The sequence below is a fragment of the Paramormyrops kingsleyae genome, chromosome 23 (assembly GCF_048594095.1).
Source record: "Paramormyrops kingsleyae isolate MSU_618 chromosome 23, PKINGS_0.4, whole genome shotgun sequence".
In the NCBI taxonomy this organism is placed as follows: domain Eukaryota; kingdom Metazoa; phylum Chordata; class Actinopteri; order Osteoglossiformes; family Mormyridae; genus Paramormyrops; species Paramormyrops kingsleyae.
In genome coordinates, this window is record NC_132819.1 from 2,450,768 (window position 1) to 2,511,715 (window position 60,948).

General features: G+C 43.9%; 3 protein-coding genes across 5 annotated transcripts; 2 read left to right on the plus strand and 1 right to left on the minus strand.

Moving 5' to 3' along the window:
- The first annotated feature begins 15,143 nt into the window (after positions 1-15,143).
- Positions 15,144-39,866, plus strand: LOC111858203 (ephrin-A2-like). 2 transcript variants are annotated; one of them, XM_023839759.2, is made up of 4 exons: positions 15,144-15,722; positions 25,877-26,172; positions 26,673-26,741; positions 36,967-37,706. In XM_023839759.2, exons 1-4 carry the CDS (start codon positions 15,601-15,603, stop codon positions 36,981-36,983), a joined length of 504 nt encoding a protein of 167 aa, XP_023695527.1. In that variant the 5' UTR covers positions 15,144-15,600; the 3' UTR covers positions 36,984-37,706. The 2 variants fall into 2 exon arrangements, with proteins under 2 accessions (XP_023695527.1, XP_023695526.1); XM_023839758.2 differs by lacking the exon at positions 36,967-37,706 and adding an exon at positions 37,715-39,866 and having other exon boundaries at positions 15,153-15,722.
- Positions 39,867-41,924: 2,058 nt separating this feature from the next.
- On the minus strand, positions 41,925-43,576 carry cks1b (CDC28 protein kinase regulatory subunit 1B). 2 transcript variants are annotated; one of them, XM_023839746.2, is made up of 4 exons: positions 43,327-43,576; positions 43,143-43,203; positions 42,867-42,994; positions 41,925-42,404 (listed from the first exon to the last, which is right to left on the minus strand). In XM_023839746.2, the coding sequence occupies exons 1-4, from the start codon at positions 43,352-43,354 to the stop codon at positions 42,352-42,354; spliced, it is 270 nt and encodes an 89-aa protein (XP_023695514.1). In that variant the 5' UTR covers positions 43,355-43,576; the 3' UTR covers positions 41,925-42,351. The 2 variants fall into 2 exon arrangements, with proteins under 2 accessions (XP_023695514.1, XP_023695515.1); XM_023839747.2 differs by having other exon boundaries at positions 43,143-43,211; positions 43,327-43,573.
- Positions 43,577-51,238: 7,662 nt separating this feature from the next.
- Positions 51,239-51,500, plus strand: lenep (lens epithelial protein). The gene has a single exon (XM_023839742.2). The coding sequence runs from the start codon at positions 51,239-51,241 to the stop codon at positions 51,413-51,415; it is 177 nt and encodes a 58-aa protein (XP_023695510.1). The 3' UTR covers positions 51,416-51,500.
- The last annotated feature ends 9,448 nt before the right edge of the window (positions 51,501-60,948 follow it).

Below are 60,948 nucleotides of genomic sequence, written 5' to 3' on the forward strand. Positions count from 1 at the left end.
AATGCTACTGTCTGGCTTAGGCTCAGGTTTTTCACGGTGTTCCCCACAGACCTCTGCTGAGGCCTCTACTATTCTTTAGGACCCATAGTTAAGAAGCATAGTCTGCATTAGCATATCTGTGTTGATGATACTCAGATCCACAACATTATGTAGCCTGAATCTCACTCGGTTAGCTGATTGTGTGAGTAGATACATCAAGAGTGCTTTTTGATTTGCATGATTTAAATGTCACCTGACATTTACTGTGGTTAAAGGCTATACTTCATTTGGTTTGATGCATGTTTGCTGCATAAATTCCTACATCCTTCCCCTCTCCACATTCCTCTGACTCTGCTTCTCTGTTGTATCTCAAACTGCGATTGATGGGTACGGGACGTGATTCTCTGTTGCTCCCACTTTGTAGGATACTCTACCTACTGCTATCCATGATGCAGATGGGCCATTTTAAGGATGTAGGCACAAGCCTTTTCATTCAAATCTCAGGTCCTTTGCTTTATTTACAATTCCCTTGTCATTTAATTGATTAGCTTATCGATGTTCCTTATTTACTTTTTCTGTTTTTCATTTTCTTTATAAGCTTCGTAAGGACTTTTTGTCTTATTGTTTAATTAGTTTCATTGTATGTTTTTTAAAAACACTTTATAAATACAACACATATTATTATTCATCATTATATACAGTACTATGTTGTTGGGGACAGTGCATGCTGAGGCGCACAGTGTGCAGAAGTCGCCAACTGTCTGCAGAGTCAGTAGCTACAGACCTCCAAACTTTGTGTGGCCTTGAGATTAGCTCAAGAACAGTGCGTAAGGAACTTCATGGAATGGGTTTCCATTGTCAAGTAGCTACATAAAAGCTTTACATCACCAAATGCAATGCAAAGCGTTGGATTCTGTGATGTAAAACACACCGCAACTGGACTCTAGAGCAGTCCAGACGTGTTCTCTGAAGTGACGAATCATGCTTCTTTGTCTGGCAATCCGATGGACAAGTCTGGGTTTGGCGGTTGCCAGGAGAACAGTACTTGCCTGACTGTATTGTGCCACGTGTAAAGTTTGGTGGAGGGGGGGATTATGGTGTGGGGTTGTTTTTCAGGGGTTGGCCTTGGCCCCTTAGTTCCAGTGAAAGGAACTCTTTCATACAACCAGCTTTGTGGGAACAGTTTGGGGATGGAACCTTCCTGTTCCAACATGATTGTGCATCAGTGCACAAAGCAAGGTTCATAAGGACATGGATGAGCGAGTCTGGTGTGGAGGAACTTGACTGGCCTGCACAGAGCCCTGACATCAACCCGATAGTACACCTTTGGGATGAATTAGAGGAGAGACTGTGAGCCAGGCCTTCCTGTCCAACATTAGTGCCTGACCCCACAAATGCTCTCCTGAAAGAATGGTCAAAAAATCCCATAAACACACTCCTAAACCTTGTGGACAGCCTTCCCAGAAGAGTTGAAGCTGTTATAGTTGCAAAGGGTTGGCCAACTCTATATTAAAGCCTATATATTAAGAATGGGATGTCACAGTTCATGTGTGTGTAAAGGCAGATGTCCCAATACTTTTGGCAATAAATCTTATATGTGCATACATACATTCACAAGACGTGGGTCAGGCAGCAACTGATTATAAACCAGCTTGATTGTTACATCATAATATCATAATATCAGTATTGCACAGTGGCTTTGATTTTTTTTTTGCATTTCGTTAGATTATGATAGCACACATTAGTATGGCACGGGATGCTAGCCAGTTACAAAGGCGATATGGATAAAGCTGCCCAGCAAGGCCACTAACTAGCAGGTATTAAAATAAGCAAAGACACCAGCTTGTATGACAATTGATATTAATATTCCACATACTCCTCCTGTCCCATCATCCTAGTTAAGCAAGCTGCTTTTCAGCACCCAGCACTGAAAGGCCAGCCATTTGCAGGCCTGGGAGGATGCATGTGTTGGGGAGTCCATCTCCAGGATGGGCACACGGCCTGTTTACACCTCACACCTATGTAAATGAACAGGAACTGGCTGGCAGTGTGCTGTTTGTGTCAGGCTCCATCTGTGGTCGCCCGTCAACAAAAAACTGTATGAGTGTGTATGACAATTAGAGAATTTAAACACCTAAGTTACCACAATTATTACGGTAAGGTGTTGATTCACATGATTTCATCCAGGAATATCAGTTATGGGAGCTGTGCCACTGATTTTAGCAAAAAAAAGTGAATCTTTAGAAAAGGAGGGAATGAGGGAACTGTGTTTCCAGCCATCTTACTGAAGAATTTAATTACTTTATATTATCAATGAATATCCTTAAGTTATCCATGAAAATCCACCATAACCTATTAGAGACACCGACTAAAACCTATGAAGATAATCAGTTCATATCCGTGGCTAGCAGTGATACCACTATTGGGCCTTTGAGCAAGGCCCGTATGGACAGGCTGACCCTACATTCATATCTTTACTTGAATGTTGGTTTGCAACAAAGCATCATCTCCATGAATAAATATAAGGTAAGAAGAAGTTAGTGAAAATCAGTAAAAACCACGTAACGCCCTGGCGTCCCTTGTGGAAACCTACTCTGCAGAGATCTGAGCCTGAATGATTTAGCATTGCTGCTTTCCTGGAAGCAGGGACTGATGTACTTAAGGTCATTATAAAACGTAGACAGTGACGGCAAACAATGAGCTGTTTGTGAGTTGCAGCTTCACATATTTTGGTTGCTTATCAAATTCAAGGCCTAATGTAACGGTCAGATTGGTTTCACGGCATCGCTCATTGTACTCACCCCACAAACAGTAATGAAACACAAATACCTCACCAATAACACTGATAAACACTTACATCCCAAACTGACTTTAAAAGTGTTTGTTTCCCTTTAAAACAAAGAAGTTTCTTCTATCCTTCAGGGAGTGCAGAAGACACCTGAATCACATAATTAAATCTATATTCAATGAATATGAATGCATGATTTCAGCTGGCGATAAACAGTACCTGAATAAACAAGTTAGCAGCATGTTTGGCTCTGTTCACAGCCCCAGGTCTCAAGTCTCACCCTGCACAACAAAAGGCAAATTTGCTCTATAAAGGCAACCCGATGCTCCCACAGAAAAGGCAGCCCAACAACATCTCATTCTGTCAGAGCAATGTTGTCCAACCAGCCACAGAGAGCACACAAAAAATAAAAGGATGTGATATTTTCAAATGAGGGAAAACACTAGAGAAAGTCTAACTGGTAAATTGGCCAGTTGATACTAATAAGCATACATGAAATGGGAAAAACACCTAGTTAAACCTGCCTGCTTGCATAACCGTGTCAAAGTCATTTTTCAGATGCACAGAAGATCAGTAAACAACACATGTAGGGCTGAACTGCCGGCCTCCTTTCATCATTGAGTTCCAGCAAGGAGCAGCAGGCTGCTCATCAGATCAAGTTCAGTAATTGTGCTGCAAAGTTTTGCAGAAGTAACAACTGGAAGCTGATAAAAGGATTCCTCGACTGGTAGCGAAAATTACCGTTACCATAACCAAAATTAATTTGAGGGAACAGGGGGGCAAATACTGAGAGGCACAGGGACAGGGGGATAAATACAGAGAACAGTGGCAGATGACATAGAAGCAGACATGGAAGAGGAGGGAGATAAAAAGAAACACAGAGATCCTGAGAGAGAAGGGAAGACAAATGAAAGGTGCAGAGAAAAAGAGATAGAGGGAAAGAGGTAGATTCAACAAAAACAGTGAAATGGGGGTAGACTGGCAGAAAGATGGACAGGGACAGCTGGGGAGAAAGAGACAGAAAGCAGGACACAAAGTACAGATACACAGAAACAGAGAGAAGAAGGTATGTAGAAAGAGCAGAGAAACAAAGACAGAAAGGCGAGAAGCATACGGACAGAAAGAGGCATGGGTACAGTAGGAATGACAAAGTGAGGCAGTTAGTAAAATGTCCTTCTGTCCCTCCTTCTGTTCCCCTTCCTGCCCCCCAGTGAGGAATTGAAGAGTTTGAATTTAACTTAAATGCGGACTTAAATACATTGAATTAATGACAGCAACAGGAAACAGCTGGTAAACACAGGGAATCCACACAAGGTTAATGAGGGGGCGTGGCACACAGAAGGCGTGGACGATTAGGGCAGGACAGGACCCCCTCTCCAAAGGTGCGCATTCTGGGTGCGCCTAAGGGGAGCGAATGGGGACCAGGGACTCAACAGCACCTGGGGGAACAAAAGCAAAAACATCAACATACCACAGAGAACAGCATAGACACACAGAACAGACACAAGGGGAATACCACAAATGACAAACCATGGGGAACGCGGACAATCATAGGGGCACCAACTACGGAAACACAGGCTAAAGGGGACATTGGAGGGACAACAACAGGGGACAAACCCACAGGAGGCACAAAGGGACCAGAAGGGAACAAAGGTACAGAGGGACAGGGAGCAAACTCAGGTGGCAAACAGGCAGGGGGCAAGGAAGCAAAGGGCGGGGAGAAATGGGGAGCCGGAGGGAACCCCAGCCGGAGAGAGGCGGAAGCCACAGGGGCAGCAGGCGACCATGAGGCCGGAGCAGGAGGGACCCTCGGCAAGAGTGATGGAGGAACCGGAGGGACCCTTGGCAAGAGTGAGGGAGGAGCTGGAGGGAATGCTGAAGGTGGCGGGGAGGAAGGCAGAGGGACTTGCAGAGGGGGTGAGGAGGGAGATGAAGGGGACACTGGCGGAGGGGAAGAGGGAACAGAAGCTGTGGCAGGCAAAGGCGACTGATGAGTCAGAGACAGGGGATCCGCAGGCGACCGACGAGGCGTCGGAGGAGAAACTGAAAGCGAACCCCGAGCCGAAGCTGGAGGATCCACCGGCGACTTCCGAGCCGAAGCCAAGGGGACTGAAGGTGAGCCAGGGAGCAGGGTGGGCGGGACCCAACCCCTGCGCAGATGTCCTCTCCCTTTCCGGGAGACCAAGAGGCAGGGACCCAGCCGGGATATGCCATGCTGGGGTGGTGGTGGAGGAGTCATGGGGGAAGTCAGGGTGATCCCCAAGGGGTCCCATTCGAGCTCCTCCATCTCCACTAAGGGAGGAGGAGTGATGGTTTGACAGACGGTGACCTCCTCAGGGACAGGGGTCGGGGTCAAGGGAGCAGGGTCCAGGGGATCAGGGATGTCTACGGGGATGGGATCTGGGGATATGGGAACTGGAACCTCGGGGGGCGGGACAGGAACCACGGAGGGTGGAGCTGGAGCCACCAATACAGGAACCACAGAGGGCAGAGCTGGAGCCGCTGACACAGAAACCACGGAGGGTGGAGCTGGAGCCGCCGGCACAGGAACCACAGGGGGTGTGGCTGAGGTTTGTACCTTGGCAGCAGCCGCTGCCCGTTTAAGGAACTTAGGGACCCGCGGGATGGCATCCCCAATGGACCTGGACCCTTCAATGGCCAGACGCATCCCAAAAAAATGGCCAAGCTGCCAGCATTGGCAGCGAAGCGGCAGGCTGAAGAGCTTCGGGCGTCTGCTCGGATGGGGCGATGGCGGTGACGTCATTCCTGAAAACCACCAGATCAAGAATTGGGAGGTTCCTCCTGACACGCAGCAGGGCAGGCAGCGGAGACAGAGACGGCCCCTAGGAGGACTTCCAGTGCGTCCACCTTTTCTTCTTTCTTGCTGCTGGTGGTATAGTCTGGGGTACCTCAGGTAGTTCGGACAGCAGACCGTAGAGGAATCTACTGTCCATAGCTACCTGCCGCATCATGGACTCACCCCCCTATGAAGCCACCGCACATTTTCGCGCACCTCATCAGCGAGGTGTGCGTCCTCAAATGGGGACAGGCTTTCCAAAATGCCCCCGGTACAAGCAGCCAGAGCGAGAGCTGTGGGATCCTCCAGGACCTTGGGCTGTTGCATCCAATAAATTACCTCATTTGTGAGGTCCAGGTATTCCGCCTTGCTGAGATAAGGCGTCTTGTTCAGCAGTCTGGTCATTCTGTGACGTTGTAACTGGGGAAGCAGGAGCAGGGAGACGGAGGATTGGGGAATATGGGGTCTAATCGATGGGAAACAACATAGAACAGCCAGCAAACATGAGAAGAAATTACAATGACCGGACCAGGGAAGCAAACTTAAACACAGACTTAAATACATTGAACTAATGACAACAACAGGAAACAGCTGGTAGACATGGGGAATCCACATGAGGTTAATGAGGGGGCGTGGCACATGGAAGTAGCGGACGATCAGAGCAGGACATATACTATGACAGCACGATACTGGAAAAATTTCAAATACTGCAATGTGATTTTGTTGTAATAAATATTGGGGTATATATGAAACAAAAAACATAAACTTCTCACAAACCCGTCTGGGAGTGATTTAAACAGCAAGGATGAAAATGACTATGATTGTCTCGAAGAACGCATTAATATCACATGTCATCCAGCCCTATAATACACTACAACCATTTTTCAAATTCAGTACAAAAAATGTTGGGATGTCATTCTGCACCAGTACCAGTTTTAACAACCAGTGGAACACCTTGAAATACCATACTTTTGGTACCTCCTTGAAGTACCAAAAGTACAGTACCTGGTGCGGTGGAAAAGCGCCCTTTAATTGAGTGGTGAATTGGACAGCTTTACAGTGCTGTACATTTTGTACATGCTGTATGTCCTCTGCTATACTCCAGGTTTCTTCTGTGCACCGGCTTCTTCTGTTACTTCCGGGTCAGAGCCTGGGGGGAAACTGGAGCATGTAGAATCGCCTAGGCCAGTGAGTCCGATTGAACGTCTACATGCAGGAGTACTGTAAATCAACTCTCAGTCACATTATCTGGGTGTTTTAGTCCAACTTCGTAAAATTCAATTTAGTACATTTTAGTTGGACTAACATGTTTACATGTACTTCAATAGTCCAGTTTTAGTCGGACTAACACAATAATTTGATTTTCTTAGTGTACACGTAAACGTACTGACTGAAACACCAGGGTTGATACAGAGAGGCATCACACCTGCTGCATCTCTAAGCAGCACTGATTGCTCACAGCATACAATGAGAAATCAGGTTTGGAGGTTGGAAGAGTGGAGAGAATAGGGGGCAGGTGGAAATAAAGAGCTGAAAACAATGAAAATGGCACAACGAAGGCAGTTAACACGTTGAAGCTGGTGGTGCTCGGCTTTGATTCCAAATAAAAGCCCTTCAATGTTAATGAAGCCATTTCCACACAAGGTTGATGAGTCCCTTAAAAATGATGAATGTTTTCCCTCTAGAAAATACCCTGAGCAGGACACTGAAGAATGACCTGGAAAGAGGAGGCTGACTCTCTCCTCTGGGGCCGTCTCATTGTAGAGTGTGCTGTTCGTGATGTTCGTGAAGGGGGGGCTATGCATAGGAACCAGCAGGGATGTGTGTCTCAGCTCTCTCACTCTCTCCCTGCATGTGTGCCCTTTCTGCTCTTCTTTCCAGACCTTTTGGAGCTCAGCCTACCCAGGAGTAACAGCCACAATAAAATCTGACACATCAATATGTATTTTAGTGAAAAGTTAGTGTTTTGTCAGGCTTTTTAGTCAGTATTGTGATGTGTGTGTGTCTTCATGTTTTCAGATCTATTTTAAAATATCTTGCACACCATTTCCTGTACGGCCTTGAGCACACATTCCTTTTCGCTGAGAGACATCTTCATCATGGTCATCGTCAGCATGCTGTAAGGCGTGTTCACCTGCTCCCTCTTTCAGCTTTTTTCCATTCACGTAAAAAGCTCCACTGCGCCCTCCCCAGCTCCCTTTACGCCGTCCTTCGCGGTGAGGTCACCCAGGTGACCCCACGCAGTGGGTCCGACCCGCCAGATGTTCGGGATCTCCCGCCTACTGGCTCAGGCTCGGATGGGGTTGGACGTGAGAGTTGCCAAAGCCGCGGACCGCCTGCTTAAGTCCCACCAGATGTCTGGCTCACAGAGCATGAGGCCTCACAGTAAATCTGCATGTGAGATACCTGCTTCTTCCCCATAGTGACTCTCGCTTTTCCCTGATTAATACATGCCTTATACGTAGCTTCCCAGAACTATTAAAGCCAGCATGCTGCTGAGCCCCTCTCAGACTGTGCCCTTAACCACTACGCCACCTGCCAGGCCAGGCTGCACTGCTGACAACATGGCCCCCTCCACGCACAAGCAGTGCCTGGCACACCTCCCAGACAGGGCGGGCAATGGCGGCATTATGGGATGCCTGGGTTGTTTTTAGCGCCCAGCGGGGCTGAATGTGAGCGTGCCAGTGCTCCACGTGGAGGTGGGGGGGAGGGGGGGCATCAAAGAGCCATATGCCTGAGGAAAAGCACTGGGCCGCTGCTGGAGGCCGGGAGCTCTCGGCCGACAGACTCCTCCTGCGTCCCGAGACTCCGGCAGACACAGGCATGCAGTACCATGCAGGCAGGCACAGCTCATTCCTGGCTATGCCAGCAGGACCATCCGATGGATACCGAGCCAAATCAAAGCCAATCAAAGAGAGAGATTCACCTGTTAAACACGCATGTTTATGAGGGTTTACATATAGGCGGGCCAATGGCTGGCGTTCAAAACCCGGTCCAGGGGGTCGGACTTCCCGAGTATCGAGCAATCTAAGTGAAACACAGCCAATTTGACTGGCCGAAATGAAAAGGCAATGAAATAAGCAGAATACAGTTAGACAAGCGGAATGGGGGGGCAACGACACTCAAGAGAATATCATGAAGAGGGCAGAGCTGGGGCGGAAACGGCACAGGGAGGGCAGGCCAGGGTTAGGAAGGAGCAGAGCAGGTGCAAAAACAGAAGAATGGAAGGAAAAGTGTGGCAGAGAGGGGGCAGAAGGGCACGCTTTATATGCTGGTCTCTATAGTAACCAACAGGGTAATTTGCGGCAAGTGAGAGAGCTGCAGAGCAAAATGGAAGCCTTATTTACAATCACTGCTGGAGCCCAGAGCTGTAATTACTGAGAGGAAAGGAAGGTAGGGAAGAAACAGGAAGGGAGCCAGTTAGTGGCTACATTAGCATGGCATGGGCCAGTGGGTGCCTGTGACTGTGGCACGGCACCACAGACAGCACTGCACTCCTGCTCATAGCCGGCAGAGGATAGGAGACCAAGCGAAGGCTGATGATGGCATTCTCCTTACACCAACGGGTCTCACTGGGCCAGGGAGACACAAACACCTGCATTATCGGCAGGTTTTTTAAGGTGGAGCGGGTTACATTACAGCACAAGCCCGTGTTTTGTCCCGTAAGCACCAGCCTCTTCCTGCCTTTGGGCTGTTTATAGCTCAAAACACATTTCTGCTCAACATTTTGCAGCTTTTTCCACATTTTCTATGCGCGGCTCATGGCCCATCTGAACCCATGGCTCATGTTTGATGCAGCTGGCCGCAGCGAGCAGAGCCATGCAGAGCCGCGCAGAGCCGCGCAGAGGAGAGGCCAGCCTGGGAAGCAGACGGCGCGCTTTCAGGCCACATGCTGATGATTCCCTTCCTGCTTTTGGACTTTAATGCTATAACATTATGATATGGTCTCCATGACTATGTCTGTGTATTTCTGGATTGCATGCACCCATTTTTAAATCAACTTTTGGCCCTCAATGGTGGATATTAGGAGTCACTGGCCTTTCAGGATTTTTTTTGAGGACACTGAAAGAATTGGACCATTAAGTCATGTGACGTGCTGTGAAACTCACTTTGTTCCAGTCCTCCTGTGAACCAAATACACCACATACACTGACACCACGCCTTCGAGAGGGACCATCGTCACCCTGAACAAATTCTTCACTCTTGTTCATCCCAGGGGTGCCCTATTGTTCTGCCTTCAGTTAATGAAGGGATGGTCTGCTGTGCTTGGTCAGGAACAGATACAGTCAGAACTTATTCCTGATAGGAGTTAGGCTGAGCTGTTTGGTTTAGTTACCCCCCCCCCCCTACATACACACACCCAGATTCCCAGAATGTCTCCACAAAGGCAGCCCCCCCACCCCCATTCCCACTGGAATCTCCATTTGTGTCTGGCAATGTTTACCCGAGAATAGCTGTGTTTGAGCAGCCCGGTTACACACAATAGAACACACAAACCATCTGAATGAGCTTGTCTAACCCCTGGTCTGTGTTTTTAAAAAGATCAATATACAAATGAGCAAGTACAACATACTGTAGATGTGCATTGTGGATGTAAACCAAGGCTGTAAACCAGCAATACACTGCAACATTAGGCAGGCATTGCAACAATGTGAGGAGTGCATGACCTTCAGCGTTAGGCAGGCATTGCAGTGACGCAGCATGTGTGCATGAGCTGCAATGTTAGGTAAACACTGCAGCAATGTGAGATGTGTGCGTGAGCTCTAACGTTAGGCAGGCATTGCAGTGATGAAATGCGTGCACCTTACCTCCAATGTTAGGCAGTAGGAGTGTGACGGTAACGCATTCGTACTGAAAATTTTCGGTACAGGTCTTACGGATTGGTACACATATGCACCGAACAAATGCAGCAGATGCAGAACCTTTGTGTGTTTCCTCCAAGCAACATTTGGAAAGGGGCGGATGAAGCTGCGCCACTACACATGTGTGTACCTCTTAATGTGAAGCTGGAAGTTGTTAATGTGAATACAAGTACAGCACAGGTATTTTTTAAATGCTGCACCATAATGGATATTTATTTTGTTATGCTTCACATTTTTGAGGCAATATCTGTGTTGCACAGTTCTAATATGAAGCTGAAAGCTGCTAATGTGAATAAAGTACTGATCAGGTACAGTTCATTTTCTTGTGCACCTTAATGGATATTTATTTTATTTTTATTTACTTGTGAGAACATTTGTTTTACTTTAAAGTAAATTTTTGTTTTTTATTAGTTGGTTGCAGTAGTATTGACAGAGACTTTTTATTTAAGAAAGACAGTCATGCTTTGTTCAGTAAATCACTGTTTAATAAAGAAAAAAAGAAGCAAAAACGTACCGAATCGTAACTTCAAATCCGAGGTACGTACCGAACCGTGATTTTTGTGTACCGTTACACCCCTATTAGGCATTGCAGTGATGCAACATGTGTGCAAGAGCTGAAATGTTAGACAGGCATTACAGCAATGGGAGGTGCACAGGAGTTGCAACGTTGGGCAAGCATTGCAGCAATGCAAGGTGTGCATGAGTTGCATGTCTTCTACTTGCCAGTGAGATACACAGCCCAGCCTCCTGGTAGAGTTACACAGCTGGCGGTAACAACAACCCTGATGACGTCTGCTGTGAGGAGATACTGTGACCAAAAGGTGTGGCATTTCTTTCTGAAACCCCTTTTTTTTGGTGAATTCATCAACAAAGTCACCTGTGACTACAGATCCTTCTAAAATTCACAGGAACTGCACTGTTTCCTGAAGATCCTGAATGAAACACAGAGCAGAGCAGTTTTCTGCTGGCATTTTCTGGCCACACCTACAAGTCCTTAAATACACCTCACTTGTTGCTGAGCAGTTTTGGAATGTTTGGGTTTTGTTAAGTTTTGTTAAGTTTCATCATGCTCCCATAAATAATGGAGATCAGCTTGAGTGAGTTACAGAAAATGGGTAGCACTGTGGCTCAGTGGACAGCACTGTTAGCTCACATCTCCAGGGCTGGAGGTTCAACTCCAGTCTTTGCCCTGGGTGCGTGGCATCATCATGTTTGATTTGGATCATGTGAGCTTCCCCCTATAGCCAAAAGACCACAAGTTCGACTCATTGGTGCTTCTAAAGCAGCGTTTCTCAAACCAGTCCTCATGATGGTCCACATTATTATTTTCTCCCAATTCTCTGAGAGTTGGGAGGAACCAAATTTGTGGACTATCTAGGGGTCCCTAAGGACTGGTTTAAGAAACACTGCTCTACATTGCCTATTGAACATGAGTATGCTTTGGGATTAACTGGAATCCCAGCATTGTGCTCAGTGATGGTAGGAACAGCTCCAACTGACCCTGAGTAATTAGATGATAGATGGCGTTACTGTCAGGATACCCTTACAAGTCTTTAGCTTGAGCATTTGAATTTTAAATAAAACATATAACTACAAAAAATTATGTGCACTCTTTATGTGTCATATTGCTACTGAAAAAGATGTCTACAGTACTCACAGAAGCAGAGAAATACCCTGTCTTACCAAAGCTACAGGTCATGTGACCAGACATGCTTTGGCCTGCCCATGATGTCAGCTTTACGTGCAAGATGATCTGCTAATTTCTGACCAAAAGCTCATGCCTCTGTGCTCCACTCCCTGTGCTACTAAGCCCCACATTACACCATCCTTGTCCTCCATCCAGTTTTTGGGTGCAGTTCCTGTCATAGCTGCTCTGTGCCGTTAGGACACTTTCTACTCGTCACATCCACTTAGCTGTAATCCATGTCATTAGCAGTACTAAATTCAGAGGCAGTTATGGCAGATATTGGTATTTATTTTATGCAAGGCATATGAAGTTAGATAACAAGCAGGTTGTAATTAATGCTGACAGGGCCCTGTGGAATATTTCAGTTTTTTTGTAATATTGCATACAGTACTGTTGAAAGGGAATTATTTATGGACTGTCCTTTTTTTGCTAAAGTATTTTTACATATAGAAAGTTACAATACAAATCTTAAGGAGAAGGTGCCACAAAACCTAAAACATCCATTAATGTCCACCTGTAATTACACACAATTGTATATGGGGATATTTTGTAGAGGAACTGGTGAACTAACAATGTAATTGACATTGCACATGATCAGAGAAAATTAAGGCTGAATGAATTCTTAATTTTCGATCCAAGAAATCAAACAGCATCCTTTCATTCAGGTCTGTGCAGGTGTAGACAGTGAATCGGTTAATATCATGCTTTAGTTCAAAGCTCCACCCACTAAAAACACAGAGAAGACACAAATTGCCCAGAGGGGACAGAAGGCTTAAAGGATTTCTCAGTATAAATCCCAGATTTTAGTTTTCCTTATGTGTCTCCTGTCAGCAATTCTCCCTTAATTACAATGATCCCTCCCCCTCTACACGTCACTGTCCAGTGGTTTGTGCAAAGCCATGAGCCCAGTCCGCTCTCACACCAAGGTTGGCTAATTCCCCTCTCGTTTACCCAGACAGTAATCACCTCCTCTTTGTAATGCTCCGCTTCAAAGGGAACTCAAATAAATAGACTTATTACGGATGACCGGAATCTCAAAATTTTAGTCATTATATCTACTGACACTGCAATCGGAGACTGGACAGGTTCATTAAAGTTTCAGCAAATGAAGATGGGAGTCAGCAGTGGCTAGAAGCTGATAGGAACAGATCGGGCATTTTTAATCGTCACGAAAATGGTTTTTTGCATGTTATTCATTAGTCTTATTACTCACGTGGCTCCAGTTAATTACCATTAATATTATTATATAACTGATCATTAAATAGCCATCAAAAACAGCTCTGATTTTTTTGTTAACTACTAGCGCTGAAATAGGTTTGTTTGCATTAATGGTACATTTCAGAGATTCTCTTGGTGACCTTGGTCCGTAGGTTTAATATTGGTAAACCACGTGTACAGATCCCAATGGGAACATTACTGGTGTTACAATGAAAAAAGTAATTAAACTAAAATGGCTTTAGGGAATTTATAGAGGTAAACACAAGTAGTAACAGTTATGTAGGTTGCTCAGGACAAAGAGGACACTGTCCTGAACAATGATTGGTTAATAGCAGAATGGGCGTGGTCTGCCCCCTATTCCAGCCGGGGATTCCAGTCCGTGTGGAGCAGCTACACCTTCTGTCCTCGGTGTCTGGCACAGGCAGCGTCAACAAATCCCCCTCCCAGCGCATCCTGTACCACTCTCTGCTCCTGCGCCCCCTCCCCCAGCAAGATCCTTCCCAGCTCGATGGAGCGGAAGGAGAAAGATGGAGGCAGTGCTGGCAGTGTGCCAGACAGACGCCGTGGGGGCATGCAGCGCCTCACCGAGGGGCTAATGGCCAAGGCTCAGAGAAGCTAAATGCTGTGTATTAATAATACCATCCCGGACAGGCAGCACACGTGAAATATGTGACTGCGGGGACTCGGGGTGGGGGCGTCTGGTGGCAGGTCCTGATAAACGAGAACTGTGACCTAAGCTAGACCTGAGAGAGGCACAAAATTACCGAAAGGAGGTAAAACATGACCTTTTGGTGACACCGGGGATTAATTTAGACTTGTCCAGATTACTTAATTGAATGCTTAGTCTGATTACTCACTGACAAATTGGCTTGCTGCTCTTCGGGCTGTGACGGCCCAGGTAGCGACATCCAGGTGGGCAAAGTCACGCCAATGCCCTTTCTGCTTCACACAGCCTGGCTGTTCTGCAGCTCAGTCGCAGTTAATTATCCTGCTGATCCATGATGCAGAAGTCCAAAGAAGAGCCACCTCGCCTCTGTAGACACTGCCGGCTCTGATCACATCTCTGCCTGCAAGGAGTTGGAATGCTGCTACCATGTTAATGACATTTCCCCCTTTAAATTTGCTGTCGTGCAGTCGTAGGTGATCGTCTTATGATCCTCAGGATAGGATAGATTCATGACCATGACTGGATAAGCGCTTAGTGAAAATTGAGGGATTGAAGCTGGGAGTCACATTTTAGACGTTATATTTAACATCTATACACGCCTGCTATAATTCCCATTACGTTACTTTCTGGGCAGACGACTAACACAGAGATGTACTTACTAATTAGCGCAGTGGTGTATGAACTGAGGCTTTCGTGACCAGGGCTGTATTTATAAATGTATTTAACGTAAATTCCTTCGGAAATGTGTTTCATTATGTCATTTCAAAAGCTCAGAATATGCGTAAGCCTAAAGGGAACGGCTACATATTAAACCTGCAACAGATGCCTCCGTTTTCACTTTACGACTGGTGTAGGTTTTGCAGTGATCGTTGTGAATCTTGATCGTTTCGCGTCCGTCTGCTCCCACCAGCTATCCGAGTGCCTTTACCTCGACTTCCTAATAAAGTCATTAAAGGTTGTTTTGATTATACTTTTTACAACGCATGTTGGTGTGGAAAACAACTGGACACTCGTCAGATGCCCGACTATTTAATTTGCCGGCAGAATAATGCTGAAATTATCTATGGCAGTACCAGTCTAAAAGACTATAATTTTCCCAAAAAAGAAAAAAAAACTTAACCAGACTAGAAGTCAAAACAAGTGAATCAAGCAGTTACTGTAACGAAAAAAAGGGATATAAATAAAATTTAAAAAAAGAAAAAACGGTAGTTTTTTTATACATAGTCCAAGTTTACTTTGGTATATTTTACAAACGTGACGGCAACTCACAGGTCTGACTCTTTAAACCAGCACTGCCTACCCCGCCCCTCTCCCCTAGGGTGAAGGCACTTTTGCCAGTTTTTTTGAGGGGACCAGTCAGAAAAAAGTATCATAACATTCAAGTAGATTGCCTCAGTTTATGTATAATTCTTCAGCCTCGCAATGATTATTTTACTTCAAAGTTACGAACGGTGCATGCATGGTTAACTAACACGTACAATGCGGGCAACTTGACAGCGCCGAATAACCTTTGAGCTAGTGAAAGACGGAAGTATTCGTCCTTTTCAGCTTTTTCACGCGCAAACCCGCTGAAGTCCCGCAGACGTCGCCTGTCCCAGCACTATGGGTCGGCCGCCCTGGCGCAGATCGCCCGCCACCCTGAGGATCGCGGTCTTGCTGCTCCAAACCGTGTCCTCGGCATTATCGAGGAGACACGTTGTCTACTGGAACAGCACCAATACAAGGTAAGAAAGCAGGGAAAGGAGCTGCGATAAGGGAGGGCATCATGAAGCCGTGTTTGCAAGCCATTACCCCCCGGGTACCGAACTTAAAGAGCACTTCGGAGATTTTATCCACTGATGAGTTGTTAGATCCCGGCATTTCTAAAACACACTATCACAGTTTCCAGCGGCACAGTTTTGTAGGGAGATTGTGAAATTCAGAACGAACCATTGCGTGGAAAAAGTTTTCGAAAACTTGGGTACGTAAGAGACGCGGCGTCTTTCCCTTTCTAAAAACAACTTCATTTACTCAACAAACTTAGAGCAGTTACACTGCAGTGTATGATCCATGTTTTATAATACACGTTACATTTCTAATTAATTGTTATGTGCTTCATTTTATTGCGTTGGTAATACATTTGATTTGGCAAACCCGATGATGAGTTTAGGTTTAGAAAAACATAAAAACACAGTTGTCATATTTCCCAGTTTTTGCTTCTTTAGTAGATTTCAGTTAGCCTAATAGAGATCAATTAGGTGTTCATTATTTACTAGGGATTTCAAACTCAAGCCACTAACATCTTAAATATTAATACGTAAATGAACGGGATTAATCTCGAGTCAAGTATTGAAGGCGGGGCAATTTCTAATGCTCGAACTTCCAAGATTGCTAACCCCCCCACCCGTTTTTGATGGCGCAACAAGGATTAATACAGCGAATAGGGTGCATTGGTGTGTAATTGTACTGCCACGCAGGAAGAGTTGCTTTTTAGTAGTATTTCAGATCCAGATGTGAGTTTGAGTCCACCGCCTCCCTGGTATTACATGGACTGTACATCCCCACAGTTCCAAATGTACTTTTGGGAGTATAGTATATAATTGACATAATAAGTGAATGTATAGGCTAAATTGAATCATAGGTGCCTTGTATTTCTGTCCCATCACGGATGCGATGCACCCTGCCGGAAGTGATACTGAAGCCAGACCCCCCTTTTGGGAGCAGTTGATTGACTATGATGAATGAAAGTGAACCCCCCCGCCCCCCTCCCCGACTGAGAAGTTAAGGAAACGGCTGCTTCTTTTGAAGTTGTCAGCAGGGGGAAAATGGTGGTTTCCACACCCTGTACACTACAGGGTGCCATTGAAATAGACCTGTGCTTTAAAAGTCTTGGCAGAAGCTGTTTTACTTTCAAGGCATTACAGGAATCTTTGTTACTGAACACTGCTTATGGAAAAACTACATCACGTTACACTTTGCGGCACTGCTACTGCTGTTTCTAACCTTTATTGATAATCTTTTTGAGGTATCACAGTTAGTCTTGGGTGTTATATAGGTCTAATTTTCACAACAGCCATAGATCGCAGTAAACAGTATTTTGATGGTATTTTAAAAGTACTGCTATTCTGGTATATTTAATTCTTAGTAAAAAAAATTGCTTTGGGGGCCAGGGAGGTGCATTGTACAGTTTTATCATGATAGCACCCTCAACCACTCATCTAATTTTGTTGCAGAGGTGATTGTAGGCCTAATTTCACCCAAGCTTATATCAGAGATCGGTCTATGGAGCACTAACAGAAACACGCTTAAAACTGATTTTTTTAATCTCGTGTCCATATCTCTCATTTATATAACATTTATATTGAAAATGGAAAAAGAGAAACATCAGTGATTGTCATATGACTGTAAGTGGCCATATTATAAAAAGTTCATTTTGTTTAATGTTAATTTTAATAATGTTCCAAAATAAGGAGCTGTCAGTTACAGATTTATGGATTAAGTACTGAGAAAAAGAAATAAAACCTTAATTGCCACACTGTATAATGTAGATATTCATATTCAGGTGCAAATCACTAGACTCTATGCACAAAGTACTATAAACTATTGATCTGACTTTATTTTAGTATGCTGCTGGATAACAAAAATTTGCCCTGAATTTGTATATTTCCCTTTTATTCTACATCTGGATTTTATAAAATACTCCTAATGTCCTTATCAAGCTTTTTCATGTCTATAAATGTTTTATGTGTAGTTAAAGTAGAAGAAACGATTAGAAAGAGAATTAAGTCATCCATGAAAAGGTGCAGTAGAGAACTCAGGGTAAAAGTTTGGAGTAAATTTATATAGAACTTTAAACATGATATTTCAGTATCATGCAGTTAAAAATTCTCAGTGTGTATTTGATGCATATTCTGGTGTTCCATCTTTCTACAAATAACTAACAATTTCAACTAACAATCAGAATGAGCACTTAATTGCTTTAAAGTCTGTGTACCTACTGATCCACCAGCTCTAGTCTTGTTGTAGGGATTTTGCAAATAGTTTATCATTGGATCTAAGGTCCAGCTGCGACTTTGAGGAGCCAAACCTTTTCCAGAGCATTAACTTCAATGGCTTGTAGAATGACAAAAGCCAGGTATCATTTACTGATATTGGGTGCAGTAGCTGCAGCCATCCATTGTTAAACGGTCCACACATGCGTGTGATTGTGTTAGCGGGCCCGTCTGCCGCATTATACAGCACAGTTATTCCTCTCCTGTCTCTTCCTCTCCCCATCAAATTTGACTTTGGGAGCAGCTGTAGATGCACAAAGGTCGTCTCTACACTTTAATGCCGCCCCTCCCTGACAGTATAGCAAAAAAAAAAAAACAGACTGAAAGAATCTGTGTTCCTGCATCGCTGAAGACTGGCTCTACAAGTTGGGACGCATTTGCAGCATTCAGCAGATGCCAGGTGGCCATTCCTTTCTTCATCTTTTTCTTTGTCTTATTCGGTGTACAAGGCCAAGCCACAATGTTCAAACTGACTCCCCATGAAAATGTGGCTGCCACTTTCCCTTCTCGCTGCCGCATTCTCATAGAATCTCTTATTGGGTAGTAAAACAGACTCTCGCTTTAATCTGGCATGTTCTGCTCTTCTTCCTTTCTTAAAATCTTTCTAATCCGTTGAGGTTAAACAGTCAGGTACCACCTAACACCTCAATAAACAGAAAATACACTTAAAGATATTCAAAAGTTAAAAGGCTGTTCATTTAAGAATTAACTACAAAATTTGTGCGATCACTAACGTTTCTTAATTCATGATTTGTTTGTTTTTTCTTATTGCTCATTTTCAGCATTGTAAATGATTATAAGCAGATCTTGGCACACGGTGCCTACAATGGCAGGCAAATACTTGTACAAAAAAACAGTGGTTAGTCTCTACAGGGAGAGAGAGCCACCACTGCCAGTTCCAGTTCTCAAAGCTGCATTAGCTGCCAAACAAGATGCAGGAGGATGGTAGGATATTTCATTTCCACGCCATTCCTGCCGCTCACAGAGATCTGCTACGTCACGCATTCCTAGATAGAAAGATCGATAGATATTCACTCCACTCACTCACCCAGAGCAGCAAATAGACAAGGGAACATAGTCATTAGTCTTCTTAAACAAAGTACAAAATAAAGTAGAAATTGGTAATTAAAATATGAGTAGAATATAAGTCTTACTGTGTATGCAGAATGATTCATGTATATAAATAATAAAAATGTATATAACATAAAAATTCCTCTCCTCTTGCACCTGTGTATTTTTTGTTCTTCGTCAGAGGCTGCGAGAACTTTGCGCTGAGCTGCAGCAGAATGTGAAATAAATACATAACGTATAAATAACTTCATAGAAGTGTTTGTGTTGGTCAGGTTTGGATATTTAGTGAGGTACCTTTAATGCATACTTAAGGCCACGGCTACAAACCATTCCTTGGGTCAGAAGAGAAACTTTCCTAATCTTACTTTTCCCTCCCCGCCATGTCAGATCTTCATCCAAGGTATCTGTGTGCAGGCACTCTGCTGTTTTTCCTCTGACCAGAAAATGACAGCCTGCTTGGGATAAGTGCCATTTCTCACCCAAACACCAGGCACTGCTTGCTCCAGGGGAATAGAGGGAAATGGCCAGAAGATTAACTTCCTTCTAATCCACTCCATTATGAACATTCCCTTGGATGCACACATAAATGTGGCAGTTTACATGATTCTTTGCAGTTAAAAGAGGCTCAGTTATCAAGGTATAGAAGCCAATATAACAATAATATAACACTACCTGGATTTCTGTATTTTTTTTATTATTATTTTTTGGCAATGTACCTAAAAACAACTGTCCAGGGTACATAGTTTAACCACAGACTTCCTCATGGACTTAGCAAAATAGTCCTTTTCCAAACACTCAGCTATATAAATTAGTGCCTAAATTCTTTTAAACTCAACAAAATGTTTATATCCAGAAGAGAACAGTTCTGGAATTTATACATGGAAGATGAAAACATCTATTCTGGATGTGTTGCTTAAACACCCAGAGTCAACAAATCAAGCTTGCAATTAGTAGTAACTACTCTTAACTGACGTTGACTGCGACCTCAGGGACTGGTATAATTAACAGTTTCTCTGTTAATGAAGAGCAGTAGTTAGTCATGGGGATTGCAGGTCTGACGCTGCTGGTAGGGGTTGCGACATGCAGCTGTGTTAACTTCTGCATGCATTGCCAAATGGAGCCTGCAACGTTCAGGGATGGACCTGACTTTGTTTCTATAGAAACTTTAGTCATCCATACAAATGATCGTTGTTTTGATCCACAAGGTAAGCTGGCAGAACAAAAGGCAGAATGTAGAATGTGCTCCTGACTTTTTAATAAGAGGTTTAATCTACAAGACCTCACACAATTCCAAGAGTAGCATTAATTGAGGAGTTTTATAAAGATAATGTGTCTGGTCATATTTCAGAGTTTATTATATGTGTGTTTTTTGCTTGCTGATAAAAATTATATATACAAAGCTTTGTAATTTCTTCTTAGATAATGTGAGAATTTTTTTCACATTTTCAATTAAAAATTTTCATTCTAGTTGGGGAAATTGTTCCAGATGCTATAAAACATGTCAAGGTATTCAATTTTAAAACATTATATAACTATTATATACTTAGTGCAGTCAAAATTCAATTATATTTAATGCATACAAGTAGGTCTTTGAAATTGTTGTAATAGAATAATCTGTGAATAATTGGGGTATTTTTTTATTTTTCAAATCTGACCACATTAAGGGAATTGCCTCATACCTTTTTGCATAAAGAGTTATTTTTAGTACTCAAAATGTAAGCAGTTTCTAATATGGTTTGGGGTATAAGGAGCAATGGCGTGACCCATTTCTGATACTGATTAGGGTCTGTGGGGTGAGGACACATCCTGTTTTTAATGCAGGTTGGCATCTCGGAGGTAAAGATTTTTTTTACCATTTCTGATATGGGTTGGGGCCTCTGGGGTGGGGGCGCAGGGGAGCAGACTGTCAAAATGTATCTGTGCTTAGCTGCTCCAGCACTGACAATGAGGCACTGAGAATATTACTCCATATTAAAAAAGCTACAGTGGAAATCAGGTTATAGCTGCAAGGAATTTGACATGCCGGCATTTCCAGGAATGCTTAGGCAGCTGTCCGATCTGCCAAAATTCACACACTAGCAAGAATTTGCTCTTGAAAAGTACTGATGAAACTAAGGGTCATTGTGGCCCAGTTACAGTACAAACCTCGACGGTCCTCCCAGCCAATGTTAACTGCAGTCAACGAACCGTGAAACGCGCGTAGGTGGCCGGGGGTTAGTACTGGATATGCCTTGGAACCCCATAGCGAGTGGGAGTGGTCCACTGCAGTCCTCTGCTACCGGGTTTAATGCAATGGGAAGCTAGGCACCTGATTGACATTGCAGTCCATCCCATTTTGGGTTTTTCCTGTGTAATCGGAGGGACCTTAACAATCCATCTTGTACTTCTATGTCACTAAAATCCTTTGTTCACGTGTTGTTCAAGTACGGTGTGTGTTAAGAGGCCAGGAGAGCATTTGTGCGTGAGGCTTCAAAAAGTCCATCTTAAAATTTGCCTTGTTTCATACTTAGAATAATAAAAAACAATTCTGTGTTATTTACTCAGCCTTGGGGTGGGCCAAGGTTTAATTAGCTGAGTCAGGGAAATCCTGACCCCCTCTGCTGAAAAATCTGTATTATTAGTGGTATGTATTTTAGTGTGTGTTGGCCTCAGCGAATGTGAAAAAGTGCTTATCTGGAAGAGCCAAGGGCCCTTTAATTCAGAGAATTCCTGGATCTGTTAGGAATTACAGGCTTGGTAGATATCTGGTGTGAGGACAGCACTGTTCTGTCCTGAATACGGTGTGGGTGCTGCATTTCTACTTACTGAAGGTTTAAAGGGTGCTTTTCCACCGTACCAGGTACCGTACTATCTACTTCGAGAAAGAACCAAAAGTACGGTACTTCAGGGTGTTGGTTTTCCACTGGTGTAAAAACTAGTACCGGCCCCGAATGACATCACAACGTGAGGTAGTAGTGTATTATAGGGCTGGAAAATGTGCAATAGTAATACCAACATCGCATGTTATGCACATGCAATTCTTTCATCACTAGTAACTAGATTAAGATCAGGCTTTTTCTTACTTTCAATTGTATACGGACATTATAGCGTAGGGAGTTTTAAAGTTTGCTAAACTTGCATATGTCTAATATATGTTTAAAAAACAGTTTAAAGTTTACCTCTGCTGCTTTTGCATGAGCTCTGCATGCGTTCTGAAACAATCATAATCATTTTCACCCTTGCTGTTTAAATCACTCTAGATGGGTTTTTGCTTTATAAATACCCCAATATTTTTTACAACAAAATCACACTGCTAGGATTGTAGTATATTTAAACACATCCTAGTATATTAAACAAAAATACTATAATTTCTTGTCATGCCATCTGGATCTTTTTGTTGTATCTGTTCTTCCGACCAGATCGTTGTGTGTGTGTGTGTGTGTGTGTGTGTGTGTGTGTGTGTGCGTGTGTGTGATTTATCATTGTGTTTTGAATTCGTAACTGTTTTCAAGGCGGCATTTGTATTGTGTTTCAGAGGTTATCTGCAAAATCAATCGACAAAGAAAGCTTTTCAAGTCCAACCCCAAAGTACCAAAATATCAAAGAAGTACCCCAGTTGGTTTGGCACTTTTGGTACTGGTACTCGACTGGAAGTCAATGGAAAAGCGAATGTACCAAAAGTATGGTACCTGGTGCAGTGGAAAAGCTCCCTAAGTTCTCAGTAAACATGTGTATGCTGTCTGCGTGGTGTGGAAAGGGGGGGGGCTACCATGGCCTTCACATGTGTGCTGCGGTATTACAGACAGCCAAGCATGTGAAGAATGAATCACAGCTTCCGTGAAGACTGAGGCAAAGAAATGGTGATGTAGGAAGTCATTGACCACGATTCTGCTGGTTTTTAATTAGATAGCAAAGCACACCATGTTTTAAAGAGTACAGATTGCAGCACATGTAATTAGAGGTAATTGCTATGGTGAAAGAAAACAGAATGAGCTAATTATCTCTGATTACTGCAGCGGGGCTGGCGATGGTACCTTGATGATGAGAATGTAGATGGGCTGAATGTGACAGAGGTTGGGTCAACCTCAGTCTCCATAAAGTCTCACACCTCACGCTCTAGCCAGCCAATCAGCACATCTGAAATAAGCATTGACACCAGTTTGGTTATAGACCTAACGTGTAGATGTTGAGCCCTTTATAACCTTTGAGCTCAACACTTGGACCTTTGGCAGATGTGATAGTCTGTGATTATGTGCCTTATATCCAGGGTGTCGTCTGCCTTGTGGTCTGTACTGTGACCATAGGTGATTGCTACAACTTAATGGACACACAGTTATTGAAGATAAATGTATGGATGGATCAATTTGAAAGAAGCAAAAAATGATGTTTTGCAGTGCAGCATAATCATTAAGTGTATAGCCTCACTTATGAAGTGCTAAGTCCTGCTCATCCCACCGAGGGCCCGAGCGTCTGCTTCATCCTGCTTCTTACAGCACGCCGTCGGGGTTCTGTGGGGGATCCCCACGGTACAGACATCCGGCCAGCAGGCGAGCGGGGGCACTGACGGCTCCGAACAGGCCTGTAGCACTTTGTGCCAGATGGGGCAGGACTTCACTCTGTGTGGGCCTGTCTGCTTCAGCAGAGCGCCCCTTTTCCTCCTTTGGGCAGCCGACCTTTGACCTTTTAAAGAGGTTCAGAAAAGCTGAACAGCAAAGAAGGTGGTTTTTGTTTTGCTCTGCTTTGCATATGTACCACATGTCTGAAGGTGAGATTGTAGGGCTATTAAGATGACTAGGGAATGAACAAAGAAAACCCCAGCGGTATTTCACAGATAGCTCTCCCCCAGTATCACAAAGGCCCCACCCACTCTATACCCCACCCACTTTTTACTTATATTGGATCCAGAATGGTGCCACCAAGCCCCAACCAGTTTCTTTTTGTAACACAGGGTCCTCCCACACTTCCACCACTACATGACACTGCAGTGGATGGATAAAAGTTAATTCTCTGGTTTTTATTAAAAAGAACAAGCTCCATAGATTCAAGTACCTGCTACCCTTGGAAAAAAAAAAAAAAACAGGCAAAAGCAACAATGCTTCCTGATCCCTTGGGAAATATCAGAAATGAACACACAGTGAACAAGAATGCCTTTCCTCAGAGCTCCATATTTTGCCAAGAATCAAGCTGCCTGAAAGCCAATGGGCCACATAAGAGCAAGAAAAACTGGAGTAAAAAAAGCCGAGAGCAGCGGCAACCACAAGGGCCGTGTCTTATAGTATCGCCCAAGCCAAGGCATGCCAACCCCCCCCCCCCCGGACACAAATAAAATACTACACAAACTGGGGGGACTGGAAGCCAAGTTCTGACGATCAGCAGGGGGTCAGAGTTCCGGAATCATCCAGCCTTGGGGGATGTTTTCAGGGCGTATTTGCTGCAGGGCACTGTAGAGCGTCTTTTATTGTGTGCAATGGAACTTTGGCACTTAACGCAGATTAGTCATACTGTTCCTGTCAGGGACAGGCATAGTTTGTCCACACCGGGTCGATTCTAGGGCGCTGATTTTGATTATTGATTAGGTACGCCCCCTATGCTGCGGTGCCTGTATTAACGGAGCCTTCTTCAGGGTGACGGGAGGAGTCGATGGCATAGAGGCAGGCCGGGCTTTTGGCCGACAGGCCCGGGAGGTGGCTGAGGGAACTGGGGGAACTCTGGAGCTGCTACTGAAGCTTTCACCAGAGCTGTGGTTTTCCATGGTTACCAAGAATGCCATGATTTGTGAGGTGCTGCAGATTTAGCTAATTAGACCCCTGATTCTGGTCAGTTCAGCCTAACGCAGGCTGAAGACAGGCAAGCTGGTAGATCATGGCTCGCTGAGATGACTGTGCTGTAAGACTCCGCTTAACGGGAGGGTTAAGTGGCTCTCAGGTTAAGTAGCTGGAAGCCTCTACGTTTCATTTACAGCAGAATGAGCAATTTATGTCCTATTTGGTCTTGTAAATGTCCTGGCCCATCCCACCATTAAGGCATCACTTTTATATTTGATAAAGGATCCACCGCTTAATATTTTCATTTGCAATCTGATTAAAGCAAATGGGAGGGTCCCACCCACCCCCTGGTGCAGAGAAGCTCCTTGATACCCCCACCAGCAAACCATGTGACTGTGAGTCATTAGTGAGGTGTCATTAGTAGTGGAAATAGAGGTGTACCTGCAGGCTGGGAATGACGCGGATGGCAGCAGGTGAAGAGCCATAAGGGCAGGGCAGTCAACCCAGTTGCCATGTAGCCCTCACCACGCCTGGCGTCGCCCATCAGAGTAGTCGGCAGCTGTGGTGTCTTTCCCTGCTGGCTGTGCAGCTGTGGGTCACGGCCAGCCTGCAGGACCATGACCTGGCCTGGCCTGATAGATTGGATGGGGTTCAGCAGTCACCAGACACAGCTTACTGGCAGCCCAAAGAGGGCTTCATGGCCCTGGTCCCCTTGTGTGTAGCAAGCCTTTCCCTAGCATCGGCCCTCTCGAGCCTCTCTGCAGTCCCCTCTGTAGTTAATAGAGATGTAATTGATAAGTCTCCGGTTTAGTGTGCTGAAATTGTATGGATCGCCACACGTGAGGGAGTCCATCAGTCTCGTCAGGTTTATCGATGGCTCACACGGCCATGAATCTGCGTTTCTGCTGACGTACACCGCTGACTCTGCTCCTCTACACTCCCTTCTTCCTTTTCACTTCACTCTCCATCCCATATTCTTGACTACGACACATCCAAGCCCGCCATATAACATTCTCTCCCCTTTCTGACCAGACTGATCCAGGGAGACTACACCATCCATGTGGACCTGAACGATTACCTGGACATCTACTGCCCTCACTACCCCTCCGGGTCACCCACGCAGAGCCCCGTCGAAATCCTGACGCTGTATCAGGTCCTGGAAGAGCATTTCCGTGGCTGCGTGGAGACCAAGCGCGCTATCAAGCGCTGGGAGTGTAACCGGCCCCATGCCCCCTTTGGCCCGGTGCGCTTCTCTGAGAAGATCCAGAAGTTCTCGCCCTTCTCTGTGGGCCTGGAGTTCCGGCCTGGGCACCACTACTACTACAGCTGTGAGTCACAGGCTGTCCTGCAGCCAATCTGTCTTCCTCTGTCTTCTCCACTCTCTTTCTGGAGCTATCTTACATCTCTGCTACAGTCCCTTCTGCTTTCTGTTCATCGTAATTCAGTCTCCTTATTCATCGAGCTCTTCTGCTTTTCCACTGCCTCCATTCTGCACCCTGCGTCAGGGCATCTCAAACAGGGCTGCACACAGGACCACTCATATTGAGAATCGAGAAATGTTGAATCCAGAGTAGACAGTAACTGTTAGCTTTCATTCTCCTGTTCTTGCACTTCTTTCTGTTTTGTGAGTGATTTTTGCCTTGAGGTTAAGGGTGTCCACCGCAGCAGTGGTAACTACAGTCATTTAGTTTATCACTTGAAATAATAACTGTAGTTGAATCAGTTCTTTTACCCAAAGTTTCCCTGAAGTCTTAACACAGTTTTGGTAATAAGATGTACACTAGAGTAATGTCTGTCTGTCTGTCTGTCTGTCTGTCTGTCCCTGCAGCGCTGTCTGGGACGGGTGGGCCGCCCCTGCCCTGCCTGAAGCTCAGGGTCTCCGTTTGCTGTGAATCTGGTGAGTCCCCTTGTCTCTCTTCACCGCCACGGACCCCCAACACTGGCTTCACATACCACATGCATAGTGGTATTTTTGGCTATGAAATGTCTTTTCTTCTCAGTCCATCATCTGTCTCTGTCTCTCCCCTCTGAACTCTATGTTCTACAGCCTGGCTGTAACCATTTCACACTAAGGGACAATGTGCCTGTTTTCCTTGGATATGTTTAGTTTCTCTGTCACCACTCGTGCTTGAGGCTCCGATCGCCCTGTGTAGTTTGCTGACTGGCCTGCATGAATCTGCACAGTTCTGCTGAAGGCTAAAGTGCCTTGGCTACCTGCTCAGTGTGGGGCTCTCGGCTACTCCGCAGGGTACAAGCGCCCAGCTTATTCCACTGGAGAAGGCTCTCTCGGCACAGAGTGATGGAAAATACCTGAAATAAATGAAATGGCATATTGGCAGAGGAGGATAATCAAGTCTCACACAGATCAGCGAAATGAATACATTTTGTTGTTTATCTCTAAGTCCTTTATTTACAGTTCAAAGCTTTTTTATTATAGTCACACATGGATAAAGCCTATGAAATAGCAAATAATATAATGCATTAATGTTTAAATACAGCAGATGTATAGGCATTCACCTGGGAAACACAAAGGTTTATTTTTAACCACGATAATCTGGCAAAATAAAGAATTACACCCTAGAGATAAGGAAAACAAAGAAATGGCTACCAACATTAGAAATGTATACTAGTGTTATGAGTCTTAAGGAATGGAGATAAGTGCTAGGAGTAGGAATTAGGAAAGAAGGTGACTGTATGTTACTGTGCTCGGTGATACTTGGCTGACATGTTAAAGGGATAATGTGCAGTACAGGCAGCCCCAGGTCACTAATGACATCCCTTCCCCCTTAGTCTGTCTTTAAGGTGAATTTGTAGGTAACTGGGAACAATAATACAGTGCATAATACAATAGTAATAACACAGTAGTAATGAACTACATTTGTTACTGTACTATACCGCAAGCTAACGAACCGCAGAAGCCGCGTCATGTTTTTAGGATGTCACACAGTAGTATGTGTATTCGTTATTACGAAGCTTTGTATTTAACCTGGATTTTTTATATAATACACTTTATGGCAATCCATCTGTAAGTACGAGTTGTCCACAATGCAGACGTTCTTAACCAAGTGACCACCTTTAGTGATTGATCAATCTTTCTATCTTTTGAATTTAAAGATTTTCTTTATATTAGACTTCTTGAAGATTCTAAGACCATTGTTAACATGTCTGAAAATATACCTGCCCCTCAGTTTGCAGGCACTGCTTTGAGCTTTCCAAAGTTTTGCTGAAAAGTGACCCCCGTCAGTCCCCCCCCCCCCCACGTCCCACGTCGCTCTAATGGCCTTGGCGCCCCACCCAATTTTCACAGGCTCATGATGCTCGCTCTTCAGATCCATTACACTTGTTACCTTATTTTACTGAGTTACAGCTGAGGCAGAAGGTGGCTGGCACTGTTGCCTCACATCTCCTGCTTTTGGGCTTGGACACCCATTCCAGCCTCAGCACAGGTCACAAGCTTCTAAATTGCTGATAATGTGTGTGTGATAGTGCTCGGTTGGGGACTGGCCTCCCATGCAGGCTGTAGCCCCGCCTTGTGCCCTGTGCTCCCTGGTATTGGCTCCTCCTCCCCCGTGACCCTGTTCTGGATAGGCTGACGGGTAACTTATTGTATTAAGGCAAAATATTCACTCTTCAGGCATTCATACAGTACAGATTCATGACCCAAGGCAGGGTAAACCTGGGCAGGAAGCCAGTCCGTTGGAGGGCACAGACATGGGTTGTTTCTCAGTTCCAAGATCACAAAGATCATATTTGTGGTCTTGACAAGAGCGATCTTGCTAACTTGCCTCCAAAGAATGAACTTGTGACAAAATGAATCATGGGATTGGTTTCATTTGGTAAGGATGCGACTGATGCATCCTTGATATCTGGGGCCTCTGTACTTCTGTTCTTAATATTGGAACTGGTCTTCGGCAATGGAAGATGATATAAAACGGCTATGTGACAACACAAGTACGCATATTGAGAAACAGCCATGCTGTGGACAGTTTAGCGACACCAGTTCATATGGAGAAATCCAGCGTCCCATGGGAAGAGCAAGCAAACCTCACACACACAGATTCAAAGCCACATCCCTGAAGCCCGGGGCACTTATGCTGCCCAGCGAGCCACCCAGGACGGCTGTTTACGCTGCTATGATTACTGTGCGTCAGTCGTTTTATGAGAGTTCGGCTCTTTGCAAAGCACAGGATAGCATTTTAATGGCTGTGTATGTGTAGGTTTTTTTTTATTAACTTGTGTTGGTCTGGAACAAGTAATGATTTTTCCTACAAGATATGATCCAGAATATTGTTGATTTACAGATATTCCTCTTCCAAACCAATTTTAGGGAAGGAATTAGGTTCATAAATCAAAGAACGGGCGTACCCTGTGAGCATGTGCATTTTTATCTTATGATGGTGAATCCCACCATGAGTTTCAGCAGCAATATGTAAGGCAAATGGGTTGTATCACCCTCTGATTTGGGTATAAGCAGAATCTTGCTGAAGACAAGATGATTTAAACATGTATCTCTTGTATTTGGATTTTCAAAGTTTGAGGAAGCCGTGCAAAACAGATTAGGCTGTACTTTCCAAAGACAGAAGGATCAGGAGACCTAGAGACAGCAATAAGATGGCGCCTTGCTATGTGAACAACATGGCAAGTCCCTTGTTTAACGGTCTGATGATTGCTGATGCCTGCTGATGAATCTTTTTAGATTTATTGTTATCTGAGTTTGGAGGATCTATCTCCGTCTGTTTTAATGTTATGCTCCCTGAAAACGCTGCTGCTGCTTTTCTTAAATGCTTACCCATTCCTCCTTCTCTCAGCCCCTGTTTTTTTGCAGAGCTACACTAATCCCCGCTAATGTCCTGGGTCCTTCTCAGCTTTGTCTTTCCTGAAGACCCTGTAATCTTCCCTGCTCTCTTTTACCATCTCTGCTCTCCTGTCTCTCGTTCCTGTGATCTGTCACCAGAGCAAACCTAATCTCCTTTATATCCCGCTAGCACCTTTGATCGCTTTTCTCTCACTCTCCACTTCTCTCTCCATCTCCAGACTACAGCCCCACTGTTACATTGGCAGTTTTTATATAAAACAAACAGAATAGCAGAGCAATGTAAAGCTGAGGAGGACAGGGAAGCCCCATGCTATTACAGAGTTAGTCTCTGCAGATAAAACAGGCGTCTTGTTTCCTGTCAGTTATAATCCCTCAGCCCCTGCCTGTCCCTCATGTCGCCGCTACAAACAGACATTCCCCCTTCTGTCCTGTTGGGAATGGCTGTCTCTCTCTCTCTCTGTGCATCTCTCTATCTGTCTGTCTGTCTCTCTCTGTTATTCAGTTACTGATCTCAGGACACATCAAGTAGTATTTTGGTTGTCATTTGGTGTTTCGAGTTCTGGGTCCAGGCTGCACTGTCTGTCCAGACTCTTCTTCTGATTTTCTGCTGTCACTCTCCTTAGAGTAGGGCTGCTCCATCATGGCAAAAATCATAATCATGATTATTTTAGTCAGTAGTGAGACCACGATTATTTAACACTATTAGGATTATTTTTGTCCCAGTTGGTGACATCATTTTGTTTTGCTTTAGTTGACACTAGCTGCTCGTCTGATTGCCTGTCCTGTGTTTGTAGGGTCATGGAATCAGTGAACTTGGCATCCAATCTAGTGATCCATGGCTTTTTAGGGTTTTCTAAGGTTGTTTGTTTTTTTAATAGATCTAAAAGTTTACTGCCTTTATGGATAATTGTCATTAATTCCTGGTGTGCTAAGTTGGCTTGATCACTTTTGATTTTCTACATCTTTGGTGAACAACTCCCCATTTTTAAATGTGATTTTAAAGTACATCTGACTGCATGTTTGGCTGCTGAATGGAATATTTGAGCCATATGGAATTATGTCCAAACGCCTTCTCTCTTCACTTACTGCCAAGCTATTGTTTCCTGCTGGGTTTATTTTTCAAACCTGAATATCTGTAGCTGCCTATTCTCTGTTGGTGAAGTCAGCTTGCAGCCCACGCATGAAAATGTTTCTCCTTGATGATGACGATGATGAAGATATTTTAACATTGTGAGCTTGACTTAGCAATCATTTCATCAAAGGTTCGAATCCTCATTCATTACACCACCTGCTGGTCAGACATGCTCTACTCAACAGCTGCTCTGGTGCTCTGCATACTAGCCACCTCATCCTAAGTCACAGCAGGAGAGGAAATTGAAGTGTCAATTGTTTTTAAAATAATTAGTAGTAGCATATTAAAATAAGGCAGTATAAGCCATTGTCACTTATGTCATTCCTAAATGGAAATTTTCTATGGCACACATACTGTTATATTTACCTTCTGAAAACATCTGCAGGTGTTCAGTAAGGGAGAATTTATGCTCCCTTCATGTGCTAGTTGGAAGGCCCTACTTCCCACTTGTGAAGTCGGAATTATGAGTGTCATTCAAGCGCTTTGTTGTCAGGGCAAAATGGAAAAAATGGAGGATGCAAAATTTTAGCATATGTGAGCTTTGATCATTTTGCACCCTCGCTAGTCCATTTGCTATAGATAGAACGATAAATGTCATTGTTCTACATCAAGTACACTGATTAGAGATGTACACAAGCAACAGCCAATGATAGTTGTATTGCTAATGGTAAACAATTATGTACCATCCACGGCTGAAAGCTTCTTTTTCTCCGCCATGTTGAAAAGTTGAAGTTCATCCCAACTCAGACTCGGGTATTAAGAGGGCATTCATGTGCAGCTTTCAAGCTGGCAGTTTGTACTTACCATAATTGAAGGCAGCATTAAAGTTGGCAAATGTCAATATATATCAAACCACATCTTTTATCAAATGTTTGCTTTTTTTGTTTATCAAACTGATTTTTCAATGTCTGGGTGAAGTCATTAAGACATCATGCTTTTTAAAGATAAATATACATAATAATAAAAATGATATTTTATTGCAGCTTTGAATTTTTTCCCTAACTGAAAATCTGTGATGGTAAGTTCTTTACAAACTATGGATCCAGATTAACGTGGAAGCTTTTTCAGGCTGTTAATAATACCTCAGGTAATGAATCATTGATCTCAGAGGGAAACACAGTTAGAACCGATAAAAATGAGTGAAATTAGCCAGACCTGATCCCCTCAGATGAAGTAGATTTATATACACCCGCTAAGCAGACAATTATCCCAGTTGTGATCTGACTTTTGCCCATTAATAGAGCTAGATATTTTACTGGTATAATTCAGGTGAAGTATCTTGGCTGACACCCCCCCCCCCACACACACACACACACAGAAGTCTGTGTCATTAATTGCTGCACCACCTGTAGTCAACCCTTAGTCCTAGTGTTGAAAATGTGTAACTGTAGACTTGGCCTGTCTGAAAGCTCTATGATAAACAAATGACAGGCACCCTTTAGAACTGGGTTATATCTGATGTGGCATGGAGGCCTGGGCTGCCATTTGGACAGGGCAGTGTCAGGCAGGCCGCTTCCCCTCACCACAGCCCCCTAGCATCAGGCAGGCAGCCCCTTTCCCCAGTGACCCGTGTCTGCAACCCAGAGGCCGAATCAATGAAATAACACTGGGGTAAATCATTAATTTTCCTGATTCCAAAAAGTCGGACCTGTGTTTATTTGTCCATTGCATGGGGTAATGGAAACTGCCGGAACAGCAGTGATTATAAGGCTTTCCTTGTGTTCCCAGGGTGGTTTAAATAACAGCAAAGAACACACTATTTTTTAATCACTCACTCTCACCAGTCAAAAAATTAGTAGCCAGTAAGTGACCTACGGCTATACTAGACTGCAGTGACCATTAGATTTGTGGCCGTGCATGCACTAAACTGCACTACAATGGGAATGTGGCCATGCATTCATCAAACTGGACTGCAGTGGGAATGTGGCCGTGCATTCATCAAACTTGACTGCAGTGGCAATGTGGCCGCACTAGGAATGTGGCCGTGCATAGTAAACTGGACTACACTAGGAATGTCGCTGTGCATTCATTAAACTGGAATGCACTGGGAATGTGGCCATGCATTCCTTAAAATGAACTGCAGTGGGAATGTGGCAGTGCATTTGTCAAAATGGACTGCAGTGGGAATGTGGCCACGCATTCGTCAAAATGGACTGCAGTGGGAATGTGGCCACGCATTCGTCAAACTGGGCTGCAGTGGGAATGTGGCCACGCATTCATCAAACTGGGCTATAGTGGGAATGTGGCCACGCATTCATCAAACTGGGCTGCAGTGGCAATGTGGCAGTGCTGTAGGATTGATGCTATCCTTACAGAGCGTGCAATTGAAACACAAAAGTTACATCCAAATAAACTGACTTTAAATGTGTTTCTCTGTGCAGTGCAAGTTATTTGTAAAGCAGTTGATAATTTGTTTTCAAGGTCACTGGCTGCCATGGTCCAGAGACTCGCATGTGCTGGCTACACCAGCATTTCTGATTTTTTTTTTCCCTCTTAATTTCTAGCAGCTTTTCAGGTCAATTTTCTGGAGACAGTTTTTAAGGAGTTAATCTTACTTAATAGCTGAGTCTGAGTTAGGATGAACTTCAACCTTTCAACATGGCGGAGAAAAGGGAATATACACTCACCTAAAGGATTATTAGGAACACCTGTTAAATTTCTCATTAATGCAATTATCTAATCAACCAATCACATGGCAGTTGCTTCAATGCATTTAGGGGTGTGGTCCTGGTCAAGACAATCTCCTGAACTCCAAACTGAATGTCAGAATGGGAAAGAAAGGTGATTTAAGCAATTTTGAGCGTGGTATGGTTGTTGGTGCCAGACGGGCCGGTCTGAGTATTTCACAATCTGCTCAGTTACTGGGATTTTCACGCACAACCATTTCTAGGGTTTACAAAGAATGGTGTGCAAAGGGAAAAACATGCAGTATGCGGCAGTCCTGTGGGCGAAAATGCCTTGTTGATGCTAGAGGTCAGAGGAGAATGGGCCGACTGATTCAAGCTGATAGAAGAGCAACTTTGACTGAAATATCCACTCGTTACAACCGAGGTATGCAGCAAAGCATTTGTGAAGCCACAACATGCACAACCTTTGAGGCGGATGGGCTACAACAGCAGAAGACCCCACCGGGTACCACTCATCTCCACTACAAATAGGAAAAAGAGGCTACAATTTGCACGAGCTCACCAAAATTGGACAGTTGAAGACTGGAAAAATGTTGCCTGGTCTGATGAGTCTCGATTTCTGTTGAGACATTCAAATGGTAGAGTCAGAATTTGGCGTAAACAGAATGAGAACATGGATCCATCATGCCTTGTTACCACTGTGCAGGCTGGTGGTGGTGGTGGTGTAATGGTGTGGGGGATGTTTTCTTGGCACACTTTAGGCCCCTTAGTGCCAATTGGGCATCGTTTAAATGCCACGGCCTAGCTGAGCATTGTTTCTGACCATGTCCATCCCTTTATGACCACCATGTACCCATCCTCTGATGGCTACTTCCAGCAGGATAATGCACCATGTCACAAAGCTCGAATCATTTCAAATTGGTTTCTTGAACATGACAATGAGTTCACTGTACTAAAATGGCCCCCACAGTCACCAGATCTCAACCCAATAGAGCATCTTTGGGATGTGGTGGAACGGGAGCTTCGTGCCCTGGATGTGCATCCCACAAATCTCCATCAACTGCAAGATGCTATCCTATCAATATGGGCCAACATTTCTAAAGAATGCTTTCAGCACCTTGTTGAATCAATGCCACGTAGAATTAAGGCAGTTCTGAAGGCGAAAGGGGGTCAAACACCGTATTAGTATGGTGTTCCTAATAATCCTTTAGGTGAGTGTATGTTTGTACTCTTTTCTTCAAATAGACAATTATGCTTCTTCTGGTTTTGATTCTCTTCATAAAGCAGTGAACAGTGTTGGTGAAAATGTGCTGTGTTAAACCAAATCAGATTGGCTGAACATGCTGTTGCTGTATCCGTAGGCACTCTGGGGCAGACATGCTAAGAATTGGGGCAAAGTGAATAATGTTTTTAAGAGTAAATTGAGAATGTGGATAAAATCCTCGACTGCCGTAGGGGATGCAGGCTGTCTGTAAGGTCTGATGGGGACGGGGACGGGCGGGGGGGGGAATTCAACGAGGTGTCTGCAGGATGGAGCCTCTGCAACATCTGAAGATTAACCAGCAGGGAAACATGATGGGGGGTGGGGGGGTCCACTGATCAGTCACATCGGCAGGGTGCCTCACCACACCAAGAGGACTGGAAGTAGGGCAGAGTGACACCGGGGAGCCCCCCACCCCCACCCCATGCAGATTGGGTGACAGCCTCCCTCTGACTCTTGCGTGAAAGTTTCAGTGCTCGGCACTGGCGCAGGGCTGGAGGGGGCGGGGGGGCAGCTGGGACTGGTGCTTTGTAAAGGCCTGACACATACATCACTCAAGCAGACGGGGGCTCTGGCTGTGCAGGCTGACGTCTTGTTGCTGCTGCTCTCTCTCTGTCCCTCACCACTGTTTCAGTGCCAGCAGCTTAAAATGTATTGGAAGGAGCAAAAGCGAGGTTTAACCAAACACATGCACACTGTATAAATACACTCACCTACACTATATCTATAAGCTCACATGCATACATAGAACTTATGTATAGTACCAGTGTCAGATATTATTTATCTGACGTTTGTTTTTACATACAAACAGACAAACCTCAGGACTTTTTTCCCTGTGGGGGGCTTCAAATTTTTCTGCTGTGACTGACCCTTATAATGGCATCACAGGGGAGGCTTGCTGTGATAGGTCACTCTGACTAGGGCAGGCGTCTGGTGTGGGGTACGGACAGCGATGTGGGGCAGCCTGGGAATATGGCGTCCGGACGTGTGACTGTACTGAACTGCTTGTCAGATAGTAGCTCTGCCCAGCATGCAAAGAAACACAAGTAGCAGTGTGATGGGCATGATGTAATGCAGGTAAGAGGCCGCATTAGAAGGTGCCAGTCGATTCTGGCCTCAAAAGTAGACGGGTCGATCCGGGTCCGACCTTCAGTCAATGGAACCGGCGTGTAGTCCTGATGTGGATTTGCCGAAGCGATCGAAGAAGAGGCTTTACAAGGTTAATTTGGTGGACCTCAGGTGAAACCCTCTGGCAGCTTACAGGACGCTCCTACCAGATCGCAGCCTAGGGAGCTCCTTTTAGGCACCTTTTATCAACATAAAATGTGTAATGCATGCTATTTATACAGGCTATAGGAAATGGCCTGGCATGCAACCCTGCGCTAAATGCAAGTTAATCAATGCTTTCAGCAGCATTAGTGAAATATTAAAGTGAACACTGTGCGTCAGCCTCCACTGCCTCAATCCCAGATATCAGCCCCCACACCCAGCTCCCTCTGTAACTTTCTGCACCAGGCACTGTTTTATACTGGATGCTTGTCCTTTGCTGGCCATGCCAGGCTGTCAGAGCGTGTTTTCTTGTGCATGTATGTAGGGGGGGTAGGAAGCATGGAATTTGTATTCATTCATCCCCCCAGTAAATAGACCTTTGTATTTAAATGATAAAATACAATGCTTTCAGTCAGTATGTGTGTGTGTGTGTGTGTGTGTGTGTGTGTGTGTGTGTGGCTTTGTTAGGGAGATAGAAACTGTAAGCATTTCACTGCTTTTCATACTGAGGGGTGGGTTGGCACCATGCCCCCCAGAACGGTTAAAAAATGGAATGGTTAAATTTATTAAATCTGCTCACCAAGGCCCCTTAGATAATCCTGTGGCCCACCCAGCGATTCAGAGCTGGAGCTGTTCCCCTCCAGCATCTCAGGCCTTCCTCGGCGGGATGTGCCTGGATCGGCTCCCTTATAAGAGCTTGATCCCAAGGAGCAGTGGATCTATTTCGAGGTCACTCTGGATTTCCAGGCTCCTCAGCCTGTCACAGAGAGAGAGTTCCTCCTTCCCAAAGCCAAGGCCTAATCCGCCTGGGTCCTCCCCATTTGTTCCGGCCACCTGTTGGCACCGCACCCGCCCCCTGCCATTCGTCCCGCAGGTGCTTAGCCCACAAAGCAGCCCCGCTTCCCAGTATCCCTGTTCCCTGCAGGGTGCCCTTGTTCTTTTTCAGCTTCCTTCCATCGGGGGTCTTTGAAAGATTGTGCTTTGCCCCCACAACCCCCCTGTCCCCATCCCCTACAGACAAGGGCACCAGATGACAAGGCTATGTGGATCATTAAGGCATACAGACCCCCCACCATGCTAAGGCCACGCCCCTCAGAGGGAGAATTGGGAATCATGTACTGTATTATGGAGAGAGTCAGTATGAGGGCCCTGTAGTGACAGGTAAATGTGTGTGTGCATGTGTGTATGTGGATTATGTTTATATAACATTTTGGGGACCAAATGTTCCCCACAATGTAATAAAGACCTGTTATATTGATGTTGTGGGGACCATTTTTCAGGTCCCCACAAAGATCTGTGAATCCATTTAAAAAACTAAAAATGCTGAAAGACTCGTATTGTGTGTGACTACTTATGGTCAAGGTTAGGGCTGGGTAGGGCTTAAGTTTGTCATGTTGGGATTAAAGGTTTCCCCATAGAAATAAGTGGAGAGTCCCCGCAAAGATGTAATTACGAATGTGTTTGTCTGTGTTTGTAATTATTATATTGTGGGGACCAGTGATGATAACCTGTAACTTTTTACCTTGTGGAGACATATTTTCGAGCCCCAAAAGGATACCCTAAATTATATAAAAAACTGTGAACACAATAAAGACCAAAAATGCCAAAAGTCTTGTGTTTTGTTTGGTTACTTATGGTTAAGGTTGTCACAGTTGGGATTAGAGTTATTCCCTCAGAAATGAACAGAGATTCCACATAAAGATATGAATATGTGGGCTGTGCATGTGTGTGTGTCCAGCAGTGCTGACAGTGTCTCTCCCCCCAGGTGCTGAGCCCACCCAGAGTGCGGTACACAGCCGATCAGCGGCCCCCGGCAGCCTGTCCTCGTTGTTCCCCCTCTTCCTGCTGCTCTTTCTCTCAGCCATCTGACACGGCTTGTTAACACAGCTCGTTAAGACCACATCTTTCCCCAAATCTGCCCTGACCTACTCAAAGTCCTTTGGAGGCCCTCGCTGTCTCAAACGTGTCCTCATGTGAAGTTCCGACTGCAGTCTGGCCCCCGCTGATTCCACCATGCACCCCCGGGGGGGCCTTTTCTAGCTGACCACTGTCTCCAAAGCGGGTGGCATCCATCTCCTGCTTTGGTGTCATGTTAGCCCCACCCGCCACACTGAGCTGAGACAGAGGGACACTAATCGCTCATCAGGAGCTTATTGCTACCCAAGAGGACAAGATGAGGCTGGTAGTCACTTGGCAAAGAAGCTGGACCACAGCAATCAATATAATTACACGGGGTTTTACAGACAATCAGCCGGTGAGCGTCGTGAAGATAACAGAAGAAATATTCCTATAAGAAACCCGGCGCCAAACCTGGCACGCATCGGGTTTCCAGTGCACCAAGGTGACCAGTGAACACACACACATATCAACCAAAACTGCACAACCAAAACTGGCAGTTCTGGCGAGTTTTGTTTTTATGGCCTCAATCAAAGCAAGATTGTAGCAGTGATTGAATAAGGTATGCACTTATGCCTTATGGGCAAACCTGTGTCCCTGAATTGCCATGTCAGCTGAATTTATATTACACCCCTTCCTCCTGACCTTCTGGTCCAATTAGTAGCTAATTTGTATGATTTATACCTGAAATTACACCACAGTTTCTCATGTAAAATCTGCATGTAGTTGTAATCCTTCATGTGTGTTTTGGCATTTTAGTTAAGTTTTATTAGACAACTGAGTAAAAGAAGCTGAATTTGACTGAATTTGAAGGCATTTTCTCATTATGAAAAGCCCCTAGTTTGCATTGGGAAGATTCAAATGTCGATGTGCTTTGGACACCAGCGGAGTCCAGGCTCCTGTGTCTGCTGGCTTTTATTCCAACTGACCAAATAAATTAGGCTTCATTGTTCTCGTGATTGAATTCTGACCCAATTTGACCTCTTTACCCATTAATAAATTCTGAGATGGTACTTTAACTGACATAAGCTATAAGGAAATATTTCATTTTTGCCTCTTAAAATAATAATACCATGCCAAATCTAATTATGGTTAATTAAATATTAAACTACATAGATTACTTAATAGTTCATAGCCTTTGAACAATTCAATAACTGAATTAATCCTAATTAAGTTGAATAGTAATTTGTTGCATCATACTTGTAAATGAACTTGAAGGTCCATTCTGTTGATTTATTCGGTATCTATAACACTGTTTCTGCTTTAGCTGCAGTTTGCAACTTATTAGACGAAGCAGAGAGATTAATACAATGTAATCAATCCTGAATACTGTGACTGACTAGAGGTTGCCTGGACCAAAAACCTGTATACACAGAGCTAGTATAGAACCAGACTTGTACCCAACTGGTTTAGAATACAAGTACTATTGAATTCATTGTGGTAATAAACACCAGAGATTTTGATTACTGCAGAATTAATTATTGTGATAAACGTTGACTTAAAATAAGCATTGTATTACAGTATTTACTGCTTATGCTAATTATGACAGCCGTCCCTAGTTATGGTAGTGATTATGTAGTGCGTATTCTGTTTCCCAGGGGCCGGAGGTGTGCTTCTACTTGCAATTTTAGCTTGTAATTTGCCTTAACCTCCATTATTCTGGTGTCAGCACAGCATATCTGTCAATACGGAATATGGTTGTAAGTTCCTTTTGGAAGCTGCTCCAGATAAAGGTGCCCATTCAATGATAAATGATGGGAAAAGGCCAGCAAAGAGCACTTTGAACTGTGGGTCTGGAACCAGGATTCACACTTGATTCAGATTGAGCAGCAGGGATGATCAGGGTACTCACATTTATTCTTTTACAATGTTCTCTTGTTCTTCTGAGTTGTCATTTGGGGGGAAAAAAAGACAGATTTTTGTTTTGTACCTTTTCACATTTTTGTGAATTTTGTGCATCTTCTATGAAGACCTGAATTTTACCCTTTTAATCAGGCTAATAAACTCAAATACAATTTGAATAGGTGTATGCTGCAGTGATTGTCCAACTCTGTGATTGAATGTATTGGTAGTTTCTATTTTATGTTGGTAGTGTCTCACTGCTCAATGAGGCAGTTTGCACCACTGCCCTCCCCCTACGGTTGACTGCAGAAACCAGTAACCAATATGTAGATAGAAACATTCTGGCCTCCTTTATTGAACACCTACTTACATGAAGTGTGGAGATCTCGTCTCTGGCAGCTCCATCATTGTGGGCTGCACCTGGAGCAGCCATCAGTAGGTCCCTGTTGGAGAAGATGCTGATGTCCCAGCCAGTTAACACAAGGTGATATTCCTGTGCTGGGTAGCTCCAGGTTGATGATGTTTAACAGCCCATCTTCACCCCACAACTAGGCCAGAGAACAATTCAGCAGTCTGAACAGGTGATCAAAGCTCTATGTCAGAGTTCTTCACCATTTTTTTAAACATTTGTTACAGTTTTATGTATTTCTGAAAAGAACTTCACTAGGATTTAATGTTTTGATACTGAAATAGCCTGTGAATGCCCACAAAAGTTGTGAATTTATGTATATTGTCCAAATAAATTAATTTAGACCTCTATCTCTAGAGGTTTTACAAAATATTGATACAGGTCTTCTCCCATTTCTTTTCAAAATGAACCATTTTTGTATCACGCTGAACATTGTTGTAACCAATTATCCACATAGTAGCCGTCAATATGTTACATTTCAGCAAATAATCATAGCTGTTTTAAAGTAATATACATCAAATCCAAAGGAAGAACTTTCCATGGTTCCACAGGTGGAACACGACAATCTGTGGTAACAAAGCAAAGGCTGTTACCTCACATTTCTAAGTGCAAAGTCTTTCAATCTGAGCCCACAGAGGCATCCTTTAATTCTGGAAATTCTAACCCCATGTGAATGTGTTCCAGCTCTGCACAGCACTAATGAAGCCTTGCTGCATATCCTCTAGGTGGCACTTCAGGATCATTTTATTATGGGACGACAAGCACAGATTCTGCATGCAGTTTGTCGCTTTACCAGCAACACTGCTGGAATTCTCCATTTAACAGGGTTACTGGTCCAGTAAATGGCTCAGATAGCATGGGAACAAAGTGAATGTCTCATTCTGTAATTTTTTTTTTTTTTTTTCATATTTTAAAGCAAAATGCTCAAAATTGGATTTCTAAGGGCAAGGGTGTCTGCTGACAGTCACTTAAGCTGAAGAAAAAAAATACATACAGAAACTGCATTAGTATTCAGAGCCCCAAACTCATATGGTGTGACCACTTTTGGGAGCAATTACAGCAGCAAAAGTCTTTCTTGCTAAGTATTACCAAATTTGCACAACAGGTTGTGGGCAGTTATTGTGGGTTTCTCTCTTCAGATTTTGCCCAGCTTCGTTACATAGCAACTGTGTACGGACAGTATCTTCCAGATTTTCAATTGGATTCAATTCAGAAGTTGACAAACACAACCAGGCAAAGAGAATGATTACTGGGACCACTGAGAGGACATGGTGTAATTATAACACTGGTGATCTCAAGCATTAGAGGCCACTGGGAGCAGTACTTATAAATCTACACATTATGAAACTGACAGGAGAAGCATAATAAAACAGGAATCTGCAGTTTCAAAAACATACTGCAGTGCTAAAGTGATATTTGGTATCTTAACCTCTTCAAGGTTACTCAGATAAATGACATCTCAGAAGAAAGCAAAGGGCTCCATCCATCTCCTAAATGCACCTATACAACATAAGGTTAAAGACTCTGAAGGCTCTAACGGAAAACACAAGACACTTGGGCCAAAAGTCACCCTGGATGAGACATCAGTTTCTCACAGGCTACACACACATACTATACATACTATGAAACACATATACATATAACTATTCTGGCAGAAACATTCAGTATGGGGGTGATGAGGGCAATCATCCAGAGAGGAGAGACATGACCACCTAACTCACCTTTCTTACAGTAAAAGGCATTCAGAACACATTCAGGCCACACATTCAGGAAAAAAATTGTAAAATTCAAAAAAATGAGCAGATAACTAAACTTCGGTACAAACACATCACTTCAGACTTTTTATTATGAATCAAACAAGTAACACTGGCAAAGGTTAATCACTGCAATTCATCCAATGGGAAAAGTACAATAAAAGTGTCATTACTTGTGCACTATATGAATTACGCAAAATGTAAACAAACATCATATTACACATTCATCAGTGCTCAAATGATCCAGGGAAGCAGCATTCCTCCAATGGCTAAACAAAGCCCAGGACTTTCAGCAGAGTAAACTCTGCTGAAAAATTCACAAACACCCAGCATTAGCACAAGTGCTGGGATTTAGCAGGCTGCCTGGAATGGGTTTGGGGAAATGGCCTGGGTCAAGACAAAGCCTACACGTCTGGGGACGCCACATAGCACCGTGATTCCACAGGCCTGTCCCATCCACTCCGCTTACACTTGGGCCGCATGCCGGTTTCCTGTCGTGCATCACTGTGAGGCCGCAGGCGGTCGAGGGCGTCTGAACAGCAGGATGTGGGGCTCTGCACAAAGGCAGGGGCCAAAACAGGGAAGGAGGACACAGAGAGATCAGGCAGCCAGGCAAATAAAGCACCAAGTATCAAGGCACAATACAAATCACAGACATATAAAATGTACTTAGTTCAGCACCTGGCCCTTTAGTGTATAAGAAAAAGCATGTTACATACAATTACTGCAAACGTGATGTGTGAATGAGGAAGAAGAAAAAAAAAACGTTTAAGTCAGCATGGACCTCTCTGCTCAAGGTAGCTTGGCAGCACTCCAAACACCATGTATTACTTGACAGTAAAAGACTGTATAATCTTAATTGCTGATCTGTCCACAATGTATTAAAAATCTACTACATAATAGGTTAGCAGCTGCAAGCTAGTGAGCAATTATCACTAACGAATAGTCAGACCAGACTATAGTCAGAATATAACATTTATTTATTTAAATGACCCAAACAAAACATTGATACTGACCAGGCTGGTGAATCATGTAGTGCACCCAGCCCTGACTCTGCTGGACACCCAGGTTTCTCCACTCTGTTTCCGACATTAGGTGCGTTTTCGGAACGCGCTTGGCTATGTCCTTGGGCAGCATCACGTGCCTGGGGGAGGGGCGCGCACACACACGCAACATAGTCGCATTTCTAAATTAATAAGGTACCTAGTACACCAGAAGTTTTAAGCATTCACTTATAGTCATAACATAACCACACGTTATGTATATTTATTTAGTTCAAGCTCGTTACTCACCTGTACTCGAACTTTTCATCGTCGTATTTATCCGAGTAGTAAATCTGCTTCTGTGACATGACTAAACCACTGAATAAAGTTACACATCGGTTTGTCAAAAAGAGACACTCCCCAATCAAGCTAATGTCATGGTTGCAACGAAATACGCATTATGAAGTAATAATTTACTCGTTCAAAAGTATACCTTGGAGTGCTGCCGAGTCCTTCTTCATAAGACGGAAGAAGACAGATTATCCCTCAAACCTACGCAGTATCCAAAATTGCGTATTTGTGCAACGTATAGAGATTGATCAGGTATAACTTGTTTATTCTTTCATTTATTCGTTTAGCTCGCTTTTACAAATATTTCGGTTCCTCCCCAGCACTCTATCACTTCCTAGCTCTGTGGCTTCGAAGATTCCGCCCTTGAATTTTCAAACCATCCGACCAATCCAGTCAGCAGATTGATTAACCCATGTGACACTACGGTGATCTGTTATTGGTTGAGCTGTGCAAGCGGGCAACCACCGTGACGTCATTTGACCGACTCGAAAATAATAGCTAAGATTCTTTGGTGCCTTGAATTTAGTTGAAATTTGAAAGACGAACTACTGTAAGCGTGTATATAAGCAACGTAAAGCTAATTTATTATATTGAATTAACTAATGCGTTATCACGTAATACTTAAAGAATAATGAGCAGCTTTCATATTTCTTGATTTGAGGACCCCCCTTGAAAACTTGTCCCTAAGGATGGAGAGTCTCGGATGATATCTGCACTACATTTCATTCACTTTACAATATGTCTCTCTACAATCCCCCAGGGATGTCGCGGTCCCCAGTTGAAGCCCCCTGATTTAAACTAAACTTTTTTTAGACAAATCTTGTTTAAATAGGTAATTCTAATCTTGTACTCTTCATATACATCTTAAGATATCTTGCATTTTTTTAAACCTGCAATTGGTTGGTGCCCCATCCTGGATTATTCCCTGCCTTGTGCCCCTAGCTTCTGGAATAAGCTCCGGACCCCTGCTACCCTGCTTAGGACAACCGGTTGTAGAAAATATATGGATGAATATTTTAAAGATGTCTTATGTAATTCAATGTAATACAATTCACCTGTGAGTCTTCTCCATAGATAATGTCTCATACATTTAATCTTTCAGGTTTTTCCACTGAGGTCAAATGCGGTATTCACTGGAAGCTCAGTCTAGGCTCACTAATGCCTAGTTTGTCAGCTGTATGTTTGTAATGTGCTATTTACCTTACTTGTATATCACTTTGAACAAATGCATCTCCCAAATAAATGAATGTAAATGTCTAATCTCAGCCTACTTCCAAATTGTGCTGAATGTGGATCCCCACAGTCATCCAGTCTCCAATAATAGCTCTTCACAGCGTGAACCACCCAGGGTCGTTGTGACTATAGATTTGAAAAGGTGATACAGAAATCAGTTGCTATGCTTCTGTGGTTGAAGTTTTCTGCTCTGGATATAGAACTTTTGATGCCCAAGTGCAAAATTTCTCACCCTAAGCAGAACCTGTGTCCTCAAAACTTATGAACACCTGTGCAGTCTCCTGGCAAGAGGAAAGATTAACTTGAGAGACTAAGACCCAAGCTTCCAGCTGGGGAACCAATTGAGCATTTGTTGTTACTCCGGGGGGTGCTGTAATCATCATAGCAGATTCAGACATGCTCAGTGAGCATCACCACACTCTTACTTTTATAAAAACACCTGCAACCACAAAATAAGTAACATCTGCACGCCCACCCTATATCTGTTATACTGGCCCTCTCCTGTATATGCTCTCCACAGTGGGATCTGTGTACTTATGGGAGGTCACATGATCAGTGGGCATGCAGTCTGCTTCACTGCTGCCCCCCACCCTACACCAGCATGTGTAGGCTTAAATTATGAACTATAATTACATTTACTTGGCGAAATAATTAATTGCAATGAGGTCCCCACAGCAACAGCAAGATCATAGTAACAACAGAGAAGAAGGATATGTCTGTATTATATTTTTCTCTTGCAGTTTCGCACCCTGAAAAGTAAAATCATGCTTGCAGAGATACACGTACACAGAAATACACTTATAGAGTGAACAGTGAAATTACTTGGCCAGTCATGGGACAAGTACAGTTACAATTGGCATGCTTTGGGAATTGCAGGATAAAGGTCAAGTGTATCCTCAGGGCAGGAGTCTGTTACCTCATTTCCACCAAAGCTCCTACCACCTCTGATTACAAGGAAAATGATGAAGAATGGCAAGCTGAATTGATAAAGGAAGGGGGGATGGAACATAAAAGGTGACATTTCAGGTAAGATTGACTGAATGTGGATAAATACAAATATACTTGTATTAGAAGTAACATGGTAATACACATTTGTACTCCAGCAATGGAAACACTGCAATACAGCAACACAGTGACATGTTTACATGCAGCACCACGGATATTTATATACTGTCGTATTGGGGAAATCAATATGTTGCAACTGTAAATTGCAGTGTGTCAACATGTTTAAATACCTTGATATTGATCTGTAATTTTGTTTCAGTTAAAAACAGAACTCTAGCTTTATAACATAATCCACACAGCCTTCTCTCTCTGGCGAGATGACGGGGTGTGTGGGCGTGTTAATGTGGGAAATTCAGTAGAGTATTGAGGGAACCGAAATAAGTGGGATGAAGGTGTCACAGTGGCTCAAGGGCAGTGCTTCTGCTTGCCTTTGGGGTTCAGATTAAAAGGTGGTACCGGCTTGGCATGGGGTCTTCCCTTGCAGTCCAAAAACATGCAGTTCTGCTGAATTAATGACTCCCAGCCTTACCTTTGTGTGCATTAGTCTTTGGGTGTTATGAGTTGATGTCCCCTGCAATCACAGGTCCTGCATCACTGCATCCTTGATTAGACGGCTGCTTATTGAACATGGATGGTGTGTGAGGAGCCACAGTAATTCACATCATAGTACACATCACAGCAAACGGGGGCAAACAAACATGGAAGAAGAAAAATGACCAAACACTGCCTGACAGCTACATAATAAAGAGCAACAGAGGATGAGCAGGAAAACAAAAGCATTGCAGTGGGGCAGGACTTCCAGTGGTGATCGAGTGAGCAGGATTGCTTGTAATGGGAGAGAGATAGGGGTCGCAGAGAGAGCAGGGTGGGGGTGGGGGGGCATAAGTGTTTCAGATTTAAACAGGTTTGTTCGGATTTCTCAGAGTGGAGATGATATTTGCAGGAACGGAATAATTTTAGAAAAAAAAGACACAGTGCGCCAGAGTAAGAAAGTGCTACAGGTGCACAATGAATCAAAATCATGTGACCTGGGCATTGGAGGACAGATCTGGGACTTGATTTGTATACGGGAGGGAGATGAGTTTAACTAAAGGGTGGGGAAGAAAGTAAACAAGAGATAGTTGAAGCACACAGGAAAACAGATGGGCATTGTGTGCTGGGATGGGTTCTCTGCTCAGCCATCATAAAAAGGTGACAGAGCATCAAAACACACCCAGTCTTCCACACCTGAGAATCAGGCGCAGGAACAGTGATGATTTGGTCAGCTAAATCTGTAATGATCTAGAGCCGTCTTTCTCAACCCAGTCCTCAGGGACCTGCAGACAGTGCACATTTTTGCTCCCTCTCAGCTTCCAAAAACATGGACTGAAAGGGAACTGGGAGGGAGCAAAAACATGGGATCAGGTTGGAAATACTGACCTAGAATGTTGCCCTATTAAATATTGCCATTAAATATCTTAACAAATGAAAAAAAAAAATACAACATAAAATCTTGTCCTGCAATGGTTCACCAGCCATAATTTTGAACAGAACTCTGGTCTTCTAATCTGCCATGGGATAGAGGGTTTAAATCAGACAGGGTGAATGACTGGACAGTGCGGAGGTGTGGCAATAATTGAGTCTCATATAAAATTGGAAAGAACCTAAAAATTGTAAAAGAAAAATGATGGGCTCAAAATGGGAAAAATCTCAGTGATCATGATTTAATTCCTGATGTGCAGCTGTGCAGCACTGAACACTGCACACAGTGAAACACTGACTGGCATGTGAGCACCCAACCACAAGTTGGGGTACAGTACAGATAGAGAGTATTAGACTGACTTCCACAGCAGGTAGAACAGAGAATGATACTATGACAGTCTCTGGTATCCCATTTACCGTTTTTCAAAAGCATGCCTAGAGACAGACAGTGAGATAGCAAAGAGGAACACTCAGTCAGAAAGGAGTCAGCCCTAAAATCTCAATCCATTTGTTGTTTGTTAGACAAGAACAAAGCAATAAAATTTCTTTCTAATTTTGGCCCAAATTAATCATTATTACTACCACATTTTTGTGCGCTGATTTAATATTTTTATTTCTACTCAATAATCATTGTTTTATTTCCCAAAGACACAGCATTGTTTGTATATTTTGCACCTTTCATGGTGTATTGCATGCCTTCTGAGAGTGTGCTGCTTTGTGAGAGCAGCTGTGCATGGCGCTTGTGCCTCAGTGTAAATGAGAGGCAGTGCCTCGGGCAGCCTCGGGGGGGCTCCGTTAGCATTTATGCAGAGCTCAGAGCAGCGGGCCAACACACACACCCCCAGGGAGCCCTATTCCTCAGAATCTGTCACCTATGCCTTTTTAAATCCTTGTTAGTTTTCTTGCATATCCATCCATCTTCCATGACTGCTAATCCAGTACAGGGGCATTTTTAGCACAATCCACCCTGGACAGGATGCCAGTCCATCACAGGGCACCAGGCAGGGGCATCCTGGACCCCCAACCAGGGAAACCATTTAGTTTTATTGCTCTGGTGAAATATTGTGCTGATACTGTGTTTTATGGACATTTGGTGTGTTTACCTGTAATACTAACATACATCAGATGCATGACAGACATCACACACTTACAAATAGAAGTTCACACAGAGGTGTACATGCTTACCCACTGACTATACATACACAGATACAGGCAGCACACATGATCGGATGCACTGAGCATATAGGGCATGTTTGTGTGTCTCCGTTTGTTTAGTTTCAGTACAATATTTATTATTATTTTACAAACCTGATATGGTCAGTTTTCCCATCCAGCTTCCAGTCACAGGGACGCCTGCCCCAGTACGAGGAGAAAACCAGTGCTGTGTTCAAGTCCACCTTAGCTGAGTCCAAGTCACGACCAATGCAACAGGAAGGTGAAACTGACACAAGACTGTGTTCTTTGCCAGAGCTGGGTCACTGAATCCGAGGGCAAATCTGGAAAAACCCAAGTTCAATTCTAAACTGTAAATCTATAACTATAAACTGAAGACTAAACAAATACCTCAAATTTTTACATTTTAAATAATTCATTTTAAATATAACTAAGGAATAATTATTTTCAAATAAGAAATAAGTAATTTGTGAAACACAAAGGTAACAGAAACATGGCTCCACTGCATCCTGTAGTAATTATATTAATATCATTATAATATAACTGTATCCTGCTGAACACATTTAATATTGGTTCTGGAACCAAATAATATGTATGAAACAATACAAAATTTCGTAACAACCTTGAATTAAATGTTTTGTAATCTTCTTAAAAGTGCATATAATGCAGATAAAGATTCTCAGTGGCAGAACTACTATGTAACACATTAAGTGTAATATCTGTGACGATTGGGACTCGCCACACTTCAACAACAACATACTGCTTTTGAGAAAGACAAGTGCTGTGATGGGTAGCAGGGAGGTGCAGTGATTAGCACTGTCGCTTCACACCTCTGGGATCTGGGTTCAAGTCTCTACCAGGGTTCTATGGGTGTGGAGTTTGCATGTTCTCCCCGTGCCATCATGGGGTTTCCTCTGGGTACTCCAGTTTTCCCCCAAAGTCCCAAAACATGCCGAGGCTAATTGGAGTCGCCAAATTGCCCATAGGTGTGTATGTGTGAGTGAGTGGTGTGTGACTGTGCCCTGCAATGGCTTGGTGGCCCATCCTGGATTGTTCTCTGTCTTGCACCCGTAGCTTCTGCGATAGGCTTCAGACCCCCCACAAACCTGTGGGGGGTCTGAACCATCAACCGTTCTTACAAACAAATTTGTTCTTAAACCCCACGTACGCACTTTTTAACTAACATTCTGACCTATTTATAATCCGCATAATCGCCGTTACTACCATGAAAATAATTTTTACACTTTAAAATTATTTTTTATATTTGACTTTTATAAATTATTAAAATACTATCATTTTATGAACTGTAGAATGAACAAAACTGCTATAACCAATTATTTTGAACAAACTATCATTACTCAAATGTGCGTACGAATGGTCTTGAGTGTGCGTAGATTCTGCTCTTAGCCAAGAACAAATTCAGATAAGAGAACATTGGTGAATGTCAGAATCTTTGTAAAAAAAAAAAGTGCATACGTGGGGTTTAAGAACACATTTGTTTGTAAGAACGGTTGGTGAATGAGGCCCAATGATCCCACCTGCTGTGGGTTTCTGAGTGCTGCCTGAAAAAGTTGACTTAATGAAGCCCACCTGACTCTGATTGGGCTGATTTTCTCTTTAGGGAAAAGTTGTTTTTGAACCTGGACACCCTGTTGCTTCCACCCCATTTACCTGCCCATATATCCACATACATACCAAATAAATAAATGTACAGATGAAAATAAGACAGTGGTGAAGTGTGTTTTAGTAGTTCAGTTGCATATTAATTATATTCAGTAAGGAAGCATTATGTGCTGTATGAAACTCATTTTGCGGAAATCTTCAATAAAGGTCCCTAAATTCCACATTTGCTGTGTAAGGTACTTCAATTAACATTTACCCAAGGAGTGTCAAGAAACATGATGCAGTAGAATACAGGTAACATCCCACTGAAATTCAATTATTTAAAAGCTTAACTGGAATGTCAACTAATATGAAAACCATGCTTCAAACCTAGTGAGAACACACACACACACACACACACACACAGACTTGTACTTATATCTTTGCCGTCCATTCATTTCTAGGGGCAAAGTCCTAATCCCAACAATGACACCCCTAACCCCTACCCAGCATTAACCTTACCCATATGTAACCAAGAAAATATAAATGCTTTTGCCGTTTTTTTTTTGTTTTTTGATTGCATTCACAGATTTTTATGATTGATTTTAAAGAGAAAATGTCCCCACAAAGGCACAAAGGTTAAAATAACAGATCTGCTCAATGATCTCACACACACACACACACACACACACACAGTGCAGGACAAGATTTGAATCCCCAACCACAGAGGTGTGAGGTGATAGCACTGTCCACAGAGCCACCACGTCAAACCACAGTCTTTTGGTCACATTTGTGTATCATTTGCTGCATTATACTATCACTATTATTTAGAAATTTTATACAATATTTTCACAATGCCTGTTTCATACTCCTGTCAGAGGAAGACACCCTTACTAGGAAAACAACATCAAAATAGGCTTGTGGGATGTTCTGTGTAGTTATAGGCTGCAGTTAAGAAATGGTTTAGAAGATTAAAGGATGGTGAATTGACGAGGTGGTGATGGTCACAGAGTTTGGTTATTCAAATTCCAGCAATTCTAAGTGTCATGTTAAAATTGAAAGTGGTTACATAACTACTAGGTTGTGATTGTTCTTTTTTTTTCCCAGAGGGGGACAAGCAGTAAAAAGGGATATTTCTGGATGGAATGAATGAAAGAGAGAAAGACATGGGATCATGTGGGATTAGGATAAACAGCGCAGGCATTTATGTGCAGAGTCATGCTAGATGGAGGGTAACAGAACATGCTGGAAAGGTGGCTGAGGGCAGCCTCATTAGTCTGGCTCTAAACATTCAACCAAGAGAGGGATAATCGGCCTGGGGGGGCACCTGCTCCTATGGTATCTTCCAGACTAGTATAAAAAGCCAGAAGGTATAAAACGTGTCAGTGGAAATCAGAGAGACGGGTAGCAGACGCTGAAGGCTACAGACGTGGGGCTGAGGTCAGACTGAAGAGAAGCGGGAGGAAAATCTCTGATCAGGGAGCACAAGTTCTACCCTGAGCTTGCTGCAGTGCCAGGACACTTTAAGGTAACCCCCTCCTAGCTGGCTGACGCTGTGGCTGGGTCACTGTGCCCCCATGATGCATGCCCGGGCTACACCCTACTCATGGGGGCAGAATCTCCACAATGCTGCCCTTGGCATAGCAAGGGGCAAAAATTTCTTGGGGAGTAGCTTTGCATACAGCATCTTCCAATGGCTGAAGGATTGCCTATATGTCTTGCTCTGTTGCTGGTGCATCAAGGAGATCCTGGACTGAGCATCTTACACACACGTCTAAGCAGAGGTAAGTGTGGTTAGCTTAGGCTTACTGCGTCATTGTCAAACTGCGTGCGACCATCAGCCACCAGGCTTGTCAGGGATGGTCCTGGTATTTGTCTCTAGACCTGGGATGCAGACACAAGCCACAGGCAAGACTGTCCCTGTGTGTGTCTGTGATATTCAGACCACAGTTGATGCTATGTAATAATAAGATGTGTATTTACGTAACCAAGTTTACCTTTCCATCCAACTACATCAGTGTTCTCTGCATATGAGGCAAGAGCTGTATCAGTGCTGTAGACTCTGAGGTCTGCAGTCAATGCTGTCTCACACGCAGTGTACTGCCAAACCTTTCTGTTTTTCCTATCTTCCAGTGAGTCTGATTAGTACAGTCCAGTTTGCCAGTGATGCTATGGTGCATGTCCCACTCCAAGCTTGCAGCCCAGTTGCAAAGCGCGACATCAATACAGGAGGGTGTGGCCTTCCAGGTCGGCTCACACTGAATATCCTGGATCCTTCAGTCCTTTGGAGGGCATGCGGCCAAACGCTGGAGACACGCAACCACATGTTGAAACTGGATTTCACCAAGAAAAAAGTGATGTAGTGGGAAGACAAGGACATGATGTGAATTGTAAAGAGCTTGCCAAAAAAGAATCGCCTCACTGATTCTGCCAGTGCAGTGCAGAGAGTGCTTTTTGTTTCTTTTATTTTCCATTCAAAACACAAATCTACAGCCGAAACTGAAATCTTTTGAGAATTATGGCAGAAATCAGGGCTGTGGTGACTGGCATATTGATGCCCCTCCACCCCGTGACCAAACATAACTCAGGACCAGCGAGCATAATCACTAAAGGTGTGTGTGTCTTTTTCAAGGATCCCACACCCTTAGTGTGTGTGTGTCTCATTAGATTATCCAGAACCCATTAGTAGCTGCTCTTTGTTCTAGAACAATACGTATCACATAAGTGTCTTTGTTTTGCTGTGGTTTTGCTGCCAAACTTGTATTTTCACATCTTCCCATTCTAGTCTACCATCTTGTGGATAGAAGGAGAACTACACTGGTTAAATTAGTTCACTTTGGCAGTCCAACAGCTCATAGAAGTAAGTTACAGAGAGAAGGACATTTAATTTGCTTCTCTAACAAGTTGTCTGATAACAAGTTGTCAGGGAGGAAAAATGTGAATTTTATGTTGCTGGTTAATCAAGCTCAAGGCTTTAATAATTTGATTGCCCTTCATAACCCTACATAGCATATTTTACTTTTAAGACTAGAACAATTGCTGACATTAGCTTTTGAATGAAAAAATAACAGAAACCAAATAAAGTTATGAAATATTTTGGAAATAAGTGTGCTCATTTTTCATCCATGAAATTATTTTCTGTGGTGTCTTTATCCATCCTACTGACTAATGTATTATCTGGAACTAAAATGAATCCATCCATCTTCCAACTACTTAACCTGGTCAGGATCAGAGGGGTTTGGAGTTTGAATCGAGGGCACAAGCCTGGGGCACACGCTGGATGGGATGCCAGTCTATCACAGGGCACAAGACTGGGGAAAATCCTGGATGGGATGCCAGTCTGACATGGACCCCATATAAACTCACAGACACACAGTCATACACTGCAGGCCATTCAGAGATTAGCCTAAACTAAGTTCCTAATTAAACAGTGTGTGATTACTGAGCCAGTAATCACACACAGTAAAGTAGGGGTGAAAACAATCAGTAAGCACAACTGTTCAGATTGATCTCTGGTAAGTGTTCAGCATGATTTATTTGGTTATTGCCATGATATATATAATTTTTCCAAAAGTATTGGGACACCTGCCTTTACACACACATCAACTTTAATGACATCCCATTCTTAATACATAGGCTTTAATATGGAGTTGGCCCACCCTTTGCAGCTATAAGAGCTTCAACTCTTCTGGGAAGGCTGTCCACAAGATTTAGGAGTGTGTTTATGGGAATTTTTGACCATTCTTCCAGGAGAGCACTTGTGAGGTCAGGCTCTGATGTTTGACGAGAAGGCCTGACTTGCAGTCTGCTCTAATTCATCCCAAAGGTGTTCTATGGGGTCGAGGTCAGGGCTCTATGCAGGCCAGTTAAGTTCCTCCACACCAGACTCGCTGAGCCATGTCCTTATGGACCTTTCTTTGTGCACTGGTGCGCAGTCATGTTGTAACAGGAAGGGTCCATCCCCAAACTGTTTCCACAAAGCTGGGAGCATGAAATTGTCCAAAATGGCTTCAAATGCTGTAGCATTAAGAGGTCCTTTCACTGGAACTAAGGGGCCAAGGCCAACCACTGAAAAACAACCCCACACCATAATCCCCCCTCCACCAAACTTTACACTTGGCACAATACAGTCAGGCAAGTACTGTTCTCCTGGCAACCGCCAAACCCAGACTCGTCCATCTGATTGCCAGACAGAGAAGCGTGATTTGTCACTCCAGAGAACACGTCTCTACTGCTCTATAGTCCAGTAGCAGCGAGCTTTACACCACTGCACCCAGCACTTTGCATTGCACTTAGTGATGTAAGGCTTGGATGCAGCTGTTCTCTATGTACTGCTCTTGAGGTAATCTGAAGGCCACACAAAGTTTGGAGGTCTGGAGCTACTGACTCTGCAGATATTTGGCAACTTCTGCACACTGTACGCCTCAGCATGCGCTGTCCTCGCTCTGTGATTTTACGTGGCCAAGTATTTCATGGTTCAGTTGTTGTTGTTCCTAAATGCTTACACTTTGATATGATACCACTAACAGTTGACTGTGGAATATTTAGTAGCGAGGAAATTTCATGAATGGACTTATTGCACAGGTGGCATCCTATCATGGTACCATCCTTGAAGTCCTGAGAGCGACCTATTCTTTTGCAAATATTTGTAGAAGTAGTCTGCATGCATAGGTGCCTGAATTTATACACCTGTGGCTATGGAAGTGATTGGAACACCTGAATTCAATGATTTGGAGGGGTGTCCAAATACTTTTGGAAATATAATGTATATACTTAGTTTAGGGTGACCAGATAATCCATGTCAGGGAGGACACTTTGAGCTACTTCAGGTTTTACAAACTACTTTCAAATTGAAAGGCTCCTGTGCTCGGCTAATTAGTTCAGCTCTTCTTGTGCTTTGACTGGTTTATTTCCTTGACTGAAAGACTCATCCAGCTGTTTCACATTAACATTAGTGACACATGCATGATTATAGGAGACTGACCAATCAGCACACAGCAAGAACTCAGTGCTCAAGTGAAATCCAGGTCCGTTTAATTGAAATGGTAATTTACAATTCCTGTCCTAGCTCAGAGTGTCCTCCCTGACATGGATTATCTGGTCACCCTAACTTAGTTAAACCCAATCAGGTCAGTTTAGGGAGGATGCGTTGATGCAGTGCATTGCTGCACCCACCACACAGTGAAACTCCATGGGATACCGACCGGCCACCCCCCAGGTAGACACATAGCCATAGCCAAGTGTTACGTGGGCGTCCCCTTGGCCTGGTCCAGCCGCTTGGGTCCTCAGCAATGAGCATCCTGCAAGCCGGATCACCCGCAGGGAAATGCACCACATGGCCGTAGTGCCATAACTGATGCTCCCTCACAATGCAGGTAATGTGCCTCATTCAGGACTCCTCTAGCACCTGCTCATTTGACACAAAGTCAAACCAGTGGTACCCAAGGATTCTCCAATGGTATTTTAAAAAATGTCAATGTAAAAGAATGTAAAACAAGTTTCATACAACATTTTGTGTGTGGTGCAGTGATTAGAGAGTGAATAGTGGCCTCATACTGCAAGGGCTGTGGTCTGAAACGGGGGGGGGCGGGGGTGTGTTTTTCCCCACAAAGTGTGTGTTTTTTTTTACATGGATGTTAGCTGTATTGTACTGTATCATGTTTCTTGACACTCCTTGGGTAAATGGAAATTCAAGTACCTTACACAGCAAACAAGGATTTTAGGGGCGTTTATTGAACATTTCCGTAAAAAGCACAAAATGTTTCCTTACTGAATATACTTAATATGCAACTGAACTACTAAAACTTATTTTCATCTGTACATTTATTTATTTGGTATGTATGTGGATATATGGGCAGGTTGTGTGGTGTGAGGTAAATGGGGTCGGAAGCAACAGGGTGTCCAGGTTCAAAAACAACTTGAAAATCAGCCCAATCAGAGTCAGGTGGGCTTCATTAAGGAAACTTTTTCAGGTAGAGATGGGAAGAATGACACTCAGAAACCCACAGCGGGCGGGATCATCCTCCCCTGTCGATCACTGCCTGCTTGCTGCTCTGCTTACTGGTTACCTTATCAGTTTCCTGCAGGCTTACACATGCAGTGTCTGATTTGAAGCCTCATTTCTCCCATCACTAACACATTGTCACAGACCTGGTGATCAATTGCCATGGCAACATGAAATCGTTGAAACCCAGCTCCACGCAGATCCTTCACCTCCTGCCAGCACATAGTATGTCAGCATCAGGTAGGATTCTCAAGGGGCCGGCCGGGTACTCACAATCACTGCAGCCGAGGGGCAGGCCAGATACTCACAATCACTGCAGCCGAAGGGCAGGCCAGATACTCACATGCATGGCAGTCAAGGGGCAGGCTGGGTACACAGGTGTACCGCAGATGAGGGGCAGGCCTCGTATACACACATATGGCAGCCGAGGGGTAGGCCGGGTACACACTTGTACAACAGCTGAGGGGCAGGTCAGGTACACATGCAAACAGCAGCCAGGGGCCAGGCCGGGTACAAACTCGTACGACAGCCGAGGGGCAGACCGGGTACACACATGTAGGGCAGTTAAGGGGCAGGCCGGGTACACATGCAAACAGCAGCCGAGGGGCAGGCCTGGTATGCACACATATCGCAGCTGAGGGGTAGGCTGGGTACACACATGCAGGGCACCCAAGGGACATGCTGGGTACACACATGCAGGGCACCCAAGGGACATGCTGGGTACACACATGCAGGGCACCCAAGGGACATGCTGGGTACACACATGTAGGGCACCCAAGGGGCAGGCTGGGTACACACATGCAGGGCACCCAAGGGACATGCTGGGTACACACATGCAGGGCACCCAAGGGGCAGGCTGGGTAGACACATGCAGGGCACCCAAGGGGCAGGCTGGGTACACACATGCAGGGCACCCATGGGGCAGGCTGGGTACACATGCGTATGGCAGCTGAGGTGCAGGCTGGGTACACACATGCAGGGCACCCAAGGGGCAGGCTGGGTACACATGCGTATGGCAGCTGAGGTGCAGGCTGGGTACACACATGCAGGGCACCCAAGGGGCAGGCTGGGTACACATGCGTATGGCAGCTGAGGTGCAGGCTGGGTATACACGCATACCACAGCCGAGGGGCGAGCCAGGTACACACATGTACCACAGTTGAACGGCAGGTCTACCTGGCCACACTTAGAATTATATGCTTCTTTACAAAAATGACACTTTACTGATCCCCATAGGGAAATTCTCTTTTCACCTACACCATTTTGCTCTCCATGACACACATGCACGCGAGAGCAAGCTTGGCAGCCATCTGCAGCAGTGTCCGTTCAGCTGGAGGTTAAGGGCCTTGCTCAAGGACACACAGACATGACTATTTTGCCAGGGCTGGGCTTGAACCAGCAACTGTCATATCAGAGGCACAGAGGCTTAGCCCACTGAGCCACACACTGCCTCATTTGAATGCCATTAGCTCTTAATAGTATTGGACTCCCATGTTGTACAATATGTGATGCAGAATTATTCAGATTAACATATTAGTGTTCTATTTCCACTTCTGTTCCCTACAGCAGAGTTTAAGCAGAGGCGTGTAATATTCTCCCTATAGATGAGCTTATATGCTGTCAGGGTGAAAGTAGAATTTTCTCTATCCGGCATCAATGCTTTTAAAGGTTGTCATAGTAACCAGAACAGAATTATGATCACCCATCGTATTCCAAGCACATAATTGCAAAAATTTGCATATAAATTATGTTATCATCAAGGGTTACGCGCAATGTACTCAAATACCAGGTATGCATTAAAGTGTGATGAGACAAGGATTAAATGATACCAAAACCACTAGTGGTTGATGAAAGACTCTGGAGTTCTGACCCATAATGACCTTAGTGTTCCATGACTAAGCTGTAACTGATTTCTTTATTCCAATTATTAAACGCAGCAGGACATGATAATTGCAATGTAGATGCATTTCTGACCATTGAAAAAGGCGTTAAAATGCACCCGCATGGCATGTTGAAACTCTGCTATGCTGCCTGCAGTCTTTTCATTTATCCACCTCAGCTGATTATCTCCACTGATTACCACAGCATGTTTCTTCAAAGACGACATTTTTTCTTTTATATATCTCTCTTTGAGCCTATGGAATCAGAAGGGCGTGGGTGATAACTTGTCTAACCAGAAAGGTCTGGATAAAGTGGATTGTGAGAGGAAAGGTAAACATTTATGTGACCAGTTTAATTAATTAATTAGTTCGTTTGTTTATTTTGTCAGAAAAGTAACAAGCTGGGTCACTGATACATGCATGTAACGCATCCACACATTAAAGTATTTGCTGTGTTTGCATGTTTGTATTTGTCATCTTGAGTGATTATTAGTCAGGCAGTCTGTCCTCTCGCCTTTTCTGTGCTCTCTATGCATTACAGCGTTCAGTCTTTTTTGCCTTTGTTTTACTTTTTCCTCATTCCATCATAGAAATAGCTGGTCAGATGGAGTGACTGGGTCAGGATCAGGGGTCAGGGGGTAGTAAGAGGGTAAGAGGAACCAGTGCAGAGAAGGTAAAAACAGAAAAGTTTGGTGATAAAGGATGAACTCAGATGACAAGAGATAAAAAGGTGAAGTGGAAGATACCACAGAGACTGAAAGAGGTAGAAGAGCAGCAAGGAACAAGAAAGCATAGACAATAACATTGACAACAACATTGTACAATCTCCAGAGTGAAAAACCAGAGTCCCCTCTGGTGGACCATAGAGGTACTGCAGAATGTACCAAAATTGAAAGGCTTGATCTCACTGGGATGGTTCTGCTGACATTGTCTGACTTATGACCATTAGGGATTGTTATGTGCACTTTGTTGCACATGTTTACAGAATCAACATAATGATATGAAGTCAGCAGACGTAGTAAATGGAGATGCAAGAACCCATTTTTTTGCCTTTTCAAAAACATAATATGTAATCCCATCCATGGTGTCCGCTGCCTTATGTCCTGTCTTTAGTGGCATCAGTTATAGGCTCTCACCAGCGCTGGGTAGATATTTATAATAAATGGAATGAAAAGTCTGGCAACCCAGAGAAGAACAAGTAGATGGAAGACTCTCTTATTGAAATGAAAATTGTTCTTTTTCCACTGCTTCCATTCCAATCAGACCACAAATGCGATATTATACTACAGTGATGCTGTAATTCTCAGAAAGTGCACTGGCAGTAGATTCTGGCAATGTGCTCCTTTAGATACATATAAAATGTTTTGGCTAAGGGCAAAATCAATAATAAAAGAATTTGCCATTTTGCAGCAGCCCTGTGGCCATCTGGACCTCATCTGGAGAATAGGCTCCACCCAGCTTAATGAGATTCACAACAGTGAGCCATAGGATTCCACCAGCTTTAACAGTTTGTGCTAATGGGCCTTTGATTCCAAAGCATTTGAAGTCAATGCTACAATGTTTATAGTTTCAGCCAACGCTGGAGGCTGGAGGGATACAAAAGGATAGAAAAGCCGTCTCAGCCTTGAGATCAGTTCTCCACATCATTACACAGGACTGTGAGCCCTGCTAGCAACCCAGGCTTCTTTGCTCATGTTCATGAATAAAACAAACTTATAAATCATTATTATATAAATTGTGTAACAAAGCACCTATTTTGAGTACTCTAAACCCTCAGCAACAAATAGCTACACATATCACTTTGGTACAACATCCATGGTTCTCATATGACCCACATTCATTATCACTTCTAGCCCCATTTATGATTTTGATTTAAAAAGTGATCTTGATGACTTGCTGGTTGCAATTTTGAGGTATATTAGTGAATGGAGTATATTACCCTGCAGCAAGACATTAAGTTTGACCTTGAAATTTCCTGAATTTATACAGCTGAAAACTTAAAAAAATGTATAGTATTGCTGTTGGCCTCTAGGTCTAGTCAGTTTCATGCAGAGGTGCTCTTGAGGTTTTACTTTTACCAGTGGTGCAAAACCAGGGATTCTGGGAAACCACACGGAGCTGATGATCCTGGAGATCTAGATGTTAATAGTTTCATGCTGAACTCAAGGAAAAAAACAGAACCACAGAATATGCTGCTATTTGTGTTACCATTGTATCTCTGACATGAGATGAAATTATTCACAATGTTCCAAAAAGGTTTTCATCTTTGAAAGTTGTCCCATGGGGTGTAGGTTCCAACAGGTTCTGAACACTCTTTTACTCTTATGGTACTTTTCCACTACACCAAGAACTGAGCCGTAACCAAGCTGTACTGCGAAAACACGGTTTTCAATTGCGAGTCATACCCATGCTGTAATTGTGCTGAAATGACGGAAGCGTGACCAAGCCAAGCTGGTTGTGTCACCACCATCTGATTGGTTGAAATGCACGGAGATACCAGACATATGCGTGGATAATCTGAAGGAAATAATGGCATACTCTATATGTTAATCATTTTTGGTAATAATATCACACATCACAATGTATTGATGCATTTCTGGTAACTTGAAAATTCGCAGCCTCTTACTTAAATAAGTACTACAGAACTGCTCAAGGCAATGGATTTGGAATGCAAAATGACACCAGTAAATGCTAATTCCACTAGCGTTTGATGGTAACATAACATGGTGATTCTCACAGACATGCTACTGAAAATTATCACATAGTAAATCATGATGTGCACCATGTGAACAGTAAACAAGTGTCTCAGAAACTCGGGTACTTAGTAATACTTAGTAATAACTCAGTTGCCATCGAAGTACAAATATAGTCACTACTCAACATGTTTGCATCCATCCATTTTCTGCCACTTCTCCAGGGTCAGGTTGCAAAGACAGCAGTCTAAGTAGGAATGCCCAGACCTCCCTCTCACCAGCCACCTCCTCCTGCCCCACCGGGGGAATACCATGGTGTTACTAGGCCAGCTGAGAGATACAATCTCTCCAGTGTGTCCTGGGTCTGCCCCAGGGCCTCCTCCCGGTTGGTCATGCCCAAAACACCTCTGCAAAGAGCTGTCCAGGAGGCATCCTAAGTAGATAGGCAAACTTCCATGAACTCTCCAGTATCCTCGTGAGGGTGAAGAAATTATCAAGTGTTTCCACGGCCAGCACGGAATCCACATTGTTCCTCATGGATCCAAGGTTCAACCAACTGGTGGACCCTCCTCTCCAGTACCACGGCATAGACCATATCAGGGAGGCTGAGCAGTGTGATCACCCTATTGTTGGAACACATCCTCTGGTCCCCTTTCTTAAAGATTGGGACCACCACCTTCGTCTGCCAATCTAAATGCTCTGTTCCCGATGTC

What these genes read in the sequence shown, in the direction of transcription:
- LOC111858203 (XM_023839758.2), top strand. Translation starts at nt 15,601, where the DNA reads ATGGGTCGGCCGCCCTGGCGCAGATCGCCCGCCACCCTGAGGATCGCG. An exon ending in TGGAACAGCACCAATACAAG is followed by an intron (nt 15,723 to 25,876) that starts GTAAGAAAGCAG and finishes CTTTCTGACCAG; the next exon opens with ACTGATCCAGGGAGACTACA. An exon ending in GCACCACTACTACTACAGCT is followed by an intron (nt 26,173 to 26,672) that starts GTGAGTCACAGG and finishes CTGTCCCTGCAG; the next exon opens with CGCTGTCTGGGACGGGTGGG.
- cks1b (XM_023839746.2), bottom strand. Translation starts at nt 43,354, where the DNA reads ATGAAGAAGGACTCGGCAGCACTCCAAG. An exon ending in GGACTCGGCAGCACTCCAAG is followed by an intron (nt 43,204 to 43,326) that starts GTATACTTTTGA and finishes TCAGTGGTTTAG; the next exon opens with TCATGTCACAGAAGCAGATT. An exon ending in GATGAAAAGTTCGAGTACAG is followed by an intron (nt 42,995 to 43,142) that starts GTGAGTAACGAG and finishes CCCCTCCCCCAG; the next exon opens with GCACGTGATGCTGCCCAAGG.
- lenep (XM_023839742.2), top strand. Translation starts at nt 51,239, where the DNA reads ATGCATGCCCGGGCTACACCCTACTCATGGGGGCAGAATCTCCACAAT.